Genomic DNA, 68,999 nt, shown 5'->3' with positions numbered 1-68,999 from the left:
CATTGCTCAAGAAATCGACCGTCTGAGTAGGCTATGCGCGCGGCATATTAGACTGGGATTAGTTGATGCGTGTGTGTTTGTAGGACGAGGACCATTCCATCCCATCTATCTCTCCAATCAAATATGTCCAAAACTAAAATCACCATGTTCTATCCTGTTCCATTTTTTCCCGTGAGACACAATGGTATATTTATTAGCACATCTCCAACGGTTTTTAACCCCTAAATTAAGTCAATCTCTAAATTCTCATTTAGAGAGCTATTCTAATAAGATTTCTATGTATATTTCTCTACACTCTTAACAATTTTTCTATATCATATCCACCATAGTAAAGAGTTAGCTCCTCTCTCTATCTTTATCGAGCGAAAAAATATAAAATAAATGGTGAAAAAATATATTAAGATCTAGTTGAAGAAGTTGTTGGAATGGGTTTTAAACCAAAATCTCTACTTCTTTGAATATATGAGATGATATAAAGTAACTCTTGGACTTGGGAATCAGTTTAGATCACTGGGCTACAAAAAAAAATAGTCCACCTTTTGCCTAATAAACTCTAACCATCAACGCATGGTACAGAGCCGCTGCTGCCGCCGCACCAAGGGCCCCTCTTCTTCTTCCTCTCCTGTGCATCTGCTGGAGACAAGAAGGAGAGGGGACCCATCTTTTTTTTCTTGCAGTTTTTCTATCTAATTGATTAGGGTTTAATCCAATAATCTTTCGGCGAAATCAGATGATTTTCGATCGGGATCGTGTTTCCTGCGATGACTTCGGTGATTGCCACGACAAGATCGTGTTGCCGGCGTCAATTTCATCGGCAGGTGGCCAATTTGTGGTCTTTTTCTACAAGGGGAGGGGTGCTTCTGGAAGCCTCCTACGAGGACAACGACTCCGGGTCATCGATCTCATCATCCATGGTTGCGGAGAGGATTGCAAGGTCTCTGGGTGATGATTCTGCAGCCTATGTCGTACCCGACGATGCAACTGCTGATAATTTTTCAGCGATTTAGATGCGTCGTATACTAGTCCTAAAGCGTTGAATCTTGCAGCATGTCCAATGTTTTGGAGTTTGTCGTTGGATTCGGCATAAGGACTATACTTTGGCTTCGGCGTTCGAGGAAAACCATTGGGAAAGAAGACGATGGAAGAATATGGATAGATTATTATGTATTTTTTATTTCAGATTTTTTATATATAATTTGGGGATGTACTATGCCAAGATTTAATATAAGTGCCACTTTGTTTCGAAAAAAAGAACTATAACCATCAATTAGCTCCAAGAGCTTTTATTAGTCTACAGTTCGTCTACGTTTAACTTTTCTAGCTAATTGGTATTCAAAAGACAGAGGTGAACTGTTAGCTTCATGTCTCAAACATGTCCTTATTCTTAGCCTTCTTCTTCTATATTATTTTGGGTTCATCCTGTGTACAATTTGTGTGTGTATATATAGATAAGATATCCGCGCGCGCATGACATGACTGAAAACAATCATACCTACGTGTCCACTGAAACGTCATAATCGTTCGCGCGGCTCCAACACTTGATAATGGCGACGGAGATTGGACGTATGCACACAACTTGATCATGATTTTTTGGAACCTGCTCCATCATGTGGGCCGGGCATCCTGAAGATGACATGCAACTGATCCTGCTCTTGTATAGCGATACATGCACGGGCATGTGCATTGGAGGACGAAATGTCGGCCACATACATGCACAGCCGGCCCGTCGGTAAACCCGGCCTTTAGACCGTCTCCAACCGCCCGTACCTAAATACCGAACGCATTCGTTATTATAGTCATGCACGGGAAAAGGTCCTGTACCTAAAACTTCACGTCTCCAACAACGGACGCAACGCTCCATCGCAGGCGGACCTCGCCGGCGGGATCCTCCCTCCCGGCGAGCTCCGTCCCGGCGCGCTCGGCCCCGGCGAGGGCGAGCTCGGCCCCGGCGCCGGCGAGCTCGGCCCCAGCGACGGTCGTCCCCGAGCTCTGCCCCGGCGACGGTCGTCCCCGAGCTCATGGTGGTGGGACCCGCCTGCGTGGAGGAGACGCAAAGGGAACGAGAGAGGACGCAAGTTTGCGTACCGTGTTTCGTCGGACGCAAAATGGCTGCTGTGTTTGGGTGCTCCGTTGTAGATTGATTTTTCCCCGCAAAAGCACTGTGCACTACGCAAAATGCGGATGGGTCACGGTTTGGGTACTCCGTTGGAGACAGTCTTAGGGAATGAAGCTGTGTCGCGTTTAGATGTCCAGATTATTCAGTACCCATAGGCAAATGTGCCCCATATATTGTACCAAGGATGATCAGTTCGGTTTTTGCTTCGCTGTGTGTGGCTTGCCTGCTTACCGAATTTTTTACATTTTAGTTTTTTTAACGTTTCTCATAAATAGACCCCTGGCGGAAAGAATTCAGAAAATAGACCTTTGCTGACGCCGAGCTAACATGTCTCGGCGCCAGCGTCTCTGGCGCCGAGCTCCTAGGCACGGTAGATGACATGGCAGTGAGCTCGGCGCCAGAGTGACTGGCGCTGAGCTCCCTGCCATTTAACCTCGGCCAATCTTCCTGCCCGAGCGTTCTTCCTCTTCTTTCTCCTCCCTCTAGGGTTTTTTCTCTCCCCACTTTATCCTATCTCACGAATCGGCATATTGGACCTTAAAAACTTTGATTTGATCCGTGGATCTTCAAAAGCAAGGTATCCTCGCTCCTCTCCTAGTTTTTTCGCATCGATTCGGTATGTATTAGTCGGATTTTTGAACGTAATAATCATCATCACTTAGGGTTTCATTGTATCCATCAATATTTGTATTATACAACCATAGGATGATGTCAAGGCGTGAAAAAGCTAGCAAACCTAGGCGCATGTAGTTATGTTATGGGTTCATTGTTGTGCATCAAATGGGAAACCCTAGGTTTATGGTTTAATGTTAACTGCTTTGGGTTCTTAGAACGAAATTGGTTGTATTGTAGTTATGGTTCTCATTGACATTTATTTGTGATGTTTTGATTTATGTTTGTTAAATAACATCCGTTTTGTTAGATGCAAGAAATATTTCAGGAGGAGTTTTGGCGAAAACGGGGTCATCCTCGAGAATTATACCCCGATGCGTCTAGCAAAGATGCCCCTGTCCCTCCTGGCCTTCCTGTCCCTAACTATGACTGTGGTTTTCTGGCCCATGTTTTTCAATCAAAACATCCGGACACAGTGGCGTGTTGTTTCTACACATGCAGTCGTTTTAATGTAAGAAATTATTTCCACTATCCTTTTTGTTTATTTGTGTAAGTATGCTACTAATATTTTGTTGGAATTTCGTTGTGTAGGACCATGAGAGGTGCTTTTTCTTTTAGTGGATCGACAGTGCAGACATGTTTGATCCTAGGTACCTCCTTTTCGACGATTGGTTTAGAGGGAGACATCCACGTGAGCACTTCAAGCGGTGGGTTCCACCCCCCCTAACCCTCCGCCAATGATGGCTAAGGAGAAGCACCTAGCCGCAGTTAGATGACTCGAGGAACCTCCTCTGTGCGATTGTGGAGATCAAGCTGTGATAAACCCTGAGAATACGTTGGAGTTTGTGTGTCCAAACAAGCATGAAGTAAGTGCAAAGTGTATGTGTTGAAATATTGAGCTATATGTGTTCATGTACTAATGTCCTTTTATTTAGATATTTTCAATGGCGAAGTGTCGTTTCATAGAGTGGTTGTATGGTCCTAAGAACCAATGGCCGGAAGAACCGTGAAAGGTTAAGAAAAAGAAGAAAGAAAGGGTGATTTACAAAGCACCTCCTGTCATGTATGAATGTGGTGTTAAATCCAACTATGACCTAGTCCCTTTTAGAGCTTATAATAGGCCATTATTGCGGCCATATGGTTGAGTATGATGAGGTTGGTTATTTTGTGGTAAACATGAAATTGTATTTTGTTTCTTTTGCTAAGACATATATGATAGAATTTGCCATTTGAACAGAGCACTAGGAAATGCAGGTGGGAATGTTATGATGGTCAAGCTAAGTTCTTGGATGAACTGAAGAAGAGACAAGTAATTACATGGAAGAGGGGATATGCACCTGACTACGTCAACCTATTCGTTAAACATCACAAAGAAAAGATGCATGAGTTTGCTAGACAACGCGGTATATGTAACCCGATCGATGTTGGGCTTAACAAATGGGGATTGGAGAGGCAGATGACGTTAGAGGAGGAGAGGGCAAGGAATGAGGCAAGGGAGGAGACAAGAGTACAGATGCAGGTCTTGAACGAGCATGTTGTTGCATTATGTGGCAGTGAGTGCTTGAAAGCGTTTTTTTGTTGCATGATTTTAAATGAAATATAATCGCGTTGCTAACTGATTGCATTTTATACATGAAGGGATTGGTTGCAACGAGGAACATGCCGCAGAGCTGGCTCGTGTAAGGTGTGAGGAGAAGAAGTTAGATGAGCATAGATCTCGAGTTGGTCGCACCGTTTAATCACCGATTGTGTTGTCTGATGAGGATGACGAGAATGAGGACGACACTGGCAGACTAAGTGAGCTCATTGCTCTAGCAGAGGCGGGCTTGCAGGCACAGGAGGCTGAGGACGATACTGGTAGACTGAGCGAGCTCATCGCTCTAGCAGAGGCGGGGTTGTAGGCAGAGCAGGCAGAGAAAGACACTGGCAGACTGAGTGAGCTCATCGATCTAGCAGAGGCAGGCTTACAGGCGGAGGAGGATGACGACACGTTCTTCACTCAGGCCGCAGCGGCCATAGATAAAGCGAAGGCCGCTTACTACAGGCAATAGGTAGGTTAGAGGAACGTAGGTGAGCCTAGCCACAGCAACAGGGTTATAGTAGAGGACTAGTACTCGGATGATGAGTTGCTTACTCAGTATGTTTCAGACTGAGGATTTGTAAGTGCATTTGCCCCTATGTCTACTATTGGCATGTACTTCTAGTATTAATATATTGTGTAATGTGGCATAGTATTGAACTTTTTATTATGTGGTTGTTTTCATTATTTATGGTCTTAATATTCCACTTAATGATACGAACGTATTGAAATGTGAACACGTGCTGCAAATAAAACCTAACGACATATGACATTATATAATTCAACACACGAAACAAATGAAATGGCATGTGAGAACATGTACCAAACCTGGGTACAGAGTTTCCTTCGACTAAACCTAACATGCCTTAGGTAATTAAACCAAACAACAAACACATAGATGTGGCTTGTGAATAACATAAAGTCATCCTAGTAGTGTGGCCACATAGCAAATTGTGTTGCATCTTCTCCATAGTAGCCTCCCATTATTGGTGGTGGTGGTGGCAGGGGTGATGGGGGAGGCCCCTTGTTCTTATGGTTAGGGCAGGTGCAATATAGATCATTGCAGAGTGCCTTCTATGAATCAGCACCATTGTTGTTGTCATTATGTCTGTCGTCCTTGTAACCGCTACTAACTTCCCTTTCTAGATCGAAGATACAGTCCTGCAGGTAGTAGATGTACTCCATATGCGGATAAATAGGTTGAGGATCGACCCACCTATTAAACCCACAGTTGTCTTTGGCCAAGGAAGACTACAATAAGTATGTCATGTAAGTTATATATAAGAGGAACATATTGAAGAAACAAATAGTAATATCAATTACCCATGTTCATAGGCATTTGAAGAAACGACGACCTCCATCTATTCCCTCGGTGAACATCTGCACTAGGCAGTCCTCACCATGCATGCATTTTGGCCACTCTTATTTCCTTTCATCGTATCCTCTTAGTGGTGCCTCTTTGGTGAAACCACTTTTGCTCTTAACTGGGAACCTCTCATAAAGAGCTTCCTCAAAGAAATCGGGACCAAGAGGACCCTCCCACCTAATGGTAGTTCCCTTCCCCTTTTCTCTTCCTCTGGATGACCCTCCAGACATTGGTACTACAATAAAAGAAAATGCTGAGGAGTGTTCTTCTTCCTTATTGTGTGTGTGAATGAGAGGGAGTGAGTGGTTATTTATAGGTTGAGACAAGGAATGAAGGCCTCTCAATGTGCCATGTCAGCGATCCATGTGCCTCTTCACCTCGGCCCTTGGATCAAACAGTCATAAGATGGATGGTGGAGATAGAGTGGAGTTGTGCTTCTTTGCATGCCAGTACTATGTTAGTGATGTGATAAATCGATGTTGTCCTTATATCTGAAAAGTCTATTTTTATTGTCTGAAAAGCATAGATTCATTCACTGTTGCTTGGTAACCCTAGAGTCATCTATAAAGCGTATGTACAGTACGTTTGGATTATACATGTTCTAATAAATTTATAGTTAATCTATGTACTACATTTGTGCCTTTGTAGCAGTGTAGTATGATTAATGTTTCACGAAAAAAATTCACAAGAGTTTCCCTAGTTTTAGGAGCATCCACAGTTACAAACAAAGACATCATTATATATTCCAAACATTTAATCATCCAAGGAGCAAAATGCAACCACAATGAACATCATAGCCAACATAATATGTCCTGCACAGCCCAAATAGTCCACAATGTCCATACAGTCCCAAATAGTTATAGAAAAGTAAATACAAAATTCATAATAGTGCATACTAACAGCTACCAAATCCCTCACTGCCTCCTACTCTTGCCCTTACCCTTGTGACCTAGAGCGCTCGTACCTAGATTGTAAGGGTCATGTGGACGGCGTCGCCTAGTGCCTAGAGGCGGTGTAGGATGAATCGAGGGAGCATCATGGAGCTGAGAGGGGCCAAGCTCCTCGTGTTGCTTGTCCACATCATCATCGTCGTCGTCTTCCTCATCCTCGTCCCCATCCCATGTAGCTACTTGGCTAGAGGAACCCAAGCCTCCTCTGGCTGCGGAAGGAATGTACACGTCTTGTGTCATGTCTGTCCTGCAACCACAACGACCAGCCATACGGCGTTGATGACGTGACAGCCTCTGTTGTACAAAACTATGTTAACTGAAAGAATCTAACATATTAATGATATGTTTGAAAGAATATTTTTAATCTTACGTCTAGGAAGCCAAGTATGTAGTCGTCACTGACTCTCGGCCAAATGCGCTCAATCTCTTCAACTGAGCATTTGAGTGTATTGCCCTGCAACAAAGTTCTCAGTAATAATACTTCTGAATAGATAGCAATAGGTTTGGTTTTCTTTTGTACAAGAATCTAACGTATTATAAGGGTGATACAGCTTGAAGGTGGCACTAACTAAAATAGATAACTCCTAATGTCGATACAAGAACGCCTAATGTACTGTTGTGCAACTTAACGTAGAAAAATAAGGCAATTGGCTTACCACTCTGTCCAAGATTGGTCCTGCCTCCACCTGCCTTCTTGCACGAGTCAATTGGTCGTACGTTGTGTCTTCATCGTCGGAGTACTCGATGTCGGCGTAGTCATCTTCTGTCCACTGTACCCTTAGCCTACAACGTGTCGCACGCTAGTACAAAGCTTGGTACCGCCTGAACTCATAGTTCGTGTGTGGCTCGTTGTTGCCATCCATGTTGTCATGCATCTCCTCCCATTGCTCAATGAAGGACTGGTGGTGCCTCTTCCAGTCAAAAATCTTTTTGTTCTTTTGATGATCCAACCTGCACGTATGTCATCGTTACTTGAATTCATGTACATGTCACCATATTAATAGAAATGGACCATCATGAGACATTTGAAGTATCAAAACACTTACTTGTGTAAGTCAACGCCAGTCGAGAATAGAGCCGTAGGCCAAAGCTGTCTCACTCCAAATTGGCGTGCAACCCTATCTAGCAGGTGAAACTCGACAGCATAGAAGTAGATTAGAGGGCACCTCATCCTATAGAAGTCGTCATCGAACCCATAAATGTTGCTCAACTGAAAAGGAAGTGCGCCCTCTCCACCGTATGACTCCCACTCCACCTGCAACATGTCCAAATAAGATGTTAGATGGTATACTAATCCTTTTCAAAGTAGCATGGAAAATAAAATTTACTTACACTAGACGTCGTCAGTGTGTCTAGCTCGTTCATGAACTCAATGTACGCTTGATCTAACCTCGCGTATGGAACCCTGACCTGGTCCCAAAGGTACACCCACGTCGGCTGTTGACTTGGAGGATGACCTTGGAACCACTCACGATGAGCCAGAACCTCTGGACGGTCAACTAGAAGATGAGCCCACATCCACAGCTGTAACAGGTACACACATCCACCAAGTGACGGGTTGGACGAAGACCGACGACACCCCTCGCACAGTTGCCGATATAGAAAACACAAGACTATAGAGCCCCAGTTGTAGTGACCCGCCTGGTCCCAATAACTAAGGCAGTGGATCCACATCGAGGACGCACTATCACCCGTGGCATCGGGGAAGAAAATGCAAGCAAATAGGTGTAGGATCCACGCGCTGCAGTAGTACCCAACTATCTCCTCATCTGCCACCTCGGGGCACTGTGTGAACTCCTCTCGTAGCCAGGAGATGGCAACTCCAGAAGTGCGAGCCCCTTGCTCACCAAGCTCACACCCAAGGAAGGCCTCCACTCATGCTCTCCAGCCCTCTGACCTGCACTGCCCGATGACTAGGTTGCCATGAATCCTTAGGCCTAGCATCTTCTAATAGTCCTAGAGCGTGACTGTCATCTCCCCAAAAGGTATGTGGAAGCTGTGAGTCTTCAGCCGCCACCTATATTAAAGACAAAGCAAGATTACTTGTCAAAAAATCAATCGCATGAACAAATGACCATGAATGGAGGCAATGATTCAATTTAATACCTGTCAACCAACACAGTTATGGCCGCTGAGTTGAACTTGGGCAGCCCACGACGGACCTGAAAAGAGATGACATCCAGGGCAGCTCTTTGCAGGAAAGGAGTGTACCTATCGTCATACCGCATGTCCAAGAACCCATTGTGGGTTCTAGGATGAAGGAGCAGAAGGTCCTACATCGAATAAAATAGTCTCCTGTTACTTCATGAACACATGTACGCTCACCACTACTTTTTTGTATCGAATAAAACATAGTCTCCTAAAAAGAGATGACCTTGGTGCCTATCAGATATGACGCCAACCTCCCTGCCAGGCCCAACCATGTGTATCTAGACTAGCCTCAAGAACCATCCCCAACTGTCATTGTTCTCCTTCTCAACCAAAGCAAATGCCAAAGGAACCAACTTGTTGTTTGCGTCACAGGATATGGCTATAAGAAGTGTGCCCTGGTATTTGCCAATCAAGAACATACCATCAATGGAGAAGACGGGACGATAGTGCCTAAAGGCCTCGACACACTGAGGGAAGCACCAGAAGGCATGAAAGAATATCTGCCTCCCATCCTTCCATACATTAGGTTTTGGGATGTACTCATAATACATGCCTAGATTCACTGCTTTGATTGCATTGAAAAGAACTAGCAGCTGCTCATACCCATCCTCCTAGTCCCATATATCATCTTCCATGCTCGCTGCTTAGCCCTCCATGCTTTACCATAAGTTATCACATATCATCCATACAATGTCTCATCGGTTCTGATAATTGTCCTCACCTTCATGTTGGGTTCTCCCTGCAAAATTCCAATCAACCGCTTGACAATGAGGGTAGATGTCAACTGCCGATGCCTCAGTGTCAGCTCATGGTCAGCACAATTGTGTGGCCTGACAACTTTTGTGATCTTTCATTTTCTTGTTACCTGTTGCTTCCTTGCACAAACCCACCATGGGCAGCGTTCCTTGTCACACACAACTGTGTAACGACGCTCCGCATATGAATGCAATACCCTATAAGGCCTCTTTTGTATCACTACAAAAGCCTACAACCACCTCTTCAAAGCAGGGAGGCCATTGAACACCCTCCCATTCTCAATTGCCATGTTAGGACCGGCCTTAGGAGCTTCTAGGAGCTCATCATCATGTCCTTCTACAAACGCCTGATTGAAATGAGCAAGATCGCTGAACTCGTGAACTCTAGGATCACGGCGGTCGGATAAGATATGCCTCATTATCTCAACATCACTCTCCATCAGCTCTCCAACAGGGCGATCATCATCAGAATCAAGAGCCCTAGCCATCTCATATGGCTCCGAATCATGCATAATTTCAACACTATTGGAGCCACAGAATCCATCTCCAAAGTGCACTTGCGTAGCAATAGGGGGCACATCCACATTCTCAGGAATGTCTCCTGCAACATCAGTAGAGAAGTGAGGAAAGAATGAAAGAAATAGATATAAGGAACGGGGTAAGCTCCCAAAAACTATGCGGTTAAGACACTTACTCGGATGATTCTATGTCAAAGGGATCTCATAAGGAGGATCTGCCATGGAAACATGAGTCTGACAACCATCTCCAACTACCGCATTGGGGGCAGATTGAGCATCGGGAACCGTAGGTGCAATCTGCACATGCAGATAAGATTCTGGAATGGGAGGGTCAATGTGTGCCTGATGATCCATTGCTGGGGTAAACCCATGAGGGATGGGATCAACTAACACCCGATGCACAACCATGTCCAAACATTGCAGCTGGCTCTTCATAACCGATCTTACATAGTTCTCCCACTGATCCACACAACCAATTGCGATCATTCGCCTGAATATGTTGGGAGGAGAACCTAGGTGCAGTACACCATCAACTGCAATACCATCATCTCCAAGGCAATGCAGCTCCTCCCGAGCCCTTGCAACCATCTCACTAAATAAAGGCCTATCATTGAATAGCATAGGCACGCTTTGCATGTCAACAAACTCAACATATCCATAGCGATCGCTTTCAACGGTGCCTCCCTGATATATGGTGACTAGGTTGTCCATCTAGTTCAAACACATAACGAAACACATGTCATTTAGTCCAAATTAGATGATAGATAGTACCTAACAAGTACTTTCTAACTACAAACTAAGTAAATAAGATAATAACTACGTATATATATACAGTGTACTCACTAAATAGCTAGATCATATGTAGTTAACTAAATATGTAACTACATATCTAAGTAGCTATCTAACTATATCTATGTACCTATGTATCTATGTTTCTATCTATCGACATATATATCTTACTAGATCACTAACTAAATCAACTACCTAAGTCATCACATTAACTAGTAAATAACAAATGCCAACTAAGTAGGTACCTTTCCAACGACTGATCCATGGACATCGATGGAGTTGCAGCAAACGATGGGCGTGGGTCAGGCCAACGATCCAGGCCGGCAGTGGCATGGCCGGCCATTGCAGGTGGCGCGGCCAACGAAAGCAGTGGCATGCGGCGGGCGTGGGATGCCCGGGGCTCCGCGCGGCGAGTTTGGCTCGAAGGGCGTGGGAGGCACGGTGGCCACGGTGGAGGGCGGCGGTGGAGGGCGACAAGGTGGGCCCCGACCGAGGCTGGCGGTGGAGTCCAAGGTGAGGCTAAGGTGAGGACAGCGGAGGAGGACCGCTGGCCCGGCGCGGGTGGCCAGCCGTGGGGCAACGGCGCGGCATGGGGGGTAGCATGGCTGCGGGGCGCGGGCCGTCCGCTGGGGCGCGGAGCGGCGCGGGTGTGGGCGGCCGGTAGAGAGCTTGCTCTACTAGGGCGAGAGAGGGAGAGGAAGAGAGGAAGAGAGGCGTGGGGCCCATAGGTATTAAAGGTTCGGCGCAGTCACTCCGGCGCTGAGATCGGCGCCAAGATCTACGGCGTCGAGCTCGACGCCAAAGTGACTGGCGCCGAGCTCACTACCATGTCATCTACCATGCCCAGGAGCTCGGCGCCAGAGACACTGGCGCCGAGACATGTTATCTCAGTGCCAGCATCAATGGCGCCGAGCTAAGGGTCTATTTTCTGAATTCTTTCCGCTAGGGGTCTATTTGTGAGAAACTTTCAAAAAAAGAGCTAAAATATAAAAAATTCGAGCGTGCTAAAGCCTTTTATTTTTTTAATTATTAAATCTGCTGCTTATAGGAATGCAGCACAGTATTGGCATGCTAATAGTTGCTTCATGTTAGAATCAGCAGAGGATGGAACTATCCTACTGAAAACTGCAATTTGAATTAGCGCATTGCAGCTGGTTATATAACTTGTTCTATATATGGTACTCATGCCAACAACCGTGAGCTAATTATTTTGTTAGATTAATTAGATTTAACCCAACCTTAAATCATATAGGAGTACGGAGTAGATATCAATTCGAAGGTTCATAATAAATACTGAGTAAATTGCACGGCTGGTCCTTAAAGTATTCGGCGGTTTTCATTTGGGTCCCCAAACTATGAAATCGCACGTTTAGCTACCTAATGTATTTAAGTGATCTCATCCAGGTCCAAAATAGACACGAGGAGGGTTAGAAGCTGACATGGACATGATTTGAACAGAAAACCCATGAGACATGCAACGTCCCCATCGGTGGCGGCTCCCGCAAGCCGCGCCCCATGCCTACGCTCGTCGCAAAGCCGGCTGTCTCCTGCACAGCCATGGGTGGCGCACCATCGCTGGGCCTCAGCATCGACTTGGGCATGGCCATGGGCGCCGGCCTCGGGCCCTAAGCGTCCTCGTAGCAGCCACGGGTACATGGCACCCGCGGAGATGTCCATGCCGGCGGAGTATGACTAGGGTGTAGGCAAGGCCGCGGCGACGGTACCAGCGAGGAGCTACTAGCAATGGCACAGGGACGACTTCTTCCCGGAGCTATCATTCATGAGCTGGGGTGCATACCGTCGAGTGCTGGGCGAGACCCCCGCATGCCTCTGGGGCCGCCTCGCGGGGCGGTCCACCGACGATGTGGAGCTAGGCGCACTACACCACTGGAGCGAGCATGAGATGCGGCAGTGCCTCACGTGGTGGGACCTCACCTGGTTCGGCTTTGGCTCCATCATCGGTGCCGGCATCTTCGTTCTCATAGGGCAGGAGGCACACGACCACACAGGCCCCGCCATCGTGCTCTCCTACGTCACCTCAGGCCTCTCCGCCATGCTCTCCATCTTCTGCTACACCGAGTTCACCGTCAAGATCCCCATGGCCAGCGACTCCTTCGCCTACCTCTGTGTGGGCGCACTCAAGGGGATGACCACAGTGCTGCTGGTGGGCGTGCTGGGGCAGGCGCGCTACACCACCCACATCGCATGGAGCCACATCATCCCGCCCGTGTTCACGCTGGTGCAGCCAAGGACCGGCACCCCCGTGCACGCCACCATGCTCATCGCCGTCTGCAACGCCTACATCGCCCTCTTCTCTAGCCTCGACGTCCTCTCTAGCCTGCTCTCTGTCAGCATGCTCTTCATCTTCATGATGATGGCCATGGCGCTACTCGTCCGGCGGTACTACGTGCGGGGCGTGATGACCCAAACACACGCGCTGCGGTTCACGGCGCTGCTACTGCTCATCATCGCATTGTCCATCGGCATCGCTGCATACTAGGGCACATCATGTAGAGTAGTGGCAGGGCTACGTGGTGCTGGTGCCGGTGTGGGCAGCCGGCACATTGGGCTTCCAACTGCTGGTGCCGTGGCGTGGGCGCCCAAGGTGTGGGGCATGCCACTCGTGTCGTGGCCACCCTCGCTGTCCATCGCCACCAACCTCTTCGTAGCGGGGCTAGCCATGGTGGAGATGCTTGTGGTGGAGATGACAGATAGCAGCGGTGAAACTATGGCGTATGGTCGATTTCGGTGGCTAGAGACGATGCGACCGGGTCAGGGAGAAGCACAAGGATGTGGATGAGCTATGAGCGCAAGCTATTTGACATCTCCTGCCTCTGCCTGGGAGGTGTTGGTGGCGAGGCAGCTACCGTAGCCCTGCAGGCAATTGGCGGCGGGGTCATTGGCATAGGCCTCCGTGTCCTAGATGGGGAGGGCGAAGAAGATGGCTCCTGCGGTGCGGAGGCGGTGCATGAGCTAAGTGGGGATGCCATGGCCAGCGATGTGCATGATGCCCTAGTCGGCGGTGGCGCGCACGGCCTCCACGCACGTGTCTGAAAGGTCCTAATGGCTAGAGAGGGGGTGAATAGCCTAATAAAAATTTCTACAACAACACTTAACAAAAAGGTTAGACAATTATGAGGCGAAGCAAGTGTTGCGCTAGCCTACTCAAAAAGGCAAGCCACCTATCACAATTCTAGTTTAGATAGTGTATATTCACATAATAGCTATGATACTACTCTATGTTAGTGTGCTCTCAAAGGCTAACTAAAGAGCCACACCAACCAAGCAAGCAAGCTCTCACAACTAGCTACACTAAAGAGCTTGTCAACTAGTTTGTGGTAGTGTAAAGAGAGTGATCAAGAAGGTTATACCGCTGTGTAGATGAAGGAACCAATCAATCACAAGGATGAATAACAATAAAGACCAATCACCTTGGAATCAAAGATGAACACAATGATTTTTATCGAGGTTCACTTGCTTGCCGGCAAGTTAGTCCTCGTTGTGGCGATTCACTCACTTGGAGGTTCACGCGCTAATTGGCTTCACACGCCAAACCCTCAATAGGGTGCCGCACAACCAACATAAGATGAGGATCACACAAGCCACGAGCAATCCACTAGAGTACCTTTTGGCTCTCTATCAGGGAAAGGTCAAGAACCCCTCACAATCACCATGATCGGAGCCGGAGACAATCACCACCCTCCGCTCAACGATCCTCGCTGCTCCAAGCCATCTAGGTGGCGGCAACCACCAAGAGTAACAAGCAAATCCTGTAGCAAAACAGAAACACCAAGTGCCTCTAGATGCAATCACTCAAGCAGTGCACTTGGATTCACTCCCAATCTCACAAAGATGATGAATCAATGATGGAGATGAGTGAGAGGGCTTTGGCTAAGCTCACAAGGTTGCTATGTCAATGAAAATGGCCAAAGGTATGAGCTTCAACCAGCCATGGGGCTTAAATAAAAGCCCCCACGAAATAGAGCCGTTGTACCCCTTCACTAGGCACAACGCGATTGGACCGGAGGGCCAGCGTCCGGTCACGTGATTCACATCACGTGTCCCCTGCTTCAAATATTATTCATTAGATTTCAATGGTCATCTTGTTGACCGGACGCAGCGCACAAACTGACCGGATGCTCAGCCTCCAGCGTCCGGTCGTTTCCAGTTAGGTTCTAGAAACGTATTTTGCCCACCAGACGTGTCCGGTCATGCTCGACCGGACCCTACCAGCGCCCGGTCAGAGACCCTAGCCTCTGTGCGCTGCTCGGCAATAGGATCGGACCCTGCCTCCAGCGTCCGGTCGCTGAGTGACCCAGCGTCTGATCGGAGATAGACGCTAGCGTCTTTGTGGCTACAACTGACCGGACGCACCGGTCTACCTGAGACCAGCAGCCGGTCACCTTGTGACCAGCGAGACTAACTCCTTTTCACCTCTAACTTCTTCACCCTTGCTCAAATGTGACAACCACCAAGTGTATCACCTTGTGCACATGTGTTAGCATATTTTCACAAACATTTTCAAGGGTGTTAGCATTTCACTAGATCCTAAATACATATGCAATGAGTTAGAGCATCTAGTGTCACTTTGATAACCGTATTTCGATACGAGTTTCACCCCTCTTAATAGTATGACTATCAAACCTAAATGTGTTCACACTCTCTAAGTGTCTTGATCACCAAAATAAAATAGCTCCTATGGTTTATAACTTTGTCTTGAGCTTTTTATTTTTCTCTTTCTTCTTTCCAAGTCCAAGCACTTGATCATCATCATCATGCTATGATCTTTATTTGCTTCACCACTTGGAGTGTGCTACCTATCTCATGATCACTTGATAAACTAGGTTAGCACTTAGGGTTTCATCAATTCACCAAAACCAAACTAGAGCTTTCAGCGTCCCGCTGCTGCCGGCTACTGGTGGCGACTAGGAAGGGGAGATGTCAATGACGGGGATCCACGGCGCGGTGTGGTCGTTGGCATGGGTGCGCACCAGGTCGAAGGCGTCCCTGAGGTCGGCGCGCTCATCGGCGGGGCGGACGTACTCGAGTGGGATGGCAAAGAGGCCGCTTAGAGCCTCCACGCTCGAGCGGGATGGCGGCGTCCCCTTCGGTGGCAGAGGAGTAAGTGGACACTAGGTACCGTGGACCCTCAGCTCAGGTTTTTATGTTCAAATCATGTCCATGTGACCACCACGTCAGCTTCTAACCCTTGCCGTGTCTATTTTGGACCTGAATGAGATCACTTAAATACATTAGGCAGCCAAACGTACGATTTCATAGTTTGGTGACCCAGATGACAACCACTCAATACTTTAAGGATCGGCCATGTAATTTACTCATAAATACTAGTGCAATAGAGTATTGATCACTACACCACAACCTTTAAACAACGACTGATTTAGAGTTGCTGAAAGGGGTGCATAGTGATGGGCAGTCAGTTGCTAAAGGTTATAGCGACGGACACCTGCAGTTGCTAATGAAGCCATCGTTATATGTATACAGCGACGGACATCACCTTTAGCAACCGATAGTTCGACGGTCCAACTTGCGACCGACAACATGTAGCAACCGACAGTTCATCGTAATAAGAACTTTTAGCAACTAAAAGTCTATCGAGCTCAATTAAATAGGTAAAGAAAATTAAACCAATACAATATTAAAATTATAATATTGGACCAAACATTCAGAACCAATACAATATTGAAATTATATTATATAGATTTTGAATGACATGCAAATGGGCCCATTAATCACACTACGTGAAATAGTATTTGTAGGGACGACTCTAGAGGCTTTGTAGGGGCGGTTTACCCAGCCGCCCCTACCCAAACGCCTCTACAAATCATGCATTTGTAGAGGCGATTCCCAGACCACTCCTACAATTTGATTTGCACCCCTATAAATTGATTTGTAGGGGCGGCTATATATTGAGCCGCCCCTATAAATTATTTTCTAGAAATCACAAAAAAGTACAAAAAATAGCAATTTTTTTATCCAAGGATGTCCCCACCCGGCAGCCACACACCCACTCTATGGTTGCAGCATTTTTTCACGATTTTTGCACACTTAGCGTCGGCCGGGATTCGAACCCGTAGCCTCTCCCTCGCGCACAAACTCCTCTACCACTTCACTTCAGATCACTTGTGTCTGCAATCCATTTTTGTTCCCCACATATTATATCAAATTGAGCATAAATTGATTGTTTGAGGCCCTAAACTAATTCAAATGAAAAAGTTGTCCACTATAAAGTTTTATAACTTTTCGAGATCCACAACTTTCATTTTGGTAGTTTCTCCATCCGAGGTCACTTATAAAATTTAAATTTTAAATTTGAGAAATTCGAACGTAGTTTTCCATGGCAAGATGATTTCAAATGAGAAAGTTATCAAATACAAAGTTTTGTAACTTTTTAAGATCTACAACTTTTATTTTTACTGTTTGTCCATCCGAGGTCATTTAAAAATTAAAATTTTAATTTTTTGTAAATTCAAACGTAGTTTTCCTTGACAAGATGATTTCAAATCATAAAGTTGTCAACTACAAAGTTTCATAACTTTTCGAGATCTACAACTTTTATTTTGGTTGTTTCTCCATCTGAGATCGTTTACAAAATTTGAATTTTAATGCTTAATTTTTAATGCTCGGTGTCTATTTGTAGGGGCTGTTCAATATTGAGCCTCCCCTATAAATCTAATTTGTAGGGGCGGCTCCCCTACAAATCTAAAGGGTGGCTTATTTGATAACCATTTGTAGGGGCGGCTTAATATAGAGCCGCCCCTACAGAGAAAGAGAGGTGTTGCTATAAATCGTATTTATAGTAGTGTCATACTCTCATTCATTTATATCAAATGAGTACATATATAATCATGTCAGTAGATAGCTTGTTAACATCAATCAAGCCGACGTACACGCATATATATAGCTGAATACAAAAACTAGCAATTATCATGAGTAGGTCCCTAGTCATGAGGTTGTACATCTATTGTGAGTTTAAAGAAAGATAGAAGACCAGACACATGCCCGCACACGCGCCATCATATCAAGAGGCTCGGGTGATGAGATCATGACATTAATGATACGTCATTAACAAAGATTTTTTTTGCTCCGAACTCAAATTAAGACAGGAGAGTGAGAGACGAACGAAAGAATTTTTTTTAGCTCTTTAATATTAGACTAGCAAATAGTCACCTACTATTTGTTGCATAGCATGGAACCTACTATTTGTTGCATAGTACCCTTTTAAAAATTTGTTGCATAGTCACCTAGATATGTGCGTCGAATGGAACCTATTATTTAATTATTTAATGCTCGTGACATGTTATAATACCGCCATCGCTCATATGTCTTAGAGTCGAACTCCATACCATTTGCTAGACGCGAGATGTTGTAACTTATATGAGTATTTGCTTGTCTAATATAAATGATTCAGCCATACAGGATACACAGTGTGGCTTGAGTTGCTGTCAGGCGCCGGTATAGCCCTATTCACTACTAAAAATTGATTCGTAGCAACGACTTTTTTTTTTAAAGACAACTCTATATTAAACCGCCCCTACAAATACCTTCCGAATGAGCTGCCCCTAGAAATCCATTTATACGTACTGCTGGTGTTATTAGCCACCCCTATAAATAGTCCGATTTGTAGGGTTCATTATTGAGCCACCCTTACAAATAGACGTCGAATATTAAAAATTAAGCACAGAAATTCAAATTTTTTCAAACGACCTCGGATGGAGAAATGACAAAAAAAAGGTGTAGATCTCGAAAAGTTATGAAACATTGTTGTTTATAACTTTTTCATTTGAAATCATTTACTGCTTCAAAATACTGTTTGAAATTCAATTTCGAAATTATTAAAGAACTCTGATTTCTCTTTTTAATCTCTGACTAAAACTTGTAACTAGTCTTTCTCTCTTACACTAACTTCAAATTTGATGATCTTTTTCCTAAAAATTTCTGAAATCATGCTTTATCAAATTTTATTGTGTTCTTATATCTATTATTTTATCCATCTTTTCATGTGAATGTGTTTTATCTATTTGATTTTGAATTTCAAAAAATAGCAACTTTAAATGTCATTTTGAAACATTAAATGATTTCAGCTGAAAAAGTCATGAACATAAAAGTTGTAGAACTTATTAAGATCTATAACTTTTATTTTGGTCGTTTCTTCATATGACAAAGTGGTACTAACATTGTTCACAAAATTTATATATCTCTCTTATAATTTCAGTACTATAAGAGGGATATATAAAATTTATGAACAATGTTATTACCACTATGTTGGATGAACAAATGACCAAAATAAAAGTTGTAGATCTAGAAAAGTTTTAAAACTTTATAGTTGACAACATTTTGATTTGAAATCATCTTATCGACGAAAACTACATTTGAATTTTCAAATTTTTTGAAATTTGAATTTTTTAAATGACGTCAGATGGACAAATAGAAAAAACAAAAGTTGTAGATCTCGAAAAGTTATAAAACTTTGTAGTTGACAATTTTTTTGATTTGAAATCATCTTATCAACAAAAAACTATGTTTGAATTTTCAAAATTTTGAAATTTGAATTTTTTAAACGATGTCGGATGGACAAACAGTAAAAATGAAAGTTGTAGATCTCGAAAAGTTATGAACTTTGTAATTGATAACTTTTTTATTTAAATTCATCTTGTCATGAAAAACTACATTTGAATTTGTCAAATTTGAAATTTAAATTTTGTAAACGACCTCGGACGGAGAAACTACCAAAATAAAAGTTGTAGATCTCAAAAAATTATAAAACTAGTTGACAACGTTTTCATTTGAATTCGTTTAGGGCCTCAAACAATTAATTTATATTTGGTTTAGTATAATACGTGGGGAACCAAAATGTAATATGAACACAAGTGAGTGTGAGGTGCAGTGGTAGAGAAGGTTGTAGGTTCGAATCCTGTCAGCCATACCAGTGAATTTAATAATTGTTGTTATTTTTTATAGTTTATATTTACATAATAAGATTTGTAGAGTAGCAAACAATCGTTTGACAGTAGCAGTACCGTGAATTGCAGCCATTGGAGGATGTCAATTTCGACCCAGGCTATGTGGCAACCATACCAGTGGGGGTCTTTCCGAATTAAAAAAAAAATTGCTATTTTTTTAACTGATTTCGTGAATTTTGGGAAATTAATTTGTAAGAGCAGCAGCCGCCTCTAAAAAAACCAATTTGTAGGGGATCGGTTGGCCAGACATCCCTATAAATTAGCGATTTGTAGCCATCCTTTCACATAGACGAATGGTAAAACCGCTCCTGCAAAGCTTTACGAGCCGCTAAAAAACCGTTCATGTAGTAGTGATTGTCCACGACTGGTCCATGACGCGTCAGCAATAATGATGGACGGGGGCGCTCCCACGGGCTTGTCGGGCTGCATGTGGGAGCGTGCGCACGCTCTGCAGCTCGGGCAGCGTCTAGTGCAATGACGGCGGAGCTGCTCTGCCGACCATGGTGGCGGTGTTCACGCTCGACGGTTCTAGCGGCCTGTACGACCTCTTTGACATCAGCCACATCCATAGTCACAACATCCCAACGCTGCCGCCACGTTAGGGTCGGACTCGGATCCGGGCGCCATGCAGCGCGGGCATCGCGGAGTGGCGCCGTGGCGGTGATGCTCCTGCACCCAGCCAATGCTGGGCACATCCTGCTGGATCTGGACTCGATCGTGGGCTGATGCATGATTGCCCACATCCGCTGCCGACGCGGCATGCGCAGTGTGTTTTTGTACGCCTAGCGCTGTGCACGTCCTCCAACGTTGGGGCCCTGGGGTGGTGATGCCATTCTCAGTTTTGACCTCCCCAGTCCCCAACCGGTTTTGGTCTTTTGGAAAGAAACAAGTTATTTTCTCCAAGGGTCTACTCTTACTGCACTTCAGAATCTGGAATGTAGTTTCCTCGTTAAAAATTACTACGAGTACTAGCTTACTAGGTCGATAGCAAAGTATTCCTGTAATAAGTCCACGTGAACCAGAATAATATGTATATAATTAAGGTACACGAGGAATGAATCGGAGCGGAGAATAGAAGCGAATTTAATAATTGTTGTTAGTTTTTGTATACTTTATATTTACACAAAAATATTTGTACAGTACGTAGTAAACAATCGTTTGTACCGTGAATTGCAGCCATTGGAGGATGTCAATTTTTACTACGTGAAAAACGGTTTGTACCAACAAGATAAATTTTTTTAGGGACGGCTGGTGATGGAGCCGCTCCTACAGTGACATGCTCGGGAGCCACGAAATTAGCCGCCCTTACAATGAAACAGTAGGGGCGGCTGGTGATACGAGCCGCCTCTACAAATGGGTCAGATTTGTAGGGACGGCTAACTCACCAGCCTCCCCTGGTGTTGCTATTTGTAGGGGCGGCTGGTGATTGAGCCGCCCCTACAAATTCTCAACGTATAAATACATGCGATTTGTAGGGATGGCTTAATCACCAGCTGCCCCTACAAATGACCCATGTATAAAAAAACTGCAGCACCTTCTTCCTCCTTGGGTCACTCACTCCAACCCGTGAAATAAAAGTGGAGTGGCCGTGGGCACCTTCCAAAAATTGCTCTACTAAGGAGGAAGATTTTGGTGTCAAATCCTTTGGTGGAGAGGCTGTAGAAGGTAAGAAAATGCTATTCCATATTTTTTTTGAAGTTTTAATGGTTGGTTAGTTAGTAATTAGAGTTTTACTTTTCTCTCTTCTATGGTGCTTGAGCTACTTATGAAGCAAATTAGACCCAAGTTTTGAATATACTTGGGCAAATTAGATAGGCGAACAAGATCATACCCTTATTTGGTCCATGTTTCTTGATTTTAGTGAACAATTAGTTAGTTTTATGAGTGTTTTATGTGCATATAGATTTAGATCTAGGGTTTGGTTTTTTTATTAATTTTATTTTTGTAAATTTATGTTTGATGAAATTGAACTAGGGTTTGCATGAAAGATATTAGGTAAAATATAATTGTTGCTAATTGTTGTCTTTGAAATTGTTTATTGTAATCAATAAATATGTATTTTAATTATTTATGGATAAATAAGCTATTAATTAATTTTTCCTCTACCATGGTGTGTTTGTATGCTTTATGCAATTATATTTGATTTATATTCATATATATCTGAAGTATATATAATTATTCTCAAGTAATGATTAATTTATATATATATATATATCCTTTAACGTGTGACGTAGTGTTGGACCCAGGCCTCTACATTTGGTCCTAGCTATATATATGTGGCAACCATAGATGGAATCTACAGACATCATATTCGTTTTTGTAGAATATGCTCCAAATTCTTCTCTTGCGGAGGTACATCTATCCGCATCATGTGAGCCTACATCACAGTGGCTATATATTGTAAGGCTCTACCACCACTGACCACAACACCAATTCGTTTTAAATAATAAATTGTAGTATTAACTTTTCTAAATGGGTAACTTTTTCCAATGTATCCGGATATAACATATATCTAAGTGTATAGCAAAAACTATTCTAATATGCACGAGGATTTTCATCTGTTTGTTATATAGTTTACATTTGATCAAGATATTGTATAAGTATTTAGGGCATGTTTGGTTCGCCTAGTAGGTACTAAATTTAGTAGCTTTTAGTCATTTTAGTAACTTTTTAACCAAACGCTATGACTAAAAGCTACTAAAAGGGCTTTAGTCCTCTCTAGTAACTCTGAAATTACTAAAAGTGACTAAACTATTTAGTAGCTATTAAAGTTTAGTAGCTCGAACCAAAACACCCCCTTAGTGCTATCAGTGGCGGACCCGAGTGGCGGACCCGAGATTCGGCGACCCTGGACGCCTGCCATGGGCTCCGTTGCCGGTGCACCCTTGCATGTTGCATCTCCGTCGCAGCTTGCTTTTGTTGGGAGCTCTAAGACATGTGACCTGATCAGTCCAATGAGAGTCGCCCGGGCTACGATCAAGTGCTGGGTCCACTGAATGCTAGGATTAGTCTATGAAACTGTGGGATTGATTTATATATCGAAAGAAGCTACTTCATTTATCAACTAAAACCTGTAAAACTGATATGACACTTTTTGAAACAGCGCAATGAAACGCGCCACCGAGAGTACTCTAAGTGACATGAAATGAACGGGGATTATAAAGTTAGGACACCCAGGATTAATTTGTTTTGATGGTGCATAGGCGGCGTTCATGGTCTATGAACATGATAATATTTTTTCCTATATTCCCTCCATTTTGATTTATACTGGTTTTTTAGATACACAATTTTTATTATGTATCCCGATAAATTATATATTTAGGTGTATAACAAAAACTACATATGTAGAAAAACTAAAACGACTTGTAATTTAGGACAGCTCATATCTAATAATTACAAAAGTAGTGAATTTCGTTCCAGCCTGACAGCCGTACTCGATTTCCATGTATTCTACTTTTACAGGAAACTCTAAACTAGCGGTATCCGTTGCCTTGCCAAGCTACGTTTTGCTACCATCCCTGCTTGATGTAAATTATATATATTTACGTGATTTATCCTAGTAATACAGCCAAATCATTTGCGTCAGCGATGGGTATTAGATCTGACAAGAAACATATAAAAAAATGGTGAGGATTAGCATCACCACTCACCAACAATAATTGAGTGGTGTCCACACCCCACATACGGGTTGGTAAAGTGGCTCCGGCGGGGCCCACGCCAGCTCCCCCCCCCAATCTCCATTCTCCTCATCACATATCCGTTCAGTCCCAGCTCACTGCCGATGAACCTTCCAGAGTGGATCCACAGCTACTACTAGTAGCCTGTAGCCTGTAGCCTGTAGGCACACACACCACTAGCCTCCTATACATATATACACCCACGCTACCGTTGCTGCAGAGAGCTCAAAAACCAAAGCTTCGAAGGCTTCTTCTAACCATTTCTTCCTTCTTTTTTTGGGTATGTGGCATCCCTTTTAACATTTGTTCTGCCGTTTCATCAGGTTCTTTGCTTGTTTCGAATAGTTTTCAATGTTGGATGAATGTTTCCTCTTTTGAAGTTCAGTTCTTTGGCTCAAAAATGCTCTTTGTCGTGTCAGACTGCATGATGATACTTGCTGTGGTCCATCGTCGAAGGTCTTTTCTTTGTGTACATAGGAGTACATCTGTAGCCCTTCACATTGGTTTTTACAGAACTGACTGAACATCATGTCTGAAAAACAAAATCTTCTATGTTACACTAACAATACTCTGTTCTATCATGAACATTTTTTGAGTTGCAGGCTTGTAGTCGTGCATTCAACTTGCTTTTTGAGTTGCAAGTCGTATATATTTTTTTGGATTCAGAGTTTCAGCGTTTCTCTGTCTAGCTCCTTTTGTCTTCTTAAGCAGTTTCAGAGTTTCCCAGATAAAACGGCCGGCAGTTGAGTGGCATTTTACAGCTTATATATAGGAATTTCAACTTGACATATTTTGTTCTTCTAGCAGCGTTCATAGGATCTTAGATCTAGAAACAGCATGCTGCAATCAATTATCAATATGTAGTGCGTGCCTTCCTTGTTAATTTGACAAGAGAGTAGAGAGACAAGCTATTGTTATACAGGTTCTTCGTTGCCTTGTGGACAGTTGAGCCGCAGAATTTGACTTGAACTCTTTAGGACGAATTCATTAGAGTATAGCCCTACGTCCTCTGACTTCCGGATTCTTTAGGACGAATTCCCTTGCATTTCGTTTGTGAAGAGAAATCAGTAAGCGTGACTGACAAAAGTTTGTTTTTCTAGCATCAGGTTCGTTGATTGGTCCTGCCGTCGTCTTCGTCGGCGTCCGTCCTTAGCTTGGTCTGCAAGATGTACCTGGTGAAGGACATTAGTGGCGCCATCGGGCTGATGGCGGTGGCGCTGGTGCTCCTGGGCACCTGGCCGGTTGTGCTGGCGGTGCTGGAGCGCCGGGGCCGGCTGCCCCAGCACACGTTCCTTGACTTCTCCGTCACTAACTTCCTGGCCGCCGTGCTCGTCGCACTCACCTTCGGCCAGATGGGCCCCGACACGACGGAGACGCCCAACTTCCTCACCCAGCTCACTCAGGTAGTAGCTCACTTCCCATTTCAGTTAATACTCTCGGTCACATTCAGTTTTCTTTCAGTACATCATTCAGACCTAAAGAAGTGGAAACATGCATGTCTGAATGAATATCCGAAACTCTGGTTGTTCTGCTGTCTGTCAGCAAGAACGAACATCTTGTGCTAATTAAGCGACTCCGTTCTGCAGTTAACATTTCGTGACTTCTTCCATTTCAAACACTTGCAGTTGCAGAACAACTGGCCGTCGGTCCTGTTTGCGATGGCGGGCGGCGTCACCCTCAGCCTGGGGACACTGGCCACGCAGTACGGCTGGGCGTTCGTCGGGCTTTCCGTCACTGAAGTCATGGCCTCAAGCCTCAAGGTCGTCATAGGTACACATACACTGTTCAGAGTCTGAAGATATTCTGGACTTTTTTTTTTTGAGACGACGCCTTTCGACGCGTAAGATAGATATTCTGGACTCAATTGTTCAGAGTCTGAAACTCTGAATATCATCAATTCATCATCATCATGGAACTGAAACTTGTTTTCCAGGGACGACGCTCAACTATTTCCTCGACGGCCGGATCAATAAGGCCGAGATCCTCTTTCCTGGTGTCGGCTGCTTCCTGATTGCGGCCATCCTTGGGTCACTTGTCCACGCTTCCAATGCCGCCGACAACCAGGAAAAGCTGGCAAACTCCTTGGCGAACTACAGCAAAAACACAAGGTTGTACAGTTTTCTTCCACTCTCAGTTTCAGTCCATGCGCATTATTGCCACTACACCATCTGCATCTGAACAAGATGAAGTGTGGTTTCTTCAATTTTCTATAGGAACACTGCAGATGAGGATCTCACCAAACACCTCCTTGATAAAGGTAGCAGTTGGATCAACAAACCAAACAATTTTGTCAGTATTAATCTGAAACATTTGTACAGTAGTATAGTGTTGTTCATCTGAATATTTTGATTGGCAGAGATGCCAAAGGATCCAGAAGAAGCAAAGCCGGACGCAGCAGAGGCTACTCAGGCCCTGGAGAAAGTAGAGGCAGGAACGGCAGAGTTCCTGGTTGATCTGGAGGAGAAGAGGTCAATTAAAGTAGGTGGAAGTGGAACAACAAAATCTCAATCATAATTCATTGATAAAAAAAGCTTCAATTCGATCTGATCATGTCGTCCAAAATCAAATCTGGATCCCCCCAACAGGTGCTGGGATCCCACACGCTGCTGGGCCTCGGGATCGTGGTGTTCGCGGGCGTCTTCTACGCGCTGTTCGCGCCGGCGTTCAACCTGGCGACCAACGACCAGTGGCACGAGCTCCCCGCCGGCGCCGGCGTGCCGCACCTGGTGGTGTACACGGCCTACTTCTACTTCTCCCTGGCCTGCCTCGCCGTCAGCGCGGCGCTCAACGTGTGGTTCCTCTACCGGCCCATCATGGCCGGCGTGCCGAGCTCCACCGTGGCCGCCTACCTCCGGGACGGCGGCGAGGGCAGGGCGCTCGCGATGCTGGCGGGGATGGTGTGCGGGCTCGGGAACGCCTTCACGTTCATGGCGGGGCAGGCGGCGGGGTACGCCGCCGCCGACTCCGTGCAGGCGCTGCCTCTGGTCAGCACCTTCTGGGGCGTCGTGCTGTTCGGAGAGTACCGCCGGTCGTCGCGCCGCACGTACACGCTGCTGGCCAGCATGCTGCTCATGTTCACCATCGCCATGGTCCTCCTCATGGCTTCCTCCAACCACAGGAAGCCGCTCTGACCTGATCATCAGCAACCGCTCCACTCCATCCTCCACGTCATCAGTGAGCTGGGCACGTGGATGCATATGCCGTATGCGAATGGGACGAGGAGAATGGAGTGGGTGTTGTGGTGGAGCCCACTAGCTGAGACAAGAGCTGAACTGCTACGTCCACCCACTCGTCCATCAACTGTCTGCTGCTCTAGCGCTGGTTAAAGAATTGCTGGTTCAATTAGCCAAAGGATCATATCTAATAGACTACTACGGATCAGATCTGGCCCATCTCTTATAGTCTTATCTCTTTTTTGTGTATCACTACCACATAATAGATTTAGGGCATGTTAGGTTGCTACGGAATGATCTTCTAGATTGATTCCTAGCCGGATTGCTTTGTTAATTTGAATAACCATTATCAGCAGCAATAGTTCCTGGGCTGTTCCGGAACAACCGAACAAGCCCTTACATAGGCTGTCGAAATGGGTTTACATGCATTACATCCGTCTACCTCACATGGTCAATATCAATTGAGAACAGCAAAATGGACATATGGTCCTCTCTATAAATTCAAAAAAAAAAGCGTCACTGAGCACGTGTCACCACACATGATGCTGGGCTCAAGTGCGGTCGCAATGGGTTGCGGGTTTTGTTACTCCGCATCCCTCCGTTCGATGGGGAGCGCTGCCCCCACGCTCGTGTGCTCGCCTTACACTCCACACTTACACCACACGTACACACGCGTGTGCGTATATACACACACAAAGAAAGAGATGGGGGCTCCCTAGCCTTCGGTACGCGGGAAACGCGCATCGAACCCGCACGCGTGCGTGTATCCTAATTTTTTTGGAAAAATTCAAAAAAAATGCAACACCAGGATTATTTTGAACCCTGGTGGATAGCGTCCCACTGGACTATCCTACCATTAAACCAAAGGCCCATTCGTTGTGCTCGCTTTTCTGCCGCCACTAAGCATGCCATCCCCACCCTATCGAGCCCACCGCCACCGATCCATGCCACTCCTTGAGGGTGTGAGCCCTCAGATAAAGTTAATTTTTTTATGGTTCATTTTTATGGTACTAACTCTCAAGAAAATATATAACCTTGGATGCTCAGGCAAATACCTTGGCGATAATAAACCCGAAAGAAAATATATATCCTTGGGGGCATCTATATATCCTTGGTGGGACTGGTCAACCCTAAAGAAAATACATATACTTGAGTGTTGTTACATTTCCTTGGCGGTGTTAAAAATCTGACAGCTTATTTATTTCCTTGGCGGTTCAACTCTCAAGGAATTGATTTGTGGCGGTCGGCACTCAAGGTAATAGGTATTTCCCTGTCTCTCTACCCCTGGCAGACATTCCTTAAGTGTTGGCCGCCATGAGTTATTTCCTTGGCGGTTTTGGGGCTTTCCTTGAGGGTTTTTGACCCTCAAGGATATTCAGTTCCATGGTAGTGTCCCGAGCCCGCTGCCGTCGTTGACCCAGGCCCTATTAGTGAGGAGAGCAACAGAGGGATCGGCCCTATTATTAAGGAGAGCGACAGAAATAGAGGACGTGAGGGTAGTCATAGGCAGGGGACTGGGCATAGGAAAGTGTGAAATCGAGAGGACCCAAACTCACCTCGCCGAATCCGCTACTGCCTCGTTGGATCTGAGAGCTCACTTGCCAGAACTATCGCTGCCTCACCGGATCTGCCCTCACCTCTGAAAGCCCTAGTTTGATTTTGATTAATTGATAAAACCTAGTGTACTAACCTTGTCATTGAGTGATGAACATGAGTTAGGTTGGTACACACCAAGTGGTGGAGCTAGATGATGATCATGGTGATGGTAATGGCCTAAGTGAACATCAAGTGCTCCTTATTTGAAAAAGAAGAAAAAGAAAAATAAAATGAGCTCAAGACAAAGGTGTATTTGATAGGGTCATTTTGTTTTACCACTCAAGACACCAAGTGCGTGTGAGTGGGTTTAGTATAGATAGCCGTACTATGAAGAGGAGCCAAATTTATTGTGAAATGCGGTTATCAAAGTACCAATAGATGTTCTATCATTGCATATGCATTTAGATTCTAGTGAGTGCTAACACCCTTAAAAATCAGTGACCGGACTCTGGCTTCGGGAGGGATCGGACCCTGGCTGGTGGGTCCAGTATGTTTGATGGATTTTTGTCAATTCAAAATCCTCCATATGCACGAGTATGCATGTATTTGTGTGTGCTAGTGATAAAATATATGGAAATGTACGTGTTTGTTCACGTACATGTATTGGAAAGAAGCTAATAAGCTTCTACGTGCTACAGGTTTATATATGAGCATGCAGCCTGAGGCCCGGCAGCCCGGTCCAAAGCCCGCCACGAGCACAACCCAGCCCAGTGCTGAGCGGGCCCGGGCTGACGCGGCCCGATGCATAGGGCGGTGCCTGGGCCGCCACTTAGGCACGTTGGCGGCACGACACGGCCTGCTATTTGAAAACAGGTCCGGTGGCGGCCCGGTGACCACCCTGGCCTGCTAAGAGCCCACCAACCACCTTCCTATACTAACCCTAACTCTAACAAGACCCCAATCCCCCTAACTTCCCCTCCCGCGCTGCATGGCGCGGCTCGTTCCCAATCCCCCGACACCGCGCCGCACAGCGAGCCGCGTGAGGCCGCATTCCCCTCTCGTGAACTTCTCCACCCGGCTTCCTCTTCGGCTCTTCACTGACAGCGAGCGCGCAAGGCGCCGGCTGCGCCGGCCACGGCCTCAAGTGTGCCAGCCATAGGGGCTAGAGTATCGGTCATGGCGTCCTGGTCGCTGAGCACCTCTGCGCAACAGCTCCTTCCCTGAGCCGCGCTGGCCATGGGGGCGACCGCCACCTCTCCTCGGCTTGCACCACCACTCTACCCTCGCCGACGCCTCCACTCCCCTCTACGGTCTCACACCTCTGCGGCTCTGCGCAACACCCTTTGGGGTCTCAGGCTGGCCTGTCCCGCTGGTGACGGCGTGCTTTGTGGGCTAGCCTGGCACGGAAAGTGGCCCGGATGACCGTGCCTGGGCCGTCGGCCAAGCACGATGGACTGGTGTGGCATGGCCCGATGGCCCGGCGAGCCCTTTCATGCCATGCCCTAGCAGGTGTGTCTGGCATAGGCCCATGCCGTGCCGGGCTAGGCCGGCCCGTTGCCCATCTATATACAGGTTCATGCATGCACGTAGGTGTGCTCGCGATGTGCAAATAGGAGAAAGCTAACAGGTGCCTTTATAATACGTACGTGCGCCTGTATACGTCCGTAACCAGCTGTAAAGCTCGTATGTACGTCGGTCAGTGCCATGTATTCTCTGTACAATTGTACACCAACTCAGTCGGTGGGGCGCTGCGCGACTCGGTACATGGTACAGAATATTCTAGAATTCGCGCATATATACGGCCGGCGAATACGTAGATTAACAGGCGGCGTTTGTCTACCGGCCGCGAGTTGCCGAATCAAATACATGTATGTATTTTCGATTGTTCACGTTATGCAATGGAACCAGTGGCGAATCTAGGATTTTAGATCAGGGTATGCCGCCTAAAAATTTTCATATATAATTCGGTAAATCCATATTAATAATTCAGTAATAATTATAAAATCGACTATATGATTCGGTATAAGTGCACTAAATAACACAATAAGGCTTAAATTTATGGATTAGTTAAGTTAAAACCATCCACTAAATACAATATAAATAGTTCAAAAGTCATACCGATAATTGAAATATAGGAGTAAAAGAGTACAAGAGACTTACAACTCTATTTCTGACTATTTTATTTGACGCTTTGGAAGGGACATAAATATCTTGATTATATCATCTTCACCAACTTCAAAGAAAATATTCCGCTCAGTGAAAGTGACTAGACAATCATCTAAAAGACTATCTCCACCATATTTCGTAACTTTGTTGTCACTAAAACCATTGCAGAAAATACTTTCAACACTTGCTGTTGCCACGGGTAGAAGTAACACCAATTTGAGATGCTCATAAACCATTGATACACTTTGTGCCTCTTTATTTCGAAAAGTTTAACTGAGAGAGTTTCTCTTCAGAAGAGCATAAATATTAAAAAACACAATGCTAAATAATTAATCAATTTGTTGTTTGTGATGTTAGCAAATACTCCCTCCATTTCAAATTATAAGACGTTTTGGCTTTTCGAGATACATAAGTTTTGCTATGCACTTATATATACACTACGTCTAGATTATGCATAATAAAAGTAATGTATATAAAAAATCAAAATATCTTATAAAGTGGAATGGAGGGAGTAGCTATGAAAGTAGATAATAATTTTCTATAATAAGACGAAGAGTAGAAGATTAAATTTTACCAGGGAGAAATAGTGAATCAGCGAGCCCCTGTGACTACGTGGTCGTGCAAAATGCAAACTGCACACGAGTGACCGGAGGCAGCAGGGCACCGGCCACCAAAACTAGGGCGTCACCGTCACGCCGGCGTCAACAGTCAGTCAGGGGGCGTCATGTTCCGTGAACCGTGACTCCTCAGCTCCGATGGACGGATCGAGATTTTTTTAACAAATCGACGGATCGAGATAACAGCCTAAAAGTGCAAGGTCCGAGGATAACCTTGCCGCGAACTGACCTCTTGTGCCTTCTAACTTCCTGCTTCCGTGATGGATATAGCATCATCTGTGATCCAAGTGATTTCTTTCCTTTTTTAATACAAATACAGATATATAATACATATATATTATTAGTACATGCTGGTCAGACAGGGTATGCCGGTGCATACCCGGCATACCGAACTCTATCCAGCTAGGTCCAAATGTCATGGACAGCACGAGAGGAGTTCTAATTGGGTTCGAACTCTATCACCGTGTACGCGTGCGCGAGGCCAGAAAATATCCCAACTAATTGGCAGAGCCTTCTAGAAACGTGATCGCAAGGTATTATTACGCGTACTCCCTTCGTTCCTGTAACATAGTGCATTTTGACATTAAAAATTGTCCAAAAATATAATACATTCTAAGGACAAAATTCAGTTTTGTATTAAATACTTTCTATTTATCAATCAATCAACATTAATCACGTTGATAATAGTATCTGATTAGAGAATAAAATGAGAATACATGCGTCTTTTATGTTCTATCTTAATTTGTCTTTCTACATGACACAGGGAGTACTATGGAAGGGGGCGGCTCCGGGTATCTCGCGCTGGCTAACGAATTCCAGGTGGCGCGTGCGTGCGGCCCAACAGGCCCGACGCTACCCTAGCCGCTGCCCCTATATATAAGGGAGAGGCTAATCACACTTGGCATCCACAAAGCGAGTAGTGCCGCCAGGCTTCACTTTGTTAGAAGAGCAGGAAGCGCTCGTATTCGCAATCCACCAACACCGATTCTGGAGCCGGAGGCCTCGTAATACTAGTGAATGCAGAATCTTTCGCGTACACATTCTAAAGGCCATAGAGCAAGGAAAGATCAAGTTCGAGACAGCCAAGAAATCAGCAATGGGCATAGATAGACATCTCTTCCCAGGGGTGCATATGGTAGAGTTTCGGTTGGCTAAGGGAAAGACAAAGGTCTTGACATCAGTTAAGGCCAAGGACAATCAGCACAAGAGCCGATACGAACAAGGCGAGACATCCAGAGCTGGTGCTTTACGTCCTCGGGTCACTTCTAGGATCTTGTTGAACAAGTGGCAATGTCAGAAGGAGGACTATCAGCGCCGGCTTAAAGAAGAAGAATATGAGCGTCGGCGCGAAGAAGAAAGGTACGAAAGAGAACAAGCTGAGCTATATTGGAGTTGTCCTTTCTTTAGACATTGTTAGAACGAAGGTTTGAAATTGCCTACAAGATGAAACTACCTAGAGTGCAGTAATCAGTATGCAGGGTTTAGGCAATCTCAAGCCAACCACCGGTCCATCCATGAGCGTTTGAATTATCAATCTAACAGCATGGATCGGCGTATAAAAAGTAAAGGAGTTCATGATCGGCTAGGCAAACATGCATATGATCAAAATTGGGCCGGTCATGATAAAGAAAGAGAGCATGTTTGGTAAGAAGGCCAATGGTGTGCAGGAGGTCTGACAAGGAACCAGAAAATGAGAGTTCAACGCTTGAGGGACAGAGAATTAGAAGCTCAGAAGTATACCAGGCCTCGGGCATGGCACATCAAACAAACAGCCGACAAGGGTGAGCCATCGGCTGATATTAATCTAGCATTCACTCAACCTACAGAGCTTAGGGCATCCTTGGGATGTGAGCAGGGAAAGCACAAGCGCCTCTGTAGTGAGATTGTGAAAGAAGACGTCATCAGTAATAGACGTCAATAGCCGATCCAAGCAGTCGGCTTTAAAAATATGTCTTAATGGATTCCCCAATTGATGATACTGAAGGAAAATTAGGGCAGGGGTTTATGTTGGTCGACTTATTAGAAGAGGTCGATATTGGACCTGGTGATAGGCCTAGGCCGACATATGAAAGTGCTAAATTAGACCCTGAGTATAAGCAAGAATTAATAAATCTTTTGAAAGAGTATTGGAATTATTTTGCTTGGAAATATTTCGAGATGTCGGGTCTTAGCCAATTGATCGTGGAACATCGGCTACCTATTAAAGATGGATATCGACCATTCAAGCAAGCCCAAAGAAGATTTAAACCCGAAATTGCTTGAAGACATTAAAAAAGAAATCACAAGGCTATACAAAGCCAATTTCATTCGGCAATGTCGGTATGCTGAGTGAATTTCAAATATAGTCCCCGTGCTCAAGAAGAATGGCAAACTGAGGGTTTGCATTGATTTTAGAGATCTAAATAAAGCTACACCTATGGATGGTTATCCAATGCCAATAGCTAATCTATTAGTAGATGTAGCGTCAGGGCACAAAGTTATCAGCTTCATGGATGGCAATGCAGGCTATAATCAGATTTTTATGGCTGAAGATGATATTCCTAAAACTGCTTTTAGATGCCCTGGAGCCATTGGATTATATGAGTGGGTAGTCATGACTTTCGGTTTGAAAAATGCCGGTGCAACTTATCAGCGAGCTATGAATTATATCTTTCATGAGTTGATCGGTAGAATAGTCGAGATATACATCGATGATGTGGTTGTAAAATCCAAAGGTTATAGAGAACACTTGGCTGACCTACGGAAAACTCTAGAGTGCACAAGGAAACATGGCTTGAAGATGAACCCAAACAAATGTGCTTTTTGAGTATCAGCCGGAGAATTCTTGGGTTTCATGGTGCACGAAAGGGGGATTGAAGTTGGGCAGAAAAGTATGAAGGCTATCGATGAGGTAGTTCCACCAACAAATAAGACCCAGCTGCAATCCTTGATCGGCAAGATTAATTTCATCAAGAGGTTCATCTCAAATCTGTCAGAAAAGATGTTACCGTTCTCTCCCTTATTGAAGCTAAAAGCTGATCAAGAATTCAAATGAGGCGACATACAACAGAAGGCATTTGATGAGATTAAGGAATACATGAAGGCTCCACCGGTGCTGGTCCCTCCGCAGCTTGGCAAGCCCTTTAAATTGTACGTGTCGGCTGATATCCATACAATTGGATTGGCCTTAATGCAAGAGTTCGAGGGGAAAGAAGGGGTCATCTTCTATCTGAGTAGAAAACTTTTGGACCTAGAAACGAGGTACTCTCCCGTGTAAAAGTTGTGCATGTGCCTATGTTTCTCATGCATCAAATTACAACATTATTTGTTGTCGACCAAGTGTACTGTGGTATCCAAGGCTGACGTGGTCAAGCAAATGTTGTCGATGCCAATTCGGAATGGGAGAGTAGGAAAGTGGATCCTGGCATTGTCTGAGTTTGACGTAAGGTATGAATCGGCCAGAGCAGTCAAAGGACATACAATGGCCAACTTTGTAACTCATCATCATGGATCTAGTATTTGTTATGTGGAGCTGATGCCATGGACTTTATTCTCTAATGGCTCATCGTGCAAGCAAGGCAGTGGTATTGGCATCGTTATCATTTCTCCCTGAGGATCGAGTTTTGAGTTTGCCTATACCATCAAGCCAATGATGACCAATAATCAAGTTGAATATGAGGCTATCCTCAAAGGGCTTCAACTTCTTCAAGAAGTAAAGGCTGATGCAATTGAAATCTTTGGAGATTCTCAGTCGGTGATTAATCAACTGATCAGCCTGTACGAGTGTAAAGATGATATCTTGATAGGTTACTATGAAGAATGTTGAAGTTTGATTGATGAATTCCCTATGGTCACCATCAGGCATATCCCAAGAGCTCAGAATCAAGAAGCTAACCGGCCAGCTCAAAGTGCTTCTGGTTATCGAAAAATTTAAGAGATCCTCAACAACGAGGTCATTGCCAGTGATTGGAGGGAAGAAATAATGAACTATCTTGGGAATCCATCATAGAATGTCTCTAGGAAGCTCAGGTATAAATCGATCAAATACGTACTACTGGATGAGCAACTATACTATAAAATGATCGATGAGGTGTTACTCAGATGCTTGAGTCAAGAAGATGCTAAGGTCCTCATGGGTGAGGTCCATGAAGGGGTTTGTGGAGCTCATCAGTCGGCTTATAAAATGAAATGGATTACTCAAAGATCAGTGTATTTCTGGCCGACGATGCTAGAAGATTGTTGAGTATTATAAGGGATATCAGGATTGCCAGAGATTTGGTAATGTCCAAAGATCACCAACATCAGTCATGAATCCTATAATCAAGCCATGGCCATTCAGAGGTTGGGGAATTGACATAATCGGCCAAATTTATCCACCATCGAGCAAAGGCCATAAGTTCATAGTGGTGGCGCCGGATTATTTCACCAAATGGGTTGAAGCAATCCCACTGAAGACGGTGATGTCCCAAAACATGATTGACTTTGTCCAGGAGCATATCATTTATCGGTTTGGGATCCCTCAGACTATCACTACTGATCAAGGGGCAATGTTCATTTCTGAGGAGTTCGAGAGCTTCGCTGCTAGTATAGAATTCATGTTATTGAACTCTTCTCCCTACTATGCCCAGACCAATGGACAAGTCGAGGCATCCAATCAGACATTGATTAAACTAATCAAGAAGGTAATCGATCGACCAAGGAAGTGGCACTTAACGTTGAATGAATCATTGTGGGCCTATCGGATGGCATGCCATGGATCAACTAAGTGCTCTCCTTATGAATTAGTTTATGGACATGCAGTCGTTCTTCCTTGGAAAATTAGGATTGGATCACGCTGTATCGAATCTCAAGAAAATCTAACAACCAATGATTACAAAGTTTTGATGATGGACGATCTAGAAGATCTAAATTGTCATCGACTTCGCGCTTTGGAAAACATTGAAGCTAACAAACTAAGGATCGCCAAATATTATGACAAGAAAGTCAAAGCTAAGTAGTTCCACGAAGGCAAATTGGTTTGGAAGCTGATCTTGCCAATTGGGACCAAAGACAGCGCATATGGCAAATTGTCGCTTAACTGGGAAGGGCCTTATCGTATTACTCTATGCGTACCTAGCAATGCTTACTTCCATGAAACACTAGAAGGTGAAGAGTTCAACAGAGCACTCAACGAAAAGCACATCAAGAAGTATTATCCCAGTATTTGGGTCGGTGCCTGAATTAGCCGATTAAATTTTCAATCGAGCTTTTACAGCCGATATAAGAAAATATAGCCTTCAGAGCAAAAAAATGAATAACCGAAATTTAGCCTAAAAAGGCAAAAGCCGGTGCCGTATGCATCGCCTGTAGTGCAAAAAATATAATAAAAGGGAGTTCCACCTTGCATAAGGAAATAAAAGAGGAAAAGTCGCTTCAAACATAAAAGGTTTATTCGCCAGTTTCCCTGTTACAATCTAAGGACCAAGAAACACTTTGTTCACAATGTGTCCGGCCGGGGAAGAGAAAGCTATGGTGTCGATGGCGTTGGAGAAATCCCCAATCAGGCTCTCTTGATCTTCAGGATGGTCGGTCGCTGGAAAACCATGGGGAAGAAGTCGAACTTGCATCCAGAGCAAACTTGCGCCACGGCCAGGGCAACAGCAGCACCGTGACGAACACCATGAAGAGCAATCTCCCTGATGCATTTTAGGACGTCGTGCAAATGGGCCACCAGTACAACACCCCTAGCATTGATGAATCCTATCAAGTAATCCATAGCCAGTTGGAGACTTTCAAGCTATGCTGACAAGGCTAATGAATTCAAAGGGGGAAACAGTTAGAATTCTATGAAATCAGGGTTGTGAGAATAGAAGTTGCCACAAGAAATCTCACCCATGATTTTGGCCTCAGCTTTGGCCAACCTCGCTTGAGTAGAGTTGGCCCTATTCCCTGAAATGGTGAGCGCATCCTGCAGGGCATTCAGATGAAAGTCCATGCACCCAAGGTCACAAGCCGCATTAGAATACCACACTCGGACCTTATCTCTCTCCTAAAGAAGCTGACGGACATCGTTCCCATGGGAATCAGAGGATCCCATGAAGGAGTTCACTGGTGCCACCACCTACGTGCTACTGGGACCAACGATCATGTGGGGAAGGATGCCACCATTCGAGTTGGCCCTGTAGATATGAAAGGTTAGACTAATCCTCTCAAGGATCATGAAACCATGTTCATCCTTACTCTTGGAGACGAGAACGCTGGTGTGGCGACATGAACTCATCAGCGATCTCATCAGCCGGTCGCTTGCCGCTCTCCATCTCTAAAGATGATGATTTTGGATCTAAAGATGAGAGGAGCAAGTTCGTGCTTGGGACACAAGAGAATCGAGATGTGGCAGATTGGTTTCTCATCCACAGCCATGGCCCGTATTTATAACCCAGAAGACGCGACGATAGACCTCCTCGAGGCTACGCAATCGGAATCGGTTATGGAAAGGAATCGTCACTCCAGAGATCAATGGGATGATTTGTGAAGAATTAGGAGACACAACAGATTCAAAATTTATTGCTTTCCATGATTATGATGCCTCAGATCCTGGAGGATTGCTACAAAAAGGATTACACCGGAAACCGACTAGCCAGCCCAAGAAGACTTCATTAGATTGAAGGGAGTCTGAGCTCCACAAAGCTAAAAAACATGGGTCGCATCGGCTAAGAGATGGAAGTAGCATTAGGGGGAAAAGGAAATAGACCTATTCATCAAGAATGCACTGGTCAACTTCGCAGGCTTCTTAGCATGGGCAGAGCAAATAAGGGGAAGGTGTTCACACATTCGAGCCCTTGCAAACACTGGAACAGCCTCGTACTGATGGTGAGAAGACTCAGGTGATATCACAAGAATTCTTCTAGCCATGGCAACTGATTCTCTTGCTTGACAAGGCACTAGAATAGGCGACACAATCTCCCTAAACACAAGAATTCTTCTAGCCACCGGGGGGTTTTCATGGTGGAGCATTGGTCCAAGGAGGATCTAACAAAGCCAAGAGCACTCGGAGGAGAGGAAGCGAGAGAAACATGCTAGATTGTTGGGTCGTTCTCGTCAAGATCAGATGAATATTTATAGTCAACCAGAGAAGCTGAATCCAAATGCCTGTGAAGTAATAGTGCACCCATGAAACTTTAGGACGTAGGATGCCAACAAAGAAGTGGCATACCCATGAAGAATGCAAATGACCGAGAGCATAAAGAGAAACAGAGCCAGTGAGCCCCAGGATGAAGTTCTTGGTCGCTGTTGAAGACACGTCGACCGCCTCGAGATAGCATAGAAGATAATTTTGGAATAAAATCACCTTTATCCTAAAATTGGGGGACATGTGTTGACATAGAAATTTGGTTTGAGATAAGAAGTCCCTGAAGACATGAAATTATCATGGAAGGCTGAATCCTCCAATTGAATCGGCTAAACAGATTGCTAGATCAGCTAGCAAAATGACGATATCAAGGGAATGAGATGTACCTGTAGAGACAGCAAGACATGAAACAAAAAGATGCGTTGGGCTCCATAGAAGGGAAAGATTAGAGTCCAAATTATGTTAGATTATGAAGTTTTGTTCGCTTTTCCAGGTTTTGTAACCGGTCTTGTTTGACCAAGACTCGTAGTCATGCCTTGGGTATAAATATTGAACCCCGGCCATTGTAATAGACATCTCCAATGATCAACACAAATCGGTACCTTTACTTTTCGACTTACGCCACCCCTTAGGAGTAGGAGTAGAGTAGATTTTGGTGAGTTCTTCAGCAAGCAGGGTTGGCCTCGATTAGGTCTGATCTCCTATTTGTCTATAAGTATCCGTCATGACTTGTATCGTGTTTGTAAGACTATCCTCAGTTAAGCCTGATCTCTTACAAGCTTGGTATAAGTTAGTTATCGTCAGTTAATTATAAGGTTGCCCTCGATTAAGTCTGATCTCTTGCAATTGCTAATAGTTATCCTTGGTTCTTATCAAAATCTGCATGGCTGCCCTCGGCTAAGTCTGATCTTGTTCGAATTTTGATTCGAACCTCTTGCCCGATTAAGATTGAGATATATCGGCTTTGTATCTCTTTGAATCATCATCTTATCTCATTACACTATTTACATCTTGCTTTGATGATGGTTCTTGCTAGTCTAGCCATTCTATTCCGATCTTGATCGAAGATAGCATATGGTCAAGGCATATTTAGCCCTAGGTAAGGCTTGCTAGTTGATGAAATCCGGTCTAGAAGTGGTTTTATGGCTGCATCGGTTAGGTCTGACCCCCACAGCTAGCATCATAGATCGGAAGTCTTTGGCTACATGCTATGTCTACATCGGCTATTTAGCCGATCGCCTGAGCTTTCACGATCACAACATGTTCTTGCGATCTCGTTAAGTGTTTATAGATCTATATGCTTTGAAGGTTTAATTTGTTATCTTTCTCATGGCTGCATCAGTTAGGTCTGGCCCCCACTATTAAAGGTAGTAGATTGGATCTGATAGGCGTATGGGTTTATACACGTCTAATGGTTGAGCGGTTGCATACTATGACCCTTCTTTCACTGGAATCGGCTATTTAGCCGATAACCTGTCTTTTGAGAATATATATTGGCTCTTTATGTGCTTTCTATTTGTTTTTGTCCTGGTTAAAAGCTAGTATATTTCTCAATCAAATCATATGCTTTCATGCCTATCTTTTGTACACCTTTTTGCATGCTTTCATGATAATCGGTAGATTAGATCCATTTAATTGAGTAACTGATGATTGTCGATATGCCTGTTTTACTTATCATGCATCATGAACATGCTGGATATCGACTCTCTAGTCGATAGCCTTATCTCACTGTCCACTTTGCCACATATTCGGAACTGTCTGGACAAATGACCGGCATGTTCCACCTTAAATTACTAATCAATCTTGCTCCCTTATCAATTGCAGGTCAAATTGACTGGCATGCCCTTAGGTCATGACCATTCGGTCTGGTGGTGCCCTTCCTAAGCCCGGAGAGAAGCTCGGGATCTGCTCTGCATGGGCCTCTCCCCGACGTTGATCACTGTGTTCCCAGCGTTGATTTTTCGGCGTCGACAGTGACTATGATAACAACACGAACAAAGGTTAGGAGGCAGCATTGATAGATGGTTCTAATGACACTAATTGTTGTTGACAGTCAAGATATGACTAGGAGATCACGTGCTAACAAAACAAGTCAAATTTGGATGAAATTATGCGAATTTAGCAAAACCAACTAAAAACCGGCCCATGCCGTTTTGGGTACCCCCTGGTCGACGGTTGGTAAAACAGGCCCAGGCCACTTTTGTATAGGCTCTGCACGACCCACTGTCAAAATTGGCCTTGGGTGAGGCCGCATTAGTATAGGCTCTACATGATCCACTGTTCAAATTGGCCTTGGCTTTGGCAATTGAAGTCACAAAACATGTTTTTCCAATGGAAACTCATTTGATCTCAAGGAAACTTATAGATGCCACGTGGAATAAGTTTTTTATACTAGGGTAAGGCCACCCCTCTATTTACATGAGCGGATCACAGCCAATTGAGAGATCCATATATCCGATCATAAAAAAACCACTCCATCTTATTTTTTTACCTATAAACCCTAACTTTTCCACCCCTTGCTACCTCGTACTTCTCTTGATAAGATTTTTTGGTGTTTCAGGTAGCCTTTTCAATCTTAGGGCCTCATTGTGTGTCCCTCCAATGGGTCTTCTCCTAGGAGGTGTTCGTGGATTTTTTGGGTGAAGAACGAGTGCAAAATTGCATTTGTTGACCTACTGCCTTTTGGACCTACCTCTATTCTGTATCTTGGCCATGTGCAGCCTAGGCGATCTAGCCCTTTCTAGAGTACTGGCCAGGATTCCGCGTTAACATAGTTTTTGTGACTCCATTAGGGAAGAAAGAAGAACAAATCTACTACAATGGCCAATGAGAAGAAGGAAGATCATAAAGATGCAAATAAACAATCCCAAGAACACCACCAAGCCTTTGCCAGATCAACTTCATGAGGAGATTCACAAGAAGCTGAAGGAGAGGGTGATGGCCTAAGCTACTATTGATATGGAGAATGGCCTGACATGCTTCAAGGTGAATTAGCGTGGAGTTTTCAAGAAGATCAAAAGCGTCAGCTTCGACCCTCTTCCTGCTACATCTTCATCTGAGGAAAAAACTGATGAAACTGCTCCCAAGTTTGGTTTGACTCACGATGAATCTGCTGCGATGATCTCTAATCAAGCCAAACTTTTTGAGATCAATATGTAGAAAATCTTATCAATTTCATGGATAGCTACCGCGACCCCGAACACGCCATGACAGCTTCAGGATCTTTATAACACTCGAGTGACACGGAACACCCCATGTGGCAAAACAACACGTGTAACTTCCAACATCATGCCCAAACAACAAGGTTATTATGCTCACAAGAAATTACATAGTTCACATATGTATATAATCATTATTATCCCTCCTAGGCTCGGCTCTTCATTGACTCACTCAGATTCTTATCGAAGTTAACTTGTAGCTCATCTTGGTTCCGCCCAATCCAAGGTCTACTATGCATCAATGAATAGAACACTACCTCATATCCACCGGGAAACGACACCTACAAAACAACTTAATGGCAGCACCATGAGTACATTACATACTCGCAGGACTTAATTCCAACATATAATATTTGGTGGATGCACAGGGTAGTTATCGGACATTTGTATAAGTGTGGAAAGCAATGATGTTCATTAATAGTATGACATGCTATGCTCAACATAGAAGTAAAGGTATTCATCATTATAACAAAGTGCTCATAGTCCATTGTTCATGCTACCATGGGTACAGAAAGAAAGAACAACCAAATAGTTCTGTCCCGAAGGACTCTAGGCTTTCAAGACTCTACAGAGGTGTACAACTGTACCCACATGGAAATACAAGACTAACCTCCATATTTTGGATCCTTGGAATAAGGGTTGCCTCATGATCTCCAACCTTTCCCTAATCCGGCTTGAGTGTCCGATGAAAGGTTCGAGCGGTTGCCCGGTCAATGTCCTGGACATTCCCGACCGACGCCAACCCCCTTGCTAGTTTTGTGGATAAACAGGTCGCAACTAGTTACTTGGCTTGTCGACCCCACCTACGACATGTGGTCTGTATGGGTGGTTACTCAGACTTACGTATCCCAATACACGGTCCTTACTTCTCCACGAACTACATCGCCTGAGATCCATACTCACGATGACTTACTGTTAGTGCAGGACCCACAAGATACCCCGCAAGGAAGAGAGAAGATCTGGTCTAACTATGATTCTTTCCATGTAATCTTAGTAGTAGTATTATTCTGTAATCCTACTAGGAACTCTCATTGTTAACTAACTAGGATTCTGACCTCCTGACTATATAAAGGAGGGCAGGGTTCCTAGAGACGGGACTTTACGACAACACGACACAACACATTACAATCAATCCAACGCAAAGGCTAACGCCGACTGGACGTAGGGCTATTACTCGATCAACGATCGAGGGTCCGAACCAGGATAAATCGACTGTCTCTTGCGTTAACTGTCGAGTTCTGCATACGTTGAAGCCCGAACGTACTGCCCCAGGAACCCTTGTGGCAGGCTATCGGTGGTCAAACATCGACAGCTGGCGCGCCAGGTAGGGGCTTTCAGCATCTTTGCATTCGAGAGCTCGACGGACCTCGACAACATGATCTTCTCGATGGGATCAACCTTCATCTTTGGTTCATGGATCTGCGAGGCAGATGACAGTGGCAAGCTTCAAAGATGTCTCCTCAAAGATTCGGATCACCATGAAGACCATTCTATTTTGGCAACTACGATAGATCAACTTGCTGGAAGATTCACTCAACTCACGATGTCTGATTCAACTCAGATTTCGCGACTTTGCGCATCTGACTCAAACTCAAGTTCCGCATCCAATATGGAGTCTTACTCGAGTTCTTCTGAGAAACCGAGTTCTTTTCCAATGGGGCTTAAGAACACGGCCTTGGCCTATCAAGAATACAACTCGGAGAATACTCAGAGTCTTTTCAAGAAGTCGGGTCCTTTTCCATTCGGACTCCACAACATGGCAATGTCTTATCAAACACGGCCCAAAGGATTCCTCGATCCGGTGCTTAGAATGCCACTGAAAGGAGCTCAAGAAGGTCTCGTACTAACTATAACATCTCAAAACTGCATTATCCACTGCCCAGGTTATGTTCCTGAGGATAGCGGCACCCAATTAGTCAGCAATACGACAAAACAATTCTACCCTACCAAGAAGGAGATTCGATCTGCGACCTCGAAGCCTCTACTAAAGTTATCAACTACTCCGACAGTGTGGAAACCGACGCAGATAGCGGAACAATTCACGCACGAGAAGTACTCATGGTTCGCTGCCCTCGATCACCATTGGTCCTCCTAGAAGCGTCCGACGTCAGGTCATCGGATGAATTTGAGTCCAACATATCACCCTTTACCTAGGGGCACGATGGTGAGACCGAGGCACAAAAACAAGCCAGAGAAAGAAAGAACAAATTGAAACAAGGACGTTAGCGCCGTGCTAGGCAGCGCAAGGAAGCTTGGATCAGATATGAGTCAGAGCTAGCCGAGTACAATAGAAGAAAATCAGAGCAAGAGGTCAAAGAAGGACGAGCAACGAATACACCCTATGATAAGATCCGAGAAGCACTAGAAGAACTCAGGGCGACCTCACATCCTAGTGAAAAACAAGAACAGCTCTAGGACTTTCTCCGATCAATAGTCCTAAGGACGCACGATGGGAGGACCTGCTCAAGACTGCCTACCAGGTCAACATCTCATGAGCAGGAAGATCAAAATCAAAGGAAGTCCGCTTTCGAGAGACTTGGACCAAGTGGAAGTCACAACAGAGAAAGTAGAAGGGACCATAGTCAAAACGACCGAGTCGAACGACCAAGAAAGGCTAGAAGCAAAGCACCTATTTAGACAGCCACGCAGAACTACTCTCACCAAGATAACAGCTGGCAAGAAGGGGGTGCTAAATTAGAATACACAGAGGCCAGAACGCACGATAGATTCCCCTGTTTTGCAAACAGACTTGCTTCAATACGGCTACCTCACAAGTTCAAGCCATCCAACCACTCTAAGTATGATGGCAAGACCGAACCAAGGCAGTGGCTCAGGATTTACTCACAATCGATTGAACTGGCCGGAGGAGACGATGATATCAAGACCTTGTTCTTTCCCATGGCCTTAGAAACCATGCCCCTTCAATGGTTTGACAAACTGAATCTAGGATCAATAAAAAACTAGGAGGACTTGCAAAGAGCTTTCTATGAAAATTTCATGGGTATCATTACGCATCCCATCACGCATGCAGAATTAAAAGGACTCAAGCAGAAAGAGGGCGAAAGTCTCTGAAATCACTATCGACGATTTGGTGAACTACGAGCTCAAGTACATGACATCACCGAACGAGAAGTAATTGAAGCCTTCTCTCACGGAATCATGGCTAGGTGGCAATTTCAAGACTTCTGCAAAGAAAACCCGAGAAACAATGAAGAATTCAGACGAACAGTAGAAAAGATGATTACTGCGGAGGAGAAGACACAAGAAAGGTTCCCGGATAGAAACGACCGAGACAACCCGGACAAGCAAAATCATCGAAACAACAGACATCAGGAAAGGAAGTGTGGATCAGACAACACCGTAGCGGTGGCTGACAAATCAAGGAAGTTTTCCAAACCTAGAAGATATGATGACATTGAAAACATGCAGTGCATCTTGCACCCTAAAGGAAATCACACCATCGGAAATTGTTTCACCTTCAATGAACGATACATAAGAAAAGATAGTAAGGAAAACACAAAAGAAGACAATCAGAAAAAAGATGAAGACAACAACGAAGACAAGGGATTCTAAAAATCCAGGGGGACAGTAGTAGTAATCTTCGCCGAGGTTCCAAATTCTAGAAGCAAACATCAAGAAAAACTAGCACTATGAACTATCATGGCAGCAGAACCGGCTACTCCAAGATATCTCAATTGGTCACAGTATCCAATCCAATTTTCAAGAGAAGACCAATGTACTAGCGTAGGAAACGCAGGCCATTACCCACTGGTTCTAGATCCAACTATCAACAGTATGACTGTCACAAAAGTACTAATCGATGGAGGAGCCGGACTCAACATCATTTTGTTAGAAACTCTAAGGAAGATGGGACTATAACTCGTCGGGATGATTACACCAATCAGCACCCCTTTTTATGGCATAGTACCCGGCAAGGCAGCGATGCCACTTGGACAAATCACTCTACCGGTTACTTTTGGGACTCCCTCGAACTATCATACAGAGTTCATCAAGTTTGAAGTTGTAGACTTCGATTCATCATATCACGCAATCCTCGGGCGCCCAGCACTAGCAAAATTCATGACGATACCGCATTATCCATACTTGTTGCTTAAGATGCCAGGGCCTAACGGTGTCCTTTCTCTTCAGAGTGATTTGAAGCGCGCTTTTGACTGCGACGTTCAGGCAATGCAAATTGTAGCAAAAACACAAGCCACCGATGGTAGAAAAGAAATAGCCACTATCGCAGTAGAAATAAACCCAGAAGAGCTAGAGATACCGGCTAAAAAACCCAGCATCCTCGCACCACCAAAAGAAGCCGACGTCAAGCAAATCGACCTAGGCACCGGTGATCCCTCCAAAACGGCAACCATCAGCGCCCACCTCTCGGCAAAATAGGAACTCACGCTCACCAACTTTCTTCGGGACAACAAAGATATCTTCGCTTGGAAGCCGGCCGACATGCCAGGTGTCCCAAGAGAGTTGGCTTAGCACATAATTGATATCAATGAAGGCTCCAAGCCAGTGAAGCAACGGCTATGACAATTCTCACCCGACAAGAAGGCAACAATTAAAAAAGAAATCACAAAGCTAATGGCAGCCGGATTCATCAGAGAAATCCTCCATCCAGATTGGCTAGCAAACCTAGTTCTAGTACAGAAAAAGAATACTGACGAGTGGCGCATGTGCGTCGATTACACGGACCTCAACAAACACTGCCCGAATGATCCGTTCGGGCTACCACGCATTGATCAGATAGTTGATTCAACAGCAGGATCTGCCCTATTATCCTTCCTTGATTGCTATTTAGGATATCACCAGATCACATTAAAGGAATAAGACCAGAGCAAGACATCTTTCATCACTCCGTTCGGTGCCTACCGCTACAAAACCATGTCATTTGGACTCAAGAATGCTGGTGCCACTTACCAAAGAGCTATCCAAACATGCCTTGGTGATCAAATCGGCGAAAACATAGAGGCATACATGGATGACTTAGTAGTAAAGACAAAGAACCCGGATACACTAATTGAAGACTTAAAGCAAACCTTAGAAAACCTGAAAAGATGGAGGTGGAAATTGAACCCAAACAAGTGTGTATTCGGAGTTCCTTCAGGACAACTACTCGGATTCTTGGTCAGTCATCGCAGAATCGAAGCAACCGCCAAGCAAATTCGAGCCATAACAGAGATGGGCCCTCCTCAAAGTGTCAAAGATGTGCAAAAACTAACAGGTTGCATGGCGGCCCTCAATCATTTTATATCAAGACTCGGCGAAAAAGGGTTACCTTTCTTTAAACTGCTAAAGAAGACAGATAAGTTCGAGTGGACAGAAGAAGCCAATGAAGCTTTCAAGAAGCTCAAGGCATACCTCACCTCCTCGCCCGTTCTCACACCTCCAAAGAAATACGAAGACATGATGTTGTACATTGCGTCAACTTCTACTGTGATCAGCACAAAGATTGTCGTAGAAAGAGAAGAAGAAGGGCGTGTATATAAAGTACAATGCCCCATATACTACATCAGCGAAGTACTATCAGAATCAAAAATCCAGTACCCGCATGTACAAAAATTACTCTACGCCCTCCTGATCACTTCACGCAAGCTTCACCACTATTTTGAAAGCCACAAGATTACCGTGGTGACAGATTTCCCACTCGGAAACATCCTACACAACAGAGAGGCGACATGGCGCATATCTAAGTGGGTAGTTGAACTTGGTGCTCTCAATATCGATTTCACCCCATGGAAGGCAATTAAATCTCAAGCCCTGGCCGATTTTATTGCTGAGTGGACAGAAATTCAACAACCTATGTCAAATACCATCCTTGATCATTGGAAGATGTACTTTGATGGATCACTCAAGCTAGGCAGAGCCGGTGCAGGCGTTCTCCTCATTTCTCTAGATGGAAAACAACTCAAGTATATCCTTCAGATATTATGGCAAGCTACAAACAATGAAGTAGAATACGAAGCCCTCATCCACGGGCTACGAGTGTCAATTACCCTAGGAATCAAGCGTTTTCTCATATACGGTGATTCGGCAGTAGTCATCAATCAAGTCAACAAAGATTGGGACTGCACCAAAGAAAACATGGGCGCTTACTGTGCTGAAATACAAAAGCTCAAAAAACATTTTCAAGGATTAGAAATTCTACATGTCCTGCGCGATTCTAATATCGCGGCGGACGTCCTCGCCAAGCTCGGATCGGATAGGGCGAAGGTCCCACCTGGTGTATTCATAGAGGAGTTATCAGCTCCCTCTATCAAACAACCTAGGGAAATAACCCTAGAACTTCCAGCCAAAGGCAACCAAATTATGGTAATCAACACCTCATGGACCCAGGATTTTATTGATTATATCAAAGAGAATAAGTTGCCAGTAGATAAAGAGGAAGCTACCCGAGTTGTTCACAGAAGCAAGAACTATGTCCTAGTAGGGGACAAACTCTACAGAAGAGCCACATCATCAGGAGTACTCCTAAAATGCATCTCATTTGAAGAAGGCAAAGAGATCCTAAACAAAATACACTCAGGTTGCTGTGGAAATCATGCCGCCTCAAGAACACTAGTCGGCAAGGCATTCCGCACCGGTTTCTACTGGCCAACCACTTTAAAAGATGTAGAAGAACTTGTCAGAAAATGCAAAGGTTGTCAAATGTTCACAAGACAAACTCATGTGCCAGCTCACAATCTCATCTGCATCCCACCCGCTTGGCCTTTCTCCTACTGGGGGATGGATCAAGTAGGACCTCTCAAGAAAGCAAAAGGTGGTTTCAAGTACATCTTTGTAGCAATTGACAAGTTCACCAAGTGGATTGAATACAAACCACTCACAAAATACAACGCAACCAAAGCAGTTGAGTTCATCCAAGACATTATGCACCTCTTCGGCATGCCCAATCGAATCATCATAGATTTGGGTTCTCCCTTCACAGCCACATAATTCCAAAGTTGGGCACAGGACTGTGGCTTCAGCATAGATTACACATCAGTCGCACATCCAGAGGCCAACGGATAGGTAGAAAGGGCTAATGGACTCATACTAGCCGGATTAAAACCAAGATTATATGAAGAACTAGTGGACTATGGATCAAAATGGATTGAAGAATTACCCAAGGTCGTATGGGGGCTACGAACTCAAATAAGTAGAGCCACTGAATACTCACCTTTCTTCCTAGTCTATGGATCCAAAGCTGTACTACCTGCCAACTTGATCTGGACGTCACCAAGGATAGAACAATATGACAAAGGAGAAGCAGAACACACCCGAAGATTAGAACTCGACAGTACAGAAGAAGTCAGAGTAAACGCTACCCTTCAATCAGCAAGATACCTCCAAGGATTAAGATGCCACTACAACAAAAATACCCAGCCTTGATCATTACAAGTCGGAGACCTAGTACTAAGAAGAATACAAAAAACTAACGGACGCCATAAACTACTCAGTCCATGGGAAGGTCCTTTTATCATCACAAAAGTCACCGGACCAGGCACGTACAAGTTGATAAATGAAGATGGAAGAGAAGTCAACAATACATGGCATATCAGCTAGCTAAGAAGATTCTACGCATGAAAACAACTCAAGGAAGAATACATATACAAGCCACAAGAGATCAATGTTCACGATCAATAAACATGGTTTTTCAACAACATGACTTATTATGGCTTTCCCCGAGTTGTTTCTAATAAGCATACTGGCCGAGAGCAAAAGAGCTGAAAAGATGCTTGAGCCCGCCGATGAGGGTAGCCAATAAGCTAACACCTGAACCAAAAAGCAAAATGGCTGAAAATATGCCTGAGCATACCGGCCGAGAGCAAAAGAGCTGAAAATATGCTTGAGCCCACCGATGAGGGTAGCTAATAAGCTAACACCCGAACCAAAAAGCAAAATGGCTGAAAATATGCCTGAGCATACCGGCCAAGAGCAAAAGAGCTGAAAAGATGCTTGAGCCCGCCGATGAGGGTAGCTAATAAGCTAACACCCGAACCAAAAAAGCAAAATGGCTGAAAATACGCCTGAGCATACCGTCCGAGAGCAAAAGAGCTGAAAAGATGCTTGAGCCCGCCGATGAGGGTAGCTAATAAGCTAACACCCGAACCAAAAAGCAAAATGGCTGAAAATACGCCTGAGCATATCGGCCAAGAGCAAAAGATCTAAAAAGATGCTTAAGCCCACCGATGAGGGTAGCTAATAAGCTAACACCCGAACCAAAAAGCAAAACGACTGAAACTAAGCCTGAGCACAAATCAGAGCAATTTCATGAAAAGACCCTCCAGCTCCTTGTCCCAAATAGCAAGAGGCTCGGGGGCTACACTCAGACCTGAACAAGACAAAGCTTTCAGAGCTCAACCATGAAGTGCTCGGGGGCTTATCGATCCTAAGATGTTTTTGCGACCAGGGAAAGAACCAGATGCTGACCACATCTCGAGTTAAACGAAAAAGCTGAAAAGAAGAGGCTAAACATACTTGAGATCACCGGTCCTAAGTCTTTTCAATACTAATAAGAACACAAAGTTTGTCAAGACAACGATCTATACCGAGTTGTTTACACAGCACAGACGAAAGCCAGACAAGCACTCGACAGATCAAGAAGGTTTGACAACACAACGATCTACATATACCGAGTTGTTTACACGATGTAGACAAAGGCCAGACAAGCACTCGACAGATCAAGAAAATTTGTCAACACAACGATCTACCCAAACTGAGTTGTTTACAAGACAAAGACATCCAGACAAATAAGACATCAACAAAAAATAAAGAATCTTCATTCAATCCTCATTCAAAAAGAAGTATAGTGTTCTACTATAGAAGCGGGAGTACAAAGGTCAATTACATCAAGCATTGTCATCAGGAGAAGAAATATCAATGTTAAGATTTTCAACAATCCTCCTGGCTAAATCTTCAACCTTAGGCTCCAACTTCTCAACAGCGTCCAGATATTCTTGGCTTTTGGCTTCATCGGCATCCTTGGACAAAGGAAACTCTGGAGAAAGAACCCGGACCTATGCAAGAACATTCCTGGTACACAGTTGGTCGCACCTCTTCATGAACTCCTGGAAACGGGTCAGCACTTGGGGGATAAACTGAGCCCAAGATTGACCATCATCCGCTGAAGTCTGGAGAAGACCGGCTACTGACCGAAATGATTTCCACAGAGCATTCTAGTTCTCGGTAGCCGTCGCCAACTTACCAGTCAAGTCTTCGATAGTTTTTAGGGCCTGCACAAGATCACTATCAGCTCCATGCCTAATCAACTTAGCAAGCGCGAGTTCTTCTTCTGCTCGAGTAATTACCTCTTCAGCCCTATTGTGGTTAGTGCGAACAAGTGTCTTCATCTCCTCGATACCCTCCGAGAGCTTCTGCTTTTTAACTCGGAGAGCTAGACTAGGCAACAAAAAATAAGTCAGCAGAAAGGAAAATTTGAATACAAAAGGAAACGAAAAAGAACTCGCAATACCAGTGCACTCTTTCTTCATGGCCTCCACATTTTTCAAGGCCTCCTAGGCAGCTACATCCCTCTGCCTTTCTGCCTCAACCACCTGGGCACGGAGAGCCTTCTCCTCCTTCTGATGCGTCTGACGCTCGGTCTCCAACTCGGCCTGACAGAGGTCAAGCTCTGCCTGTAGGGTACTCAACTCAGAAGACAACTTTTTCTCAATTTTAGACAAGAAAAAGAAGCTGGTATGATCATGAGAAAAAGACTGAGCAAAAAGAGAGACAAAAACAAGACATAAGGACAGAAGAAAGACAAACATCCAAAGAAAGAACTTCAGAAAAACTTACCTGGAGCTTTTCCCCAAAAGAAGTCGCAAAGGTCGCCAAATTTTCCCAGGCAGCGGTCAGCTCTGATAACCGATGAGTAGCATCAAATTGATGCAACACATCATCATCCAAACGCGGAGCACCGGTACCAAGAGAGCCAGAAGGAGAAGCCAGCGCAGGCAAAGAAGGCAAAACCAGGGTCGTATCCTAGGAAGCCCCGGCTACCTCCTCAGAAGAACCCACCGCCATGGCTACTGTCACCTCCGAAGCCAGCGAATCAGTGGAAGCATCACCACCAGGAAACCCTATCTCCCTCACAGCCACCTTGCCAACCATACATTCCAAGTCCCGAGACTCAGCACGTAGAGGCGGATCAGAGGACTAAGAAGAAGTCGGTGGAGGGTTAAGGGAAGGCGAGGGCTTGCAAGATCATAAGGAATCTCGACAATAAGAGTATGAGTCAAGGAAAAGGAAAACAGAAGCAAAGAAACATAACGAGGAATCACTCACTCAGCTATCTTCTTCTTCATGAAACCAAAAGAAGACCTTATAGGAGGAACTATAGAGGCAAAAACATCACCGCCACCCTACGACAGGAGCGGCAAGGCCGGTACTAGAGCCCCAGAAGAACACAAACCCGACGACCGTTTACTACAAGAGAACAAGACCAAAGTCAAAACAAAAAGAGGGGTTCAACAACAGGAAAACAAGAAAACAACTCACCGACGGGTAACAAGGGCGGCATCATCATCCTCTTCTTCCTCACTCTCGACCAAGGCCACCATAGCACCAGCTAAAAAAGAACAAAAGTACTCGGTCAAAGATAAAAACAAACAACAAAAGGATAGAGCGTATTAATATGCTCACCTAAGAGGATGCTAGCTACAATTGGAGTACCTAGATGAGTACTCGGCTGGCGAGACTTCTTGGCAGCAGATAAAGAGGAAGAAGAACTATCCGCTCGCCCCCTCTTTCCGACAGTACGAGGACCTCGAGGAACTGGATGAGGAACATACTCTACATATACATCAAGGTTTGCAGAAGAAACGCTAGGAAATATTGTGGTGGTTTGAAACTTACTGGTCAAGGATGCCCCAGCAAGACTATCCCCAGCCTCCACATTTGCAGGGCAATCATCAAGGGGAATCAGATCAGCAAAGTTACGCCCCAATTCCTATAAAAGAGTAAAACAACAAGACAAGGAAGATTAAGCAAAAGCAGATACAACAAAAGACACATAAAAGTACCCGCATAAGAAAATAACAACTCACAGCCGGAGGCGGGTTCTTAGCACTGTACTCAAGGACAGCAAGCGGGACGACGCTTACTCCTTTCAGCATCTTCTAAAGACACTCGAGCACCTCCTCATCAGTTAACTCCAGGGCGGGGACCATATGAGAAGGGTCCTCTACCCCAGAGTACTCAAAACCGTAATTTTCTCGCTCCCTCAGAGGTTGAACTCGGCGGCGAAGAAAACTAGAAATAATCCCGAAGCCGGTCAAGCCTTGCTGTTTTAGAGTACAAATCCTCTCAAGAAATAGCTTGATCACCTGGACCTCAGCCGTCGTCACAAGGTTCTTCTCCCATCAGTCATTAACCAAGGGACCAGATCCAGAATGAATGAAAAGAGAAGGAATCAAATTGGCGGCATAAAACTAGTCGGCACACCAATCCCTCATAGAATCAACCAGGTCATTGTCAAAGAATTTGCTTTTGATACCCTAGCGAATCTAAATCCCACAGCCACCAAGAACATTGGTGTCATCGCGGCGGGGTTGTGGCTTCGGACGAAAGAAGTAACAAAAGAGAGAAAGAGAAGGAGGAATTCCATGGAAAGTTTCACAAAGATGAACAAAGACAGAAAGATGAAGGACAACATTGGGAGCAAGATGGTTCAGACTAATCCCAAAATAGCTGGGAAATCGATGAAGAAAGGCAGAGGCAGGGAGGCAGAGTCCGGCATGACTAAAGGAGATGAAAAGAATAATCTCACTAGGACCTGGAGTAGGGACCCGATGCTCGCCTGGAGCTCTCCAATTAGCAATGTCCTTGCTCTGAATCAGACCATCGCTAACAAGCTCGTGAAGCTGATCTTCAGTCATTGTCAGAGCCGGCCAAATCTTCTAAGCAGCCCTCATGGCCTTAAACTCTTGATTCTCAATCACAGAAAGTGATGCCTCCTCGTCTACAAAGGCTGCTTGGGACTTGCTCGCTGATTTCTTCCAACCCATAAACTAGCGGGAGCAATAAACAACTAGGAGGCAATGGTGATTCGGATGGCAGCACTCAGATGACGGCAACAATGGCGGCGGTGGAAGTTAGAAGACTAGGGTTTCAAGGGAAAATTAGAGCAGTAAAGAAAAAGAAGAGGAAAGGCCCTTAAATAGATTTTAGACTAGTAAAAACACGGCCCACCAGGCCCGTTTTAACATGGCAGCAGGACGCAATGGTCCTTTTACTGACATAGCTAAAATGACGGATGGCACAAATCCACACAATGATACAGTTCAACAGGCAGATTCCAAACTTATCCATCCAGCACCACGGCAGAGTTAGCATATTGCTACAAAAAGAGCTCATCAACTATGAAGCAACGAAGGGTTACCTCACAAGGAACGCAACAACCCGGTCCTTATAGAAAGAACTCGGGAATCTCATAAACAACCAGGACATCAGCGGAGTAAAGAATGACAACTCAGAAGACAAGATTCTTTCCATTATAAATGGTTTCAAAAAATAGAAGATTACACATCTTACAAGACCCAACAAACTCGGTACTACGACAAGCAAGGTAGCAAAGAGGAACCCGGACATAGCTAGGCTCTGGAACAACTATGTGTTCCAAATTGCTACTCGATAGAACAAATCGCACTCGGCTACACTGTTTTCTTCAAAGGATGGACACAGTGCATCCAAGGCGGAAATCAGCAGCACGGTGAGGCAACATGGAGCAGAGAAGGCTGGCAGGCATCTGTCTACCCAAGTCCGATGTGATGCTAGATATGGTGTTGATCTGCACCGGACAGTCTCAGGGTAGGCGACGAGGATCAACCCAGAACTGCCAGATGAAGGAACGTATCCCACATCACAAGACTCCCTCCGACTACCGCCACGTACTTCTAATTACAATGCTGCTGTGGGATTAGTCTACCTCTAATCCCTATCACAAGACTCCCTCTAGCTACGGCAAGATACACAAGAACTGCAAAATACGCCCGAGGCTGCTCTACTTCACAAACTTCCATATTCATGACTACGGAGATTTCAGACCACACAACAAAATGCTCGATGAATCAAAACAGCACACAAGGAGGATATTTATAGGCCAAAGAAGCGGTGCACATGGACTGAGAGCACCAACGAAACAACCTAACAAAGGACACAGTGAAAAGACAGAATTCAATGAAAGAGGACTCAGATGTAAAGGAGCAGTACTCAAGAACGAGCATATTCAGAAGAATATACCAACACTGTACAACTCGTGAACAAACAGCATTTACTATCAACCACCACCATACAACTACATCTGACAACCGCAGACTACCAGAGAACATGCCAAGATCCTGTATTCGAGTTCTTTTTGGATAAAAGAACCCAGCAAGAGGCTCAGAGGCTACACTCAGTGAGTGCACTTTTTCCTTCAAAAAAGCGCACATCACTCAGAAGACTTCTTCAAGATAGTAGTTTTCAAACAACATAAGATTCAAGACCCTCCAACTTTTTGTTCCAAATGAGCAAGAGGCTCGGGGGCTACACTCAGTGAGTGCACTTTTTCCTTCAAAAAAGCGCACATCACTCAGAAGACTTCTTCAAGACAGACCACTTCAAGGCCACACGACAAAAAGAACCTAGACCTAGCTATATTCGAGCTCTTTTTGACAAAGAACCCAGGTATACGCTCAGGAGCCCTTCGACGAAGAATCAGAGCGATTTCAAGAGAAGACCCTCCAGCTCCTTGTGCTAAACAGCAAAAGGCTCGGGGGCTACACCCAAATGGGAGTACTTTTTTCTTCAAAAAGGTACACACCATGCGAAGATCTTACAAAGCGTTACACGGTTTCGCTCAAGAAAGCACTCGGACGACGCTTGTTCCTGCTCGACAAGACCTGAAGGAACAAGACGAGGCTTCTAGAGCTCAACCATGAAGTGCTCAGGGGCTTGTCGGTGCGGGACCCATGAGATACCCCACAAGGAAGGGAGAAGATCTGGTCTAACTCGGATTCTTTCCATGTAATCTTAGTAGTAGTATTATTCTATAATCCTACTAGGAACTCTCATTGTGAACCGACTAGGATTCTGACCTCCTGACTATATAAAGGAGGGTAGGGTTCCTAGAGACGGGACTTTATGATGACATGACACAACACATTATAATCAATCCAACACAAAGGCTAACGCTGACTGGACGTAGGGCTATTACTCGATCAACGATCGAGGGTCCAAACCAGGATAAATCGACTGTCTCTTGCGTTAACCGTCGAGTTCTTCATACGCTGAAGCCCGAACGTACTGCCTCAGGAACCCCTGTGGCAGGCTATCGATGGTCAAACATCGACACTTACCCGTTGCATGAGCAAGAAATTGAAGTTATCATCAAGATTACCATATTAGGGATATTAGTCCTTAGCTAGATTAGTTAGGTATGTCAAGTTGTACCCTCATTGGTTTTAGTAGTTACTCATCTAGGTGTAACATCCTACATGCGTGAGTATGAGTTTCCTTCTCATGCTTGACTTCTACCGTTGCCCAAGCAACTAAGAAATAAGTATTAAACATTCCCATTCCCATTGTTTAGATGAGAGGCTTCTACAGGTTATTAGGCTACTCTAGGTGTAGTATAAGAGTGATCATTATCCAAGACTACATGTAATGCATAACTCATAATGCAACTTGATAAGTATCCAAATTAGGGTTTATAATAGTGGGGTGCCTGCCTAGGTTTTGCCATTCGAACGAAGTCAAAATTGTAGATGACAACTCTCACACATTCCTTTTGCTACTCGGCTCCTAAAAGAAAACAAGGATCGAGGCTGAGGTCATCCGAGAAGGACTTAGGAACATATCTCGACTTAGAGCTCGGGATAGAGGCTTCTACCTATGGATCTACTATTGCCCTTGTGGAAACTATGCTTAACCTAGTGCTGTTATCTCCTTGGGTAAGATGGCTGAATAGTCTCACCTTCTTTGTATGTTGTCGGACACTCCGTCCTAACTGACGGACACTCTGCTGTACCAATGAAAGCCCTAGTTTGGTTTTGGATAATTGATGAAACCTAGCACTAACCTTTCTCACGAGCAATTATATGAGCTAGGTTGGTGCAATCCAAGTGATTGAGCAAGGTGAGGTCCATGGAGATGAAGATGGACATGTGTTGATGATGATCAAGCTCTAACTTGGAAATGAAGAAAGAGAAAAACAAAAACCAAGAAGATCAAGGCAAAGGTATAAGATAGGTTTTTGTTTTGCACTCAAGGCACCATAGAGGGTGTGAGTGACTTAGGATCGATAGCCGTACTATAAGGAGGGGAAATCTTTGGCTAAATGGTTTATCGAGTGCCACTAGGTGACTTGACTTTTGAATATGCATTTAGGAACCTAGTGTGCTAACTTTGACCCTTGTAAAATGCTTTAAAAAATGCTAACACACATGCACACAAGTTCTACACTTTGTGGTTAGCAAGTTGGAAGCAAGGGTGAAGTGGTTGTGGACTTAGAAAAAGAAAAGGAGGAGATAGTCCACGACCGGATGTTGGCCATTGGGTGACCGGACTCACCCCGTCGTGTTTGGTCAATCTTTAGCCGAGCAGCGCAGCTAACTGAGAGCGTGAAGTCTTGATTGGACGCTGGACCTTGTTCAACCTACGCGTCCAGTCACTTTTTGAGGGTTGGCGAGCTGATGGTGATCGGATGTGATGCTGGTGCATCCGGTCTCACTTGACGTATGCTGACGTAGGCACCGCGTGCAAGCATAGAGAGATGGAGTGGTGACCGAATGTCGGGGGGGAGGGGGGGGGGCGTCAGGTCACTTTTGACCGGACGTGTCCGGTCCAAGAAAAAACCCTCGGGGTGCTTACTGGACTGGACCGGACCCTGAGTAGCACGGTGTGAGGTCATTTTCTCAGGCACGTCCGGTCATAACTTAACCATTGGGGAATCAGCTGCTAGCCGTTGGAGATGAATGGATGACGTTGAAAGGCGTGACACATGGATGGCATCGGGTGACCGAACTCACACGACCGGACACAGGGTGGCGTTCGGTCGCAACGTCCGGTCAGCCCGCGAGCAGAGCAACGACTCTATTTCAAGGGGCTATCTATAAATAGTGTTTGGCTGGCTCTAAGGCATCTCTCTTGGCACTTTGACATACTTAGCATCCTTGTGAGCCTAGGCAAACACCTCCCACTCATCTCCATCTTTGATTCATCTTCATAGTGAGATTGTGAGTGATTCCAAGTGGATTTGCTTGAGTGATTGCATCTAGTGGCACTTGGGGATCGTTGTAGCTGTGAATTTGTTTCTCTTGATGGTTGCTGCCACAAAGATGGCTTGGAGCAGTGGAGGAGGATTGGCACGAGTTGGTGATTGTTCATGGCCATCTCCCAGTGATTGTGAGGGGTCTTGTGCCTTCCCCGGTGGAGAGCCGAAAGGTAACTCTAGTAGATTGCTTGTGTCAATGAGTTACCTCACTTGTGGGTAGGTTCTTACGATGTCCAATGGTGTGGATGAGATTCGTCCAACACCTCTTAGCCACTGAACCACCATGTGTTGGTCGACACAACAAGGACTAGCATGCCAGCAAGCACGTGAACCTCGGGAGAAAAATTGGTTGTCTCTTGCCCTTTGGTATTCTCCCAGTGATTTAATTGGTATTCATCTTGTGATTGGTTCACTCCTCTACGCGGCAGTATAATTACCCTACTCATTCATTTATATTCCCGCAAACTAGTTGTAGCCAACTCTTTAGTGTAGCTAGAATTGAGAGCTTACTTTGTAGCTTAAGTTCATCTAGTGGAGCTCTTTAGTGTAGCAAGTTTTAGAGCTCTTAGTGAGTAGCAACTTAGCCTCATGTGTGCCTAGAATTGTTGGATAGGTGGCTTGCAACCCTTGTAGAGCTAGAGCAAGTTTGCATTTCGCTATTTGTCATGCTAATTAAATTGCTCTAGTGATCTTGTAGATTTTTAAATAGGCTATTCACCCCCCTCTAGCCATATTAGGATCTTTCAACCAAGTACTGTGGTGGTTTGTCTCTAGTTTGGCTCTATTCAAGCTATCAGATACTCCATGGGAAACACAGATACTCTAGTAGGTTTGGGACTTAGGCCTATCTGGGGTTCTTTGTTCACATCAGATAGTCCGGTCAGTTGATGGACACTCCAGTGGGAACTAGGTTCTCTCGGGTTGCTGGGCTGCTATTCTCTATAATTCAGTGGACTCTTTGCCGCGGGTGGTGGACACTCCACCATGCTGGTAAGGGTGGAATTCAGGCTATTGGTGGCTAGGGTCAGGATTGGCGGATACTCTGTTCTAGTGACGGACGTTCCATCAGTCGAGCGACGGAACCTATGCTCTTGGGTGATCTTGGGATTCAAGTCTAGATGTGCTCAACTATGATCTATGCATGTGCATGATATTCCTTGGATAGCTCAGGTGGTTCACTAGGATCACTAAGGCTGGGTTGTAAGCTAGTTTTACTAAGTGTGGCTATGGCTTAGGGATTGAATCAAAGGTCATCAGAAGAGGGGTGAACCTTGATATCAAGATGAAGATCCTTAGCTCTGAGATCTGAGGGCTTCCATAGCAATAGGTTGAGGATCCAAGCTTTCTTCACTCACACATTCCTCATTCGAACTTGGCTTGGCCTCACATGGGCTTTCTCTTGCAACATACCAAGGAGATGGATCAAGGGATTATTGAAGAAATGGAGATGATTCTTCTTGAGTTTACCATGAAGGGGTTGAGGGGTTGAGGGTGTTTGTTGGTATAAATTAATGCACACAGAATAATCCACAAATGCATAGATCTTATACCGATGTAGCACTTCACTAGGAGTACCCAATTTTATATCAAACTTGAGGAAACGTGTGTGAGAATAACCAAATCTAACTTAACCCAACTTCACAATCAAGGCTAGATAATAGGAGCGTAGAGGAGATTGCAGAGGTCTTCTAGTTCTAACTTCAATAAGCTTTGTCTACTATTGTTCAATTTTGGGGATACTACTAGAGAAAACACAGGCAGAGTATGTTTCATATAGTAACAAGGTCCTGCTAGGCCTACTAATAGGAGGTGGACTACAAATGATTCAACGAGGCTATAAGAGTCACCCTCGTGAGCTACCACCGATCTAAAAAAGGGTACATCTATGAGTAACCGAGTCTAAGAACCACACTTACACTACGAATACTACTTTAACCCAGGAGCTACAAGGATTAAAGTACTCAAACAGAGTCACAAACCTAAAGAACAATATGAACAAGATGCTTACTTGAATTAGAAGTTGATTACCAGAGAAATCTTAGAAGCAAGCTCAAGAAGAACTTGATTCTGCCATGGTACAAGCCGTAGAGAGAGCACTGATAGGCCGAGAGTCCTCCAAAACTCTTCCCTCTCACTCTATCTCTCTATCTCTAATACAAGACTAGATCCTATCGAGGACTAATCTTCTCTTGATTGCTAGCTCTGATCCTGGTGGAGATATAGATTGGGGTTTCTGGCCCTTAGGCTCTTAGGGTCAAATGCATAATGCCCTGAGGGGGGTGCAGGTAGGTATATATAAGCTAAAGCATCAATCCTGAGCCCTTGGATCAACCCGATTTGAATAAACGGCGGAGATGCAATCCTTAAGGCGCTGGAGAACTGACGTAGCATGGAGGCTGATAGGTGGGACCCACAGGGACCGGGTGGCCTACATGTGGGGCTAGCCGGCCCCACATGTCAGTGACATGTGCTCCGCTTCGGTGAAGAGCCTCCTGGAGTCTTCTAGAGTCTTCCCACGCAGTTTACGCGGTAGAATTCTGTAATTTTCTTTGATGAATAGGTCCTCCTTGATGGGTTTCTGATTAAATCCTACTGAAAACATAGATTCACAAAAACTCATGGAATTTATCAGTTTAAACCCCTAAGTCTACATTAGTGATCTATTTTAGCCATTTCCAATTTGGTTGTGTTGGTCATCAAGCACCAAAATCCAAAGTAAATGGGCCTAGTGTCCATTTTCCTTACAATCTCCTCCTTTTTGGTGATTGATGACAACACGACCAAAGCAAGGAAATAATAAAATTTTGAAATTTAAAAGCTACCTACTTGCTAGGATGCAATGCAAGGGGCAAGATTATATGATGCTAAAAGATACTACTTGTAAGACTATATAAAAACTTATCTTGCCCTTGCAAATGTCCCCATGTGGTATTATGGATTTAAGCCTTGCTTCCTACAAATTCTCCCCATTACATAGGCTAATCCATAATCCACTATCCTCCCTTTCTCGGACCATTACTACAAATTAATGCTTGCTTTTTGGTCCTCTAAATTCTCCCCCTTTAGAATCAAACACCATAAAGGAAGACATTAGTAGCACAAGGGAGGGTCAAATCTTGTGATCTTTTGTGGGTAGAGTGAAATAGATCACAAAGTTTGACTCTCACATTATATAGACTAAGCTCCCCCTAAATATATGCATACATATGGTAGAAGACAAAGCATATGCATAATTGGCAAATTTTTGCTCAAGGGAATTTAATCTATATAATGCATGGAGAAAGCATATAAATATCAAAATGAAATCAACATGATGATATCGGTTTAGAAATTCCATATGTGGAAACCAATTTGATTTCTACCACTTGCAATAGGTGGTGGATATTTGAAGTATGATGCTTAACTCCGGGGACTCCATTTTCCTTGCAATGAGACTACTACACACATGATAAGCTTGAAAAGGTGTTAGTCTCAAAGCATTCAACTTGTAGAGTAACCTCCCCCTAAATTTGTGCACACAAGTATGGAATACTTGTGGGAAACTTGCACAATGATTTTAGAATCAATAATACCACTTGAAAGATGACATCATATGAATGTGAGAATCATTTTCAAAGATGATATTCGGGAGAGATAATCTACAATTTGGACTTTGGCACATATTAGATGAACAATCAAAGGACAAGCTATGTGCCATGCTCCTAAACAATTTTAAACCGTGTAGGTTTGCTCCAAAGGTTAAGCATGAAACCGAGCAAGCCTACCATATGATATACCTAGTGTATGCATGACAAAAGATATAAGAATTCAAATGCAAACCTAGGCATGAAGAGTAACTAGATGCTAAAAGATACTAATTGTAGGAAAATTTAAATCTAATACCAATGGAAGTAAATTGAATCTAGTTACCTAACATGGGAAGAGGAATTTGGGTCCATAGTATTCACTAACCCACTTGGCAATGTCTTTGTCCATCATGATGCACCCCATGAAATGTATCCATACTTTGCCAAGTCTCCAAATTCCCTGCCGTCCATTGGACTTCTCACTTCCCTTTCGGGATCCAAACCTTTTTGGTGCTCTTCATGTTGGAAATGATTTCCTTTGGCACCCAAAAGCGTTTGACCCCATTGTTGGCTTGCTTGTTCACCTTGATGGCCACCACCTTGTCATTTTTCTTCTTCTTTAACAAGTATGGTGTGGAGGCCTTCTTGTCCACCTTGTTGGTGTAGGTGTTGGAGAGCTTGCTTGCATGTTTCTTCTCTTTCTTCTTTGCTACTCCCCCATTTTTCACCTTGCACTCATAGGACTTGGGACCTTCCTTGTGGCATACGTAGCAAACCACGGTTTGTCCTTCATCAAGCTTATTCACTCCTTTGACGGTGTTATCTTGATGAAGTTGGGCTTGCTTCGCCTTGCCTTTCACTTGAGTCAAGTCCTTGGTGAGGCAAGCTACTTCTTGTTTGAGTTGCTCATTCTCCTTTGCAACCACTTGTGTGCATGTATCTACAACAACTTTCTCAACACAAACTTGGTTGCACAAAGATGAGTCCAAACATAAATCATTACAAGAAGTAGAGGCATCCTTTTTAGACATGTTAAAGATAGAACTTTTCTTTTTAGATACCTTGGTGGGGGTTGTACTAATGGCTTCAAGCTTAGCAACTTTATTAGTTAGCTCATCACAATGTTTGCACATGGTTTCCATTTTAGCAAGCAAACTTTTATAAGCATCTTGTGAGCTAGCTAACTTTTCTTTTAATTTTTCATTTTTCTTTACAAGTTGCTCATCATTGATTGTGCATGCATTAGTTGTTGCACTAGCTTTAAGTTGCTCAATTTTAGTAGATAGTTCAATATTGAGATTAGCAAAGTTCTCATATTGTTCAAGCAAAGTTTTGTATGCTTTTTGTGAACTATCTAGCTTTTCTTTTAAACTTTTGAGCTTCTTTTGTTGACCAGTGTAAACTTTAGCATAATTAAGATTTTATTGCACAAGTTCATCATAAGAAGGCATTTCATCATCACTATCACTCTCACTAGAGGATGAGCTTTCGTTACCTCATGCCATAAGGCACACACGAGAAGAGCTTGATGATGAGTGCTTGCGGCCTCGCCTCTTGTGATGGTGTTCTTCTTCACTTGAAGAATCATCCCATGACCTTATTGATGTGAGGGCTTGGTTCTTGCACGCCTTCTTCTTTGTCTTGGGTGTGGGCTTGTTTGGACAAACTTCCACAAAGTGCCCCAACTCGCCACATCCATAGCATCCTCTCTTTCTTTGCTCATTTCTTTGATTGGTGAAAACGAGGTCTTGAATTTGGATGGGCACACCCTTGACATTGAGCCTTTGGATCATCTTCTCCACCTTGTTGATTAGTTTGATTGATTTTTCATCAAGGTCAGAGGTGGAGGAGGAAGATTGATCATCATCACTTGAATCTTCATCATCATCATCGTCCTCATCTTCTTCTTCATCTTCACTTGAGGAGCTTGAGCTTGAGCTTGTCTCAACTTGCTTGCCCTTCATCTTCTTTTTCTCACTACATGCAAGAGCTTTGCCTTTGCTCGATGAAGAGGCTTTGTCTTGACCCATCTTATGTGACATTTCAAATGCCACTATCTTGCCAATGACTATGCCCGGGGTCATGGTGCTCAAGTTCTCCATGTTGTGAAGGATGGTGATGATGCTTGCATATTTCTTTTGTGGTAGCATGGAGATGATCTTCCTCATGATGTCCGCATCATCTAGCTTTGTTAATCCTATTGAATGGAGCTCATTGATAATTAGATTCAAACGAGAATACATATCATGAACAAGCTCATCATCATTCATTGTAAAGGAATCATAATTTTGCTTAGCGAGACAATGTTTTTGCTCACGGACATTACTTGTGCTGTCATGGAGCTCTTGGAGTTTTAACCAAATTTCATGTGCCGTATTTAAAGTGAATACTTGGTAAAACACATCCATGCTAAAAGATTCAAACAAGCAATTCTTAGCTCTAGCATTGAAATGAATTTCCTTTTCTTCACTCTTCGTGGGTTTATCGGGATTCTTAAAGGGTTTCATCCAGTCACGAGTGACTCTCCAAACTCCCAAATCAACCGCCTCAAGGTAGCAAGCCATTCTAGCTTTATAATAAGGGAAGTTAGTGCCATCAAAGTGCGGAGGCCTAGAGGTATCCATCCCAACCACTCTAAATAGCGTCGGCTCAACGGTGGTTAAGCCAAAGGTCCAAATTGAGCCAACCAGCTCTGATACCAATTGAAGGGGACCATGACGCCTAAGAGGGGGGTGAATTAGGCAGCTTAAAAATCTAACTCTAAACTATGGCCTCTCTTTCTAACCTTAGCAAAACCTATGCAAAGGATAAACTATCTAAATGTGCAACTACGGTTTTGCTAGTGTGTTGTTATCTCTACCGCAAAAGGAGTAATACAATCAATGTAAATACAGAAGCTAAAGAGCAAGGTAGAGATATGCAAACTCCCGTCACCGACTCTAGTATTTTTACCGAGGTATCGAGAAGCGCGCAAGCTTCCCCCTAGTCCTCGTTGGAGCCCCTCGTAAGGAATCCCTCGCAAGGAATCCCTCGCAAGGGCCAAGCTCCTGGTCGAGTAACTCCGTGGATAGCCTCAGGCCTTCCCCATGCGCAAGTGGGTCTCCGACATGCCTTCTGGCAAGCCTCTCCCGGATGCTCCCCGCCGTCTTCACTATCAAGCTTCCGGCTGAAACGCCGCGGGCCTTGTTCCCTCCGGTACACGGTGGCGGCTACACCACAAACACGGTTGGTGTGATCTCACAAGACTTCAAGCCCCTCCAATGTACAACAATGGTGCTCGCAAGCACCGAGTGGTAAGAGGTATGCAAACCTCACTAAACACTAGGCCTAAACCTAGAGCAAGTGCATAAGCGGTGGTCTAATCAACCTAAGCACTTTGCAAAGCACCTATGCTAATCACCTAATGAAACACTAAGCACTATGCAAGTGGAGATCACTAAAATGGTGTATCAACACCCTTGGTATGTTTCCTCAGCTCCACACCTTCCAAATGGCCGGTTGGGGGTTGTATTTATAAGCCCCACTGAGAAAGTAGCCATTGGGGATGAAATCCCACTTTTCTGCTACTGACCGGACGCTGGAGTCGTCCTGATCGGACGCGCCTAGTCATCCTGACTGTTGAAGCCACGAACAACTGATCGGACGCTGCCAGCATCTGGTCACTTGCCACCGGACGCGTCTGGTCGCAAGTTCACCGCTCTGGAACCTCTCTGTACTCGATCAAATGCTGTTGTCCTACGTCCGGTCAGTTTGCCACCAGCATCCGGTCCAGCGTCCGGTTGCTGCTGCTGTTGCTGAGCCTCTGATCGGAGCGTCCAGTCGCTTTTTGTCAGCGTCCGGTCACTGCTGTGAGCTCGTTTCTTCGCGATCTTGCGTGTGGCTTGGTTCCTATCTTCATGCTTGAACTTTGCTTGATATCTTGGGTCTTCTCTTGTGCTCCTAAGGTCTTGGTTGAGGTGTTTGATCATCGGATCATCACATTGCCTTTGTCCAAGTCATGTCTTGCATCCTATTGAACTACAAAACAATCACTTGCAAATTCATTAGTCCAATTTGGCTGTGTTGGTCATCAAGCACCAAAATCCAAAGTAAATAGACCTAGGGTCCATTTTCCTTACAGATAGGAATGGCCCTAGCAGGACAAGACGAAGGACGAGGAACGAAGGAGCAATAGGCCAAACACACATAAGACCTGCACCCCTTTTTCCATTTCCTTAAATTACTATGCAGAACGTCTCGCTTCATGAGCAAACAGGCACCGTTAAGTCACGATGTGACTGGGGAGGTGGCAAGCCCCTAGGTCCATGGGCAAGGCGACCTGCCATGCTTGCGACCCCACGGCGCGCTTAGGATACTTTTCCCCTAGTCGGCCCTTAGACGGGCTCGAGGCCACAAAGGGATAGGGGCAGGATGAGGTGGTCCCCTATGGCTCTAATCTCTTCCTGTGTTCGAGTCACCCGCTTCGAAGTCGCCTAGGTTGACCCCCTCTGGTGGGGAGGCATCTTGCCCTCTGACCGTTGCGGAGGTGATCGAGGACCGATGGGTTTGACAGCCAATGATTTATGGGACATCTCTCAATGAGGCACAACCGAACTCCACATCAATTGGGGAGGATATCGGGTCCCACTCAAATTACCCATTGACCCCACCGAGGTGCACCGCTCTAACCACATGGTTATGGTGGACATGCCTCTCCCCATGTGGGGCAAAACCAAAACCGCCTATAACAGGGCAACACGACCTCTCTAGGTCGACAAGGACGCTAGGGAAAAATAGAGTTGGGTCCCCATGACCCTGTAAGAGGTCAAGGCCAAGCCACGACCTAACTCCTCGCTGCATCCAAGGTCCAAGACTTAAGGCTAGACCCCTCTGGGAGAGATCAACGAAGCAAACGACAGTGGCAACGACATGCATGATCTAGAGGTAGCCCTCATGAATTCGCCCCCTTTCCTTCTGTTTCTCCTTCAAATTGTAGGAACGGCGATAGAAGGCGAGAATGAGGTAAGGGACATGCTCGGGTAGATGGAGCTATTTATGTGGCGGTGATCGGGGAAGCGAACCGCATCCACATGGGGTCCACTCTATTACAGGCCCCACTTTCCCTTAGGAAACGAGTCGACATGCCATAACACATAGGAAGGCCATTAAGCTACAAAGAATCCAGGGAGGTTGACTACCCCCAGGATTCACGCGTAGAACAATCCTCGGTCATCATGACCGCAAGGTGCGTTACGTGATCACACGTGAGTGGACGCCGATAAGTCACGCCGTGGCCAGGGAGGCCTGAAAGCCCCCAGGCCCACGTGCAAGGTAGCCAACCTTGTCCATGACCCAGCGTCATGCTTAGGAAACCCACACTTGGGCCAGTCCTTAGAAGGGCTCGAGGCCACAAAGGGATAGGGGTAGGGTGAGATGGGCCCCTACGGCTCTAATCGGTGGTGCAGAACCACATGATTGTCTCTCCCTATGTTCGAGTCATCTACTTCGAAGTCACCTAGGTTGACCCCTGTAGGGGGAAGGCATCATGCCCTCTGACTATTGTGGAGGCGATCGGGGACCGATGGGTTTGATGGCCGATGATTTATGGGATGTCTTTCGACGAGGCACAGCCGAACTCCACGTCGATTGGGGAGGATATCGGGCCCCACTCGAATTACCCATCGACCCCGATGAGGTGCACCACTCCGACCGCGTGGTTACGATGGACATGCCTCTCCCTACGTGGGGTGAAACCAAAAACTTGCAAGTAACAAGGCATCAAGACCCCTTGGGTCAAAAAGGGCATTAGGGAAAAAGGAGGCGGACACCTATGATCCTACAATTAGGTCAAGGTCCAGCCTTGGCCGACTCCTCCCTAAGCCCCGAGTTCTCAATCCTCAACCAGATGGCAACGCATCCTACGAGGGCCATGATTCTCTTTAAAATTCTTCCTCTTCTCCTTACTCAAACTCGGCCTCACAAAAGGGCTAAAAGCAATATGTAGACATGGTTAGAGGTGGTTCAAATGGTAGGAAAGCTCCCATTTATAGGCCTTGAGCAGCCTGAGACCCCCACGCCACGTGGTGAACCACGAGAGGTCATAGCCAAAGTCAAATGCCCGCATGAGGTCAGGAAACTAGGACCCTCCCAAAGGCAAGACCAGTACAGCATCGACGAGACCACTCGGCCCTGCCAGGGTCACGAAAACCAAAACACAGCACACTGGCATGGCAAGACTTAGTAGTCACATACCACATTGTCAGGGCATCCTGATAGGGCCGAACGTAATGGCCACCCACTGCATTGAACGCACCAACCCACGAGGAGTCGAGTGACAAAGCTTGAATAGGCCACGACTATGAACCCGCGCATGAATGCACACGCATCTCAGCTTTCACGATCACTTCGAGATCACAAAAATGATCAGGGGCCACTGTTAGGGTTATAACCCTAGGGGTGTCTCAAGGCATCGATTAGTTAGCAGGCCGAGTGGCCCATGATACGTCAGCCAGCAAGAGCTCGAACGACCGAGGCTCGGCTGATCCAAAAAAACTAGGCCAAGTGCTATGGCAGGGGCCAACCATGACCCCTTCATCAGATCTAGCCACATAGCATATGAGGGACCCATGACCTCTCCACCATCTCTACCCCTAGGAAGAACAGGGAGAGGTCAAGCGCAGCTAGGCGCGCCTATTCTAACAAGGGTAGGCATGCCACTCCAACCCTACAAGGACTGAGGGGATAGTGGTCACCTCGGTCCAATCAAACACCATCCCTGCACCATGCAGTTCAGACAAGACAACACCGCTCGAGGCGGTGACATTGGGTACGATAACCACCGGCCAAATACGGCCCAACAATACACATGTACGATTCCACCCACTACGGGATGGGATCCACGATGAAGGCCTTGACTTAGAGGCCATCCAGACCGATGGAAAGCCACAACCCCAATGATCAGGATCGTGGCCCTCAGCTCCTCTAGCCAATAAGGCAACTAATGACCTGGGGGTGGCTACCAACTCCTGTACAATGCCCCAAGAAACCAGGAGGCAATGACGAAGACCATGGCAGAGACCACATTGCATAGGACGACTGGCAAACCACCACCATGCCATAGTGTCACCACGGACGGCACAGTAGCATCATGCCACACCATGCCGCGACGTGGCCATAGGACCATGATGACAACCATACCTAGACGTGCACCACAAAATGGCGTAGCTTGCAAGCTAAGTTAGCTAGGACCTCCCTCGGGCTCATGACCCTTCGGTCAGGAGAACCTCCTTCTCTATACACGCCCTGGCCCCAAACTCTATATAAGGGTAGCCAGGGCACCATCTTCAGACATCCTCTACCATTTTACTCATTCTCCAATGTAGTAGGGCTCCTAAAGCTTCACTTCAGGCATCCCATCTCCTAGCTCTAGCTCTCCAACCTCTTCCACCATTCTTGCACCCCCATTATAAGAACTTCAGAGCATTCAAGCGAGGAACACGCACTCGATCATCTTTGAGATGGGACGTAGGGCTCCAACCTAAACCAGTATAAACCTCATGTCTTTTGAATGCTACCATCATCTTCCTAGAGCAGCGCGGCAATCGTATAAATTTACTAGTCCATTTTACAAAACACCGACAATGTCTTTCCTTAGTAATGTCCCTAGCTGAACAGTAGAAGACATAGCTTACCCAAGTTAGAACTAGAGAACCTTAGTAACCCTCTCTACGTCCCTTTTATCCTTGGCCTTGTTGCTACCCCCTAGTAAAGTTAGAATGTAGTCAATCTCACATGTTTCCCTATGGATACGATACTTGGAATACTTCCAGGTGAAAAGCTACAGTAGTATCCGTGCGCTTGCGGATCTTTTCTGTGTGCGTTAATAAATACCAACAAGCTTTCTAGTGCCGTTGCCCC

The 68,999-nt window shown here is 45.0% G+C and overlaps 1 protein-coding gene and 1 pseudogene across 1 annotated transcript; both read left to right on the top strand.

Annotated features, from left to right (window-relative positions):
- Positions 1–12,616: 12,616 nt before the first annotated feature.
- LOC136507498 (cationic amino acid transporter 5-like) lies at positions 12,617–13,636 on the top strand (annotated as a pseudogene).
- A 9,979-nt stretch (positions 13,637–23,615) lies between these two features.
- Positions 23,616–27,132, top strand: LOC136507864 (ureide permease 4-like). Its single transcript, XM_066502461.1, has 7 exons — positions 23,616–23,774; positions 24,601–24,897; positions 25,120–25,264; positions 25,428–25,602; positions 25,708–25,751; positions 25,851–25,972; positions 26,080–27,132. Exons 2-7 carry the CDS (start codon positions 24,661–24,663, stop codon positions 26,623–26,625), a joined length of 1,269 nt encoding a protein of 422 aa, XP_066358558.1. The 5' UTR covers positions 23,616–23,774; positions 24,601–24,660; the 3' UTR covers positions 26,626–27,132.
- The last annotated feature ends 41,867 nt before the right edge of the window (positions 27,133–68,999 follow it).

Source organism: Miscanthus floridulus, chromosome 15 (assembly GCF_019320115.1).
Source record: "Miscanthus floridulus cultivar M001 chromosome 15, ASM1932011v1, whole genome shotgun sequence".
Classification (NCBI taxonomy): Eukaryota; Viridiplantae; Streptophyta; class Magnoliopsida; order Poales; family Poaceae; genus Miscanthus; species Miscanthus floridulus.
The sequence above is the reverse complement of the archived record's forward strand: the minus strand, read 5'-3'. Positions and strand labels throughout refer to the sequence as shown.

Bases quoted from the DNA above. Each gene is read 5' to 3' on its own strand.
- LOC136507864 (XM_066502461.1), top strand. From the start codon at position 24,661: ATGTACCTGGTGAAGGACATTAGTGGCGCCATCGGGCTGATGGCGGTG. The intron at 24,898-25,119 runs GTAGTAGCTCAC...AAACACTTGCAG, and splicing joins TCCTCACCCAGCTCACTCAG to TTGCAGAACAACTGGCCGTC. The intron at 25,973-26,079 runs GTAGGTGGAAGT...TCCCCCCAACAG, and splicing joins AGGAGAAGAGGTCAATTAAA to GTGCTGGGATCCCACACGCT.